The 72,089-nt window shown below is 33.5% G+C and overlaps 4 protein-coding genes across 4 annotated transcripts; all 4 read right to left on the bottom strand.

Moving 5' to 3' along the window:
• Positions 1-30,432: 30,432 nt before the first annotated feature.
• On the bottom strand, positions 30,433-40,321 carry LOC125829024 (AMSH-like ubiquitin thioesterase 3). The gene is made up of 14 exons (XM_049508305.1): positions 40,078-40,321; positions 39,410-39,474; positions 39,239-39,314; positions 38,798-38,998; positions 38,294-38,388; positions 34,110-34,215; positions 33,979-34,025; positions 33,464-33,791; positions 33,194-33,283; positions 33,030-33,092; positions 32,451-32,525; positions 31,655-31,717; positions 31,204-31,256; positions 30,433-30,797 (listed from the first exon to the last, which is right to left on the bottom strand). Exons 1-14 carry the CDS (start codon positions 40,186-40,188, stop codon positions 30,623-30,625), a joined length of 1,548 nt encoding a protein of 515 aa, XP_049364262.1. The 5' UTR covers positions 40,189-40,321; the 3' UTR covers positions 30,433-30,622.
• Positions 40,322-47,403: 7,082 nt separating this feature from the next.
• LOC125829016 (protein trichome birefringence-like 4) lies at positions 47,404-49,336 on the bottom strand. The gene is made up of 5 exons (XM_049508299.1): positions 48,831-49,336; positions 48,561-48,753; positions 48,291-48,484; positions 48,047-48,205; positions 47,404-47,829 (listed from the first exon to the last, which is right to left on the bottom strand). The coding sequence occupies exons 1-5, from the start codon at positions 49,322-49,324 to the stop codon at positions 47,496-47,498; spliced, it is 1,374 nt and encodes a 457-aa protein (XP_049364256.1). The 5' UTR covers positions 49,325-49,336; the 3' UTR covers positions 47,404-47,495.
• Positions 49,337-49,778: 442 nt separating this feature from the next.
• Positions 49,779-51,068, bottom strand: LOC125829017 (uncharacterized). Its single transcript, XM_049508300.1, has 4 exons — positions 50,987-51,068; positions 50,571-50,731; positions 50,212-50,437; positions 49,779-50,015 (listed from the first exon to the last, which is right to left on the bottom strand). Exons 1-4 carry the CDS (start codon positions 51,045-51,047, stop codon positions 49,897-49,899), a joined length of 567 nt encoding a protein of 188 aa, XP_049364257.1. The 5' UTR covers positions 51,048-51,068; the 3' UTR covers positions 49,779-49,896.
• Positions 51,069-61,379: 10,311 nt separating this feature from the next.
• Positions 61,380-63,588, bottom strand: LOC125829022 (putative pentatricopeptide repeat-containing protein At3g16890, mitochondrial). Its single transcript, XM_049508304.1, has one exon. The coding sequence runs from the start codon at positions 63,546-63,548 to the stop codon at positions 61,419-61,421; it is 2,130 nt and encodes a 709-aa protein (XP_049364261.1). The 5' UTR covers positions 63,549-63,588; the 3' UTR covers positions 61,380-61,418.
• Positions 63,589-72,089: the final 8,501 nt, after the last annotated feature.

The following is a 72,089-nucleotide window of genomic DNA, read 5'->3' as shown; positions in this document are numbered from 1 at the left end:
GACAAGTAGACATAAGCATAACAATCACAAGTATTTCTCTCAAGGAACCCATACCCAAACTGTTAGTGTGTCGGAACGTGACACCCAATTCAATGCATGTGTCAGAACGTGACACCGGATCAAATATATGTGTCGGAACGTGACACCCGATTCAATGTATGTGTCGGAACGTGACACCCGACCCAATCAGCACGACCACAATCACAATCACATCCATAATGAACAATACTCAAATCATACAATCAAGTAATAGGTTCATGCCATGTATTGTTCACACATAATCATTTCATTAGGTTCGATTCACATTTCCCTATTCACATACACGCATGCATATAATATAGTAATCAATCGGCATATATCACATAAATAGGAAATCAAACCATCACCTACCTCGAAATAAAGCTTGAATCCTCCTAAGATCCTTGATCCTTCCCTTTCCGGATTCTTTTCACTTGTTCTAGGTCTACAAACAATTAATATAACACAAAGATCAATAAATTAAGGTCTAATTATCTAGATTATAACAAACCCAATAACCCAAGACCAAACCCATGATCCTAAGTTGCAGCTAGGGCTTTTTAGCACCATCAAATTCACACTAAAACCCTCCCCCCAATGATAATTACCCATGAATCTAAGCTCTACGGATCGAAAAATGGATTAGGAGAGTAAAATCCTTACCTTTAGCACCAAAAGTTGTGGAAAACTGTCAAGAACTAGTCCTGGGTCATCTCTTAACTCTTATGAACGAAGTTTGCAGAAAAATAATGAAATTGGGGTTTTTCCTCGACTTAAATCGCGACTGGCCTGCTACAACAGATCTCAACCCCTTAGAACGGCCCCGCCCTGGCGGGATTAATCCCGTCCTGGCGGCTTACACGGAGATAGAACCTGGAAATTTGTGTTCCAATTCCCCATTTCACAACACACCTTCAATCCTTGACGTTCAAAAACTAGCCTTTCACGCCAAGATCAGTTTCAGGAGTTCTACTCGCCCGAATTCGATTCCATAAAGTCGTACGGGTTCCTTAACGTCTTAGCTATCTACTCATATGATCAAATTCATAATTGGATCCCCCATTCATTACCAGATTTCCCTAGACCTCACCTGGCTCAGATTTTCGCCAAATCTGGACTAGGCTACAATTTTTCAAGTCACTACTCAAAAGTTTTCTAGCCCCAATTCTTTCCCCATTGGCTTTTCCATAACGACGGAAACAAGTCGTTACATTTTCATCTTAATATATTGATTAAAATTATATAAATATCCTCTATTAATTATTTCCCTTTAAATTCTTCCATTAATTACGTTAGTATTTTGTGTGTATGGGCAACCGATTACTGAATGAAGCCCATTTGATGGTTACAAATATTTGATTCTACTCTTAGTTTCTTCCTTTAGTTTAGTTCTTACATGTCTGAATGTTATATTAGTAGTATAACTTATGGCACAATAGAAGAGGCTAAAGACCCAAGTGGTTGTTCTTATTCCTAAAAACAAGCAGTACTATTTTAAAAAAATATTTTTGTGTAATGAATGAATAATTACAGTACAAATTACTACTATAACGTTATCACAACTATTGATTCCATTAGTTACTCTTTCTTAATCACGTTCATTACTCTTACACTCTTTCTCTACCCCATTATCTATAAATTTAATGTATATTAAATGTGGTATTCATTTGGAATATAAATGCTCAATCTCTTTTGTATATATAAATCAAATAACACAATACTCTTTTGTTTTCACTTTTGATAGTATTTGGTCTTTTAGCCTTTTCACTTGTGATTTTTTCAAGTTCTTTGACATTTTTTTTTCTTGATTAAAATTCGTTACTCTTATCAACATGTAGCGTCTTATTGTTTAACAATCGATATAAATAAAATAAAATAAGTAGTACTATTTTTTTTTCTTATCTTATTCCTTCTTATTTATATAGATTGTGTTATCTACTCGGTGTATTGTAGGAGGGCAAGATTCAACATAACAAACGATAAACAAATGAGAAGTCTGATCATTACAGTGCAAATCCAATAAGAATGTATTTTTTTTCGTGTAATGATCTATGCTTCTTTGAGGTTGGCTCGACATATGTTACAACATATAAGTGCACTGAAAGTTTTAGTAATAAACTTGATGACAGATTAGTCATTAACATTTATTATGTCTCATGAAATTGCAATGATAGTTTATGTCCTTTTTATTATTTAAAAATCTGTGCAAGTAATTTTACATAAAAAAATAAAAAATACTTAACGAATCACAAGATTTCTTAAAGCGTATGGCTATGGGTGTACATGACCGGGTTGGTTCGGATTTTTCAAATATCAAACCAAACCATTTGTGTAAAATTTTTAAATTTATAAACCAAACCAAATTAATAAAATTAGGATATTTTCGAATTTTTCAACCTCGGGTTGGTTTGGATTTTCCAAATACCAAACCAAACCATTGTGTCGAATTTTTAAATTTATAAATCAAACCAAACTAATAAACCTCAGATTTTTTCAGATTTTTGGATTTTTCGGTAAAGTTTGCATACAAACATATAATTAACTTGTGCTCCAAATATTTCTTTAGTCCAACCAAAATACAATTATCTAAGGTGTTTCTTAAGAAAATAACACAAAATATGAGATGAGTACTGATGACACTAAAATATTCAATAAAAAATAATAATGAAATCATCATATAAAATAAATAATGCAAAGTCATAATGAAAATGATCATAATTTAAAAGTACTAAATCATGCTACAATAAGTTTAATAAGCATTAGTTACATTACTAAATATTTAGGGAAAATTAAAATTAGATTATATATTTTAATTGTCTAAACCAATGTAAAACTAAAGAACAAATATTCAATATTATTGTCATTCTTAGTGTTGAATTAATTTTTCTTTTTGCATTAGTAATAATTTGATTTTGATTTAAGTTTTATTATAATTATCAACATCTATGAAGTATAACCTTTATTGGACCATTTCCAATTCTAAGTTTAATATATTAAAAGATAAAAACTATGAAATAGTATAAGAAATATTTTAAAATTATATCAAAGTAAATATTTTTATGTATAAAATAAAATTTTAAAATTAAATATCTAATGTCGGGTTGGTTTGGTCTCGGGTTGGTTTTTTTTAGTTAAAACCAAACCAACCCAAATATAGTCGGGTTTTTTTTTCCAAAATCAAACCAAACCACTAGTCGGTTTTTTTTTTCGGTTTGACTCGATTTGCGATTTGATTCGATTTTGTACACCGTATGTATGGCCTAAGGAAAAAAATATATAACATAATTATATTATAAATTCTAAGCTTAATTCGTTTTTTTGAATAGTTAAGAATTTATAGGATCACTTAGGTAATTACTAAGTTATTTCATTGTTGCTGTCTCTCAATTCACGAATTGCTCTTTTTAAAAACATTTTATGGTCTCTCATTTATGTTTTTAATTATATATTTCTTCTATATTCTATAATTAATTATCGAGAAATCACATAGTGGTGACAATACTTGTATGGCTTGATTTTTTGGTTATAATGTTAATTATTTGAATATTTAAAATTTAATAAATAAATAAATAAAATAATTCATAATGCGTAAATTAAAATGTTGGCTTCATCTCCAAATTTAATAAATTTGATTTGTTCGTGATTGCTTTCCATTGATATTGTTAAAAAGAGATTCATTAGAGTATCTTAAAAGGATTATTGATATTTTCTGAAATAAGGATAGGAGTATCATATTTTGAGATTTATATTTTAGTCTTTTTTTTTTTATCGTGTTTCTGTGCTTATGTCTTCTTATCTTAAATAACTAGTTTTTTGACACGTGAATTGCACGTGATTACCAATTCCAATAAATATATGTTATCGGAAATAGTATTGCTTATTAAAGCGAAGATTTGAATAGTAAACTTAGCAAAAAATAATATTACAGATTTTTTTGCGAATGTTCAATGTGGATCGTCATATATATCTCTTATTCACGCAAACTTATGAAGATGGTCAATGGTTTTTTTTATTAGTTAAATGCAATAATGTATATATTTATTTCAATTTGATGAGTCTCAATCATGTAGTTAGTCTTATCTCACTACTATTACGTTATAGATATTATTTGTTTTGTATTTTTCTTGTCATCTAACCAGATGTGCTTTGCATGTGTATTCCATATTAAATTATTTAGATGTCATATGAACATGTGAAGAGAACAACTACATTTTATATATTCATATATTTTCACATTTGTTGTGAGATTTTTTAAAAAAAAGAACTCGAACTATTTTAAAATAATATATTTTGAAGTTAGAAGATCTTGTTAATTTGATAATACATTTGTGACATATACAATACTTTAATTTAAATACAAATACCTACCCAAATATAAATATTTATTTGCATTAATGAAAATATTTATATAATAAAATTAGCTATTAAATAAATAATAAAAATTAAACTAATACAAACTTCAATTGGCGTTATTACAAGTCATATGAACTTTTCTTCATCCAAAATCACTACTAAAAAAACTGTGAATACCGACCTCCGGAGGTCGGTATTCCTTGAAATACCGACCTAAAACCGACATCCCAGCTTAGGTCGGAAAAAGCTTGGTCGCTATTCAATACCGACCTCTCGAGGTCGATTTTTATTTTATGTCGGAATATTCATTTTTTAAAATTCCGACCTCTGGAGGTCGGTATTTTTATTTTTGTAATGTTGAAATTTCGACCTCCGGAGGTCGGTATTTTTATTTTTGTAATGTTGAAATTCCGACCTCCGGAGGTCGGTATTTTTATTTTTGTAATGTTGAAATTCTGACCTCCGGAGGTCGGTATTTTTATTTTTGTATTTTTGAAATTCCGACCTCCGGAGGTCGGTATTTTTATTTTTGTAATGTTGAAATTCCGACCTCCGGAGGTCGGTATTTTTATTTTTGTAATGTTGAAATTCCGACCATTGGAGGTCGGTATTTTTATTTTTGTTATGTTGAAATTCCGACCTCCAGAGGTCGGTATTTTTATTTTTGTAATGTTGAAATTCCGACCTCCGGAGGTCGGTATTTTTATTTTTTATTTTTGAAATTCCGACCTCCGAAGGTCGGTTTTTTGCTGCAAAACAAGCAGCAAATTGCTGCAATTTTTAGTTGTCCACCTGCATATTTATACCAAAACAACCCAAAGCCAAATAAACTTCATCCAACCAAAACAACACAATATTTTCAACATATACAAACTATTTCAAAATAAACTTCATCCAACTTCAAAATAAACTAAAATACGATCAAATTAAACAATTCTAAAAATATAGAAGTCTAAAATGTCAAATAGATACAACTATTCTTCATCACCCTCACTCTCCTTATCATTCTCATCACCCTCCTGAAATGAGTATGTTATTTCTCTTGGGAAGGAGGGGAGTTATTAACTTCTACAGGGCATTATTTACTCTTGCTAAAGAGAACATTTTGTCAATTTCCTAACCAAGTAGATACATCATCTCCTGCTAAGCAGAGGACGTTACCTAATCTTATTGATAATCATTCTGATGTGGCGATGCCAGTGTGTTTTGCAACAGCCTTCCACCCTTAATTTTATGGTGATGCACTTCATTCTCAGAAAGTGAGGAGGTTTTGCAAAATATCGAAATGCCCTCCTGTGTTTTGAGGATACCCCCCTGCTCTAGAAAACTGGTACACTTCACTTCAAGCAAGTCCTGCACCTTAAATTCCACACAGCCCATCAACCGTAATATCTATCTACTTAGCCTTGAGGAACGTTTTGATTTTTCATATTGCCTATCCAATTTTTTGGGCTCCGATAATCCACCACATCGTTTCCCACCTTATTATTTTTTATTTCCAACATCCTTAAACTATTTTCTGATCAATATTACATGCTTTAACTATTTGGTTAGCTTTTTCCAATGATATACTTTTATGTAAACCCCTAATTAAACTCTTTCAGATACCAAAAGACATACAATTCTATAATCTGTTGGAAATTTAAAAGCAACAAACCTACACATAAATTAATCGTTTTCAGAACAAACAGAAATATTGTTAGAAGACCAGGGGTACACGATTGGCAGAATGGAGACCTAAAGCCGAAATACCTTGTGAAGCTCCAAGTGTATCGTGGTCCATGTTGCCTAAATTAAAACAGAAAAGATTTCCGCTAGCAAGTACCTTCACCACTTAAGATTTCCACTCACAAGTATCTTCACCAGCTCACAACCCCTCGACAGAACATTCAAAAACCCAGTAACAGCAGCAGCATCTATTATTATCCAAGGACAAGAAACCATGAACATACACTACAAAATATGACTACATACTAAACAGCCAAGCAAATGAGGAAGAGAAGATGAAATACACTTCTCAAAATTTGTCAGATTAAGACTCAAGTTTTGAAACCAAATGATTTTTGTCACTGCATACCATTACTCGTGCTTATTTTCTCCACTTTCAAACAAGACAAATAGAAGATCTAACACGCAATCTACCAATAGAAATTCCAGTCATTTCTTGAACTAGTTACCAGTCTTGCCTACCTTAACTTTCTAATCTTATATCATCAGTCACTAACAGACACAAAAAGGAGAGCAGAAGCAAGCTAGCATTTTGGTTACGGATTTGGCCAAACCCAGCAGCTTTGGTTCAAACCGTGTAATTTGTATAAAAGTTTCATTGAATATGTTTATACTATTAATTTAAAACCCTATAACTTAAGTCTCTAGTCTCAAACATATAAATTTCAAACCTTGACTCCGCCTCTGAAGGCGAAGAAATATCAATTCACTCCAATCATTTCAACAAAAACTTGCTTGTACCAACTAGATAAATTTCTATACTTTATAGTACCCTTAAGTATTTTTTGTGTCAATATATCCTTCTACTTCTCGTTTTGTCTTCTTTTTCTTTTTTTACTTTTTTAGGGGAATGATTAGTGGAGTTAGCACTAACTTGTGTGTACCTTGACTTATTTACTGCGCAGACAAGTTAACCTGCACACCAAGTCTAGAGCAGATGGGATCATACTGAGTGTTGTGAGTGTTGTAGCTAGGACCAGGGGAGGAGCAAGAGGGGCGAAATGGGTTCCTAATTCATATAAGGTCCAACAAAACATTATGTATACATCGTACATGTTGAGCTTGAACCCCTTAGCGAAAATCCAGCCGCCGCTACTAGCTAGGAATCAAACAAAGAATTCTCAAGTTCAAGTTCTAAGTTCTAAGTTCAAGTTCAAGTTCTAAGTTCAAATTCTAAGTTTAACTTCAAATTCTAAGTTCAAGTTCAAGTTCTAAGTTCAAGTTCAAGTTCTAATTTCAAGTTCAAGTTCTAATTTCAAGTTCAAGTTCTAAGTTCAAGTTCTAAGTTCTAAGTTCAAGTTCAAGTTCAAGATCAAGTTCTAAGTTCAAGTTCAAGTTCTAAGTTCAAATTCTAAGTTTAACTTCAAATTCTAAGTTCAAGTTCAAGTTCAAGTTCAAGTTCAAGTTCTAAGTTCTAAGTTCAAGTTCAAGTTCTAATTTCAAGTTCAAGTTCTAATTTCAAGTTCAAGTTCTAAGTTCAAGTTCAAGTTCAAGTTCAAGTTCTAAGTTCTAAGTTCAAGTTCAAGATCAAGTTCTAAGTTCAAGTTCAAGTTCTAAGTTCAAATTCTAAGTTTAACTTCAAATTCTAAGTTCAAGTTCAAGTTCAAGTTCTAAGTTCAAGTTCAAGTTCTAATTTCAAGTTCAAGTTCTAAGTTCAAGTTCAAGTTCAAGTTCAAGTTCAAGTTCAAGTTCAAGTTCAAGTTCTAAGTTCTAAGTTCAAGTTCAAGATCAAGTTCTAAGTTCAAGTTCAAGTTCTAAGTTCAAATTCTAAGTTTAACTTCAAATTCTAAGTTCAAGTTCAAGTTCAAGTTCAAGTTCAAGTTCTAAGTTCAAGTTCAAGTTCTAATTTCAAGTTCAAGTTCAAGTTCAAGTTCTAAGTTCTAAGTTCAAGTTCAAGATCAAGTTCTAAGTTCAAGTTCAAGTTCAAGTTCTAAGTTCAAATTCTAAGTTCAAATTCTAAGTTTAACTTCAAATTCTAAGTTCAAGTTCAAGTTCAAGTTCAAGTTCTAAGTTCAAGTTCAAGTTCAAGTTCTAATTTCAAGTTCAAGTTCTAATTTCAAGTTCAAGTTCTAAGTTTACGTTCAAATTCTAAGTTCAACTTCAAATTCTAATTAAGTTCATGACATTCAAACATTCATCTTCTACTCATAACACTTCAATTACTAATTTCTAACTTCAAATTAACACTTTACTAACTAGTCCTAAAATCAAATCCAAAAAAATCTCAATTTAACCTCAAATTACATATTCTCAAGTTTAAACTAGTTCTAAAATATAAAAATGCTAATTCTTCACTAACTAACAATGCCCAATTTAAAAATGCCTAATTTCTTTTTAAAAAAACCTTAAAATAAAAATCTTCAATTATCTATACCTAACTAACAATAATCAAATCAAATTAACAATTGAATAACACAACCAACAAACAAAAACAATAATATACTAACAAACAATCAATTATAATTACTAGCATTAAAGTCAAGTATTAATACTAGATGGACACAAACACATTATTCAAAACAATTGTACTTGAACTTGAGAAATTTAGAAGCACCAACCTTATCTCCAACTTTGATGAAAGAAGCAAAATAGTCCTGTATCAACTTTTTTACATGTTGAGCTTCCTCAGTTGCCTAGCACGAAAAGTTCTTAAATTAGTTAAATATAAACTTCATATCCAAGAATATTAGTTTATATATATATATATATATATATATATATATATTCTCAAGTTTTAATAAGTTCAAGTTTCAATTCAAGTTCATATATAATTTCTAAACTTAACTAGTTATATATTCAAGCTAATTAGTTCCAAGTTCAAGTTATAATTTCAAGTTCATATTCCTAATTAAGTTCAATTTATAGTAAATTCAAGTTATAATTTATTATAAGTTCTAATTAAGTTGTAATTCAAATCCCTAAAATTCTAAATTCAAACTAGCTAGCTAGTGTCCCAACTTCAAACTATTAAATTAGTCCTAAAATATCAAATATAATTCAAACTATTAGTCCTAAATTCCAAATTCAAATTAGTCTTAAAATCACAAATTGAAAGTACTCCTAGAATTCAAAAATCAAACTATAGTGCTAAAATCCCAAATTCAAACTATTAGTATTCCTAAAATCTCAATAATAATTCAAACTAGTCCTAAATTCAAAATTCAAACTAATCTTAAAATCACAAATTCAAACTAGCCCTAAAATCCCAAAATCTAACTAGTACTAAAATTCTAAATTCAAATTAGCTAGCTATTCCTAATCCCAAATTCAAACTATTAGTCCTAAAATCTCAATAATAATTCAAACTAACTCAAATAATACCCAAGTTCAAACAACTCCTTAAATACCCTAATTCAATCTAATCTTACAATTCCAAAATCAAACTAATTAACTTAAGAAATACCGAATTTCAAACAAATCCTAAGATACCCTAATTCAAACTAACCCTAACATTAAAATTTTCAATTCACAATCAACAAACACAAACTAACAATCAAATAATACCTAATTCAAACTAACAATCAAAAACCCTAAATCATTCACTTACTAACTAACAATCAATCAAACTAACAATCAATAAAACTAAGTATATTAGTACTCTAATTTTGAGATACTTCAACTAAATAGAAACAAAAGTAATCTATTATGGAGGTTCTAAAAATTCACCTTCACTAAGAAGGTCGGGGATGGAGGTGCTGGTCGAGATGGAGGCGGCGCCGGTCGGAATGGAGGCTGGGCGTGACTTCCTCTGCTGGGCGTCACTTCCTCTGCAGCTGCCACGATGTCCTCTGCTGCTGCGACGGTGGGTGGCTGCGGTCGGGGATGGCGGCGTGGCGCCGGTCGGGGATGGGTGGGGATCGGCGCCGATGGGGGTGGGTCGGGGGTGGATCTGGAGTGGGGAGTGAAAATGGACTTAGGTTTTGAGAATTGGTGTTTAGGAGTAAGACTTATATTGTCTTTCTTTTTTTAAGAGAACTCTTTAATTTACCGACCTCGGGATGTCGATATTTTTAAAAATAATTATCTACATTTTAAAATATTTAATAAATATTGGCATCATGAAGTCGATATTATTTAAATAAAATAATAATTTAAATATACCGACCTCTTTAGGTTGGTATTTATTAATTTATTTTAATATAAATTCACCTCTAGAGGTTGATTATATATATATATATATATATATATATATATATATATATATAACTACATATCAACAGAAGTTTAATTTAATAAATTTAAATATATATGTATATATATGTATATATATATGTATACATATATACATATATATGTATACATATATACATATATATTTAAATATATATGTATATATGTACATATATATATACATATATATACATATATGTATATATATATATATATATATATATATAAAATTTAACTACATATAAACAAAAGTTTAATTTAATAAATTTAAATATATATATATATATATATATATATATATATATATATATATATATATATATATATATAAACTCACCTCTTGAGGTTGATTTTATTAATTAAACATATATATATATATATATATTGACAACGACATCAAGAGAACTGTCAACATATTACATCAACCTACTTTATTACTTTGACATCAAAGGAAGAGTACACTAAAGATTATATTGTAAATATGAGACACAAGCTTTATTTGCTTCACGTCAAATCCGATGGAGTTGACGTCAAACGTTCAAGGAGAGAAATTAAGTGTCAACACGGTAAAAGACATTGTCTCCCATTTGAATTGCATTTTTATGCTAATGAGTTTTATCTCAATCTTTGTCGAGAGCATCCGAAAGGATGAATCTCCAAAACAAACCACAGGTGCGGACGACATCAAAAAGGATGCAGCACAACGTGGACCTTTTTCTTAGCAGCGAACTGGGACATAGTCCAAAGAAGAGTGTCAAACTCTTAGGACGCGAGCAGAGGAGCGACTTCCACCACAATCAAACCACATCCCTATCAGAAGGCATGTGGGTTTTTCTTAGGTTTGTCGGTTTTAGTTTTACTTTCAGAAATTTTTGGTGTCTACCGAAAGCGGCTTTCCAATCTGAGTGACAAATGTGCCAAGAGCTTTGGGAATTATGTCCGTGTAATTTCTTAATTATGGACGTGAAGCGTGCCACATTCATGGCTAAGAGGTTGCAAGCCTCTTTTTCATACTCGACTTGCTTTGTCACTTTTCCAGAACCAAAGGTTATCTTGCATAATAGATTTCCTTTTCAACCGATAGAGTCGAACTACAAGTAGCCTGATTCCCTAGGTCGATGGATATGTAGGCGGGTTCAGTGTTGAAAACTCGGCTGTATTCCAACATTCGCTCTTAAATCTTATTTCCGAGCATTCTGATTTCTTCATAATTCGATATTGGATCGCTATTGAATTCTTTCAAAATTATGCGTTAAATCAAGCGTATTGAACTACAAGTGGCCTGAATTCTCATATAGCCTGAGATATGTAGGAGACCCACTTCCGGGATTCGGCCATAATTCCTAAAGTCCGTACCAAAGTCCTTTTCCAAAAGATGAGGACGTGGTCGGTCAAAATTAAGATTAGTCAATTTCATTTTCCTCGAATTTCTTACATCAATCCAAATCAAACGAGGGACAGTTGTTGACACTCAATTTTGACCGTCCCCGATAATAATTAATTTCTAAGCTTCTTAATTTTTCAAACGATTTGGAATAATTAGATTTATATAATTCAAATAGTTTCAAGGTTATTTTAAGTATTTTCAGTCGATCTTTACAGTTTTTTGAATAATAGATATATTTCATATAATTATATATGTAATTAGTATATTTTATAAATGTTTGAAAATCGTACCAAAATATTTTTTATTTCTTTTTGCTTTGTTAAAATAAATATTACATTAATTTAGTTTTAGTTTGAATCGTAGTCTTAATTTTGGAATTAATTAGTTCATATGAAAATCGATTAGCTTATAATTAAGTTAATTATCTTATGTCATTAAGATTAAAAAAGCTCACAAATAAATTATGTTAATTCATCTAAAATTAATTCATTTGGCTACCCTTTTAATCCGCTTGGTTAAATTGTCAATTAGTTCCTATCACAATTTTAGCCTAATCTAACCCTTCATTCAACCCATTTAATAGACCAAAGTATGGGCCACCTTTCAGCAGCTTATTCCCAGGTCCAACTCGTTTAACAGCAATTCAATTGCTAGCAAACATTAATCCATTCAACAAAGTCCAGCCCATTCCCCCAACTTCTATTCCTAATTCACAACCCACCAATTTTAACCCAAAATAATAACAACAACGTACAATGTCCATCCCAGCAAATACAGCAGCCATACATACGCAAAACAGCACCCACCCGACTCCAGGACACTTTTCTTCTCCCTCGCGTGACCAGACGCGAAACTCAGAAATCGACCCAAAACACGCACCCCCATCTCCTTCCTCAACGACTCTCTCCATAGTACTAACAGAGCAACAACAGTCACGTGTATTCGCCCTTTCCTCTTCCGAAAAAGGGCGAAAATCTTAGAAAAAGAGGTCTCCCTAAATTGGTGAAAGATTTTTGGAGTTTTGAAATTCGAAATGGGCCTTGTCTCATCCGGATTTTTGATCCCTTTCCCCCCATTTTCGAACCCTAGATTTCCCCTTTAAATCCCCCCTCTTCCTCATTTCTTTGGGGGGCGCTGGAAAAAAAAAGAGGCTGGAGAGAAAAATTGTTAAAAAAACTTTTGAGTTATCAGTGAAATACATAGGCTTTTTTAGGCGAAAATAGACCAAAAGGTCCACAAAACATTACGGAGTGTTTAGGTTCTATTTTCTTTTCCAAAACGAGTTCATCGGAACCCTCGGAGTCGGGTCTTGGTAGTGAAAGCTCGTTCTCATTCAGCTCGTTTCCCAATTCCTGCTCAAAAAGAGGTATTTTCTTTCCTATTAAACTAGTTGGTTTAGCTCTTTGCCTTAGAAATCTATTTTTTATATTTTTTTTCTTTTTTTTTTGGGTTGTTTCAATTAGTTTTGTTTTTTATTTTTATCTCGACATCAAATGCTATGTGTTTTGGTCTAATGCTACTAGATTAGTCCAATATCTCGAATGAGTTATGTTGTTGGTTGTCAGTCCATCTTGCTCTTATTTTGTTTGTTCGTATGACTTTCTTATTGGGTTTCTGATTCGGTTTAGATCATACATTACATGATGCGTGTATGTATAGGTTAATCCAACATTATCACCCACTCTTGGCACAAGTTTCATTATCAGATTATCAGATTACCCAGTTCAAATTTGATACGCTCAAATTACACCTCTTTTCAGAAGCATAAGCGATCGTTATCAAGTAAAGAACCCAACTTGTAGGTTGGGATCGATCCCACGAGGAAAATGGTTTAGACTTTACTTTTAACCGACAATTATATTCGATTAGTCAAATTATTTCCAGAAACAAGTAATAAAAAGGGGGGTTGTGCTTGTGTGAAACAAATAGTAATACAAAATATTGTAATCAATAATTAAACTCAACTTTGGTTGTTATCAAGATAAAAGAAATAACTAGGGTATACGTGTTCCCCATAATCTCATAACGCAGTAATTCTAGTAATAGCAATCCTCTTCTAGTGTATTACATGCAAAGTGGTAAGTTAGGTATCTCTAAATCCTTGGTCCGGCATCTAGAGAATTTCACCCCGCACCTTGGTCCGGCTACGTGTGTATAATTTACTAACCCTTACCTTTACCTCATATTAGACATCATAATCGATGTTTGGCTTAGTTATTACTTCGCACCAATCGACACTAGCCTATTAGATAGTATCACACTAAATCTATGTTGATAATTCTTTTCTTGTTAATTACCTCCTTGGTCCGGCAAGTAGTAACAAGGCGAGTTCTAACGTTGGCCACCGTTAAAAAAGACTTCTAAACGAAATAATTATCAATGCATGCAAAATACTAGTCAAGAATTGCTTATTTACTATTCATACTTTGTTAATTGATCATGGTTCCCACAACCCTAGTTGTGGATTTAGTTACTCATATTAGCAAGAACACAATTCATAATTGTAGATAGAGAAATCATGAACTTACGTAAAGAGAATAGTAAACCCAGAAAATTAACTTGAATTGCAAAGCCAAAATCTTCAAAACGAACTTGGGAAATCAATAATTGCTAGGGTTGCAATTTAATCTCCAAAGTTACACAGCAAAAATAGAATAATAGTGTCTAACCCCCAAAAACGAGGTTTACATGTCCTATTTATAGAAAACAAATCCTAAATAAAAAAGGAAACAAATTAAGGAAAGTTTTGTTCAGGTACGCGTCTTCGATCCACGAGACTGACTTACGGACCGTCGATTGATCTACGGTCCGTAAGTCCCTTTCGTCACTCGGGACTTAGAAAATATTTCGGCATCCAAAAATCAGCTTCTCTGAAGCAAACGACGGACCAACAGCACGGACCGTAGATCGATCTACGGTCCGTCAATCCCTTCCGTAGCTCCATACTTAGAATCTTCAAAAATCAGGTACTGGAACCCTCACAGTCTCATCCTACGGATCAACAGTACGGTCCGTAGATCCATCTACGGACCGTAAATGGGCACCGTGGTTCCACACTTGGTCAGATTTCCCTGATTTATCCTCCACACATTCCTGCAGGTCTACGGTCATCACCTACGGACCGTGAATGGAACTACGGTCCGTAGATGACCTCCGTGGATGCCTTTTTCTGCATTTCCTTCAGCTGTCTCTAAACTTCCGCGCCTGAACACCTTTCCTGCAAAACATGATAGAATACATAAAAACCAATATAAAAAGGCCCTAGACACACACAACTTGTAAGTGAAATGTATTAGAAATACCGTAAACTCACGGTATATCAACACCCTCAACTTAAATTCGTTGTTTGTCCTCAAGCGACGCACTAGAACTCTAAACGACACTTGTATAGAAGCAAGAATTTCTAACTCAAGCAATCACATGGCTCTCAACCTCCTCATTGTTCGGGTGCACATTCGTTCTTTTAGACTCGATAAGCCAACTCATGTGGATCCCATCATGACACAGACCAACCAACTAACACACAACAGACACCTTCTCACTGTCACCCAGATACCAACTTTCCAACAATGGAACTAGTGCCCTTACTTCAAACGAAATCCTCTTTTAGTAAAAAATTCGATTTCATTCATGGTACAAGGATTTATTCAACACTCACGCTCAGAAGTAATTTCAAATACAGTTTGTGCTTACTGCCATAAGCTTGCCCTTATTTTCACTGCTCAGACTTTTCAAACTAGACTCCAGGATCACTATAGGACTTTATTGGCTTGTAACGTAGGCTCAGGGTCAGGTGTGGTACATTTGGGTACTGTTTAGCGACCTTCTGCCCTCCTTGTCATGTTATTGTTTTACCGCTTTCCTTTGATTTTCTTCAATCACGGAAATGACTTTAAACTTTGAAGCTCAATTCCTTTTAATGGCTCCTTTCTCTTTGAATAATTCACATCCTTTCCTTACGTTTCCCCCAAATTTATTTATTTATTTTTCTTTTTTTTTTTTTAATTTTTTTTTTCACTCTTTTCATCCCCATTTTTCTTTCAGTTTCCTCTTGCATAGCCACCCTCAACTTATGGATTTTCCGTTAGTTGAGGTTCACAATACCCGATGTCAAGTCAGGACCAAGATTGAAGTTACTTTTTACATTAGCCACCCTCAACTTAGGCTTTTGGCTTAAGTCAAAGTGCACATGTCCAAGGAGGGACCGGGGCCAACATAGTAGATTATGGGAAAGTGAGTTCGGGGTTTTAGAAAGAAATGATTTATTTTTAGGCTCAAAGTGGGATCAAAGGGAACAGTTATTTCATTTGGTTGGATCCTTCTAGGCACTTTATGGATTTTTCAGAACAACGGCCTATGATCACTTCCTATCCTCTGGATTGAATTGTCTTAGCAGGACTAACCGGGCAAGTTCTAGTTTTGCACAAAACTGTATGAACAGTCAATGATTCTCACCCACTCTTGGCACAAGTTTTTTTTTTGTTTCTTAGGATTAGTTTAAATTAAATGTGAGGCAAATAATGATTAAAAATATGTATTTTGACCTCACATCAACACCCCACACTTAAACTTTTGTTCGTCCTCGAGCAAACATTAAAGCTCATCCCCAAAAAAAATCATACTAGCAATGTCATCACTTTGGTTAATACAAACAATTAGGTCGTATACCAATTTCAAAACATCAAGTAGACTTCTCAATCATCATGCAAGACATCCAAATAAACAACAATCCTCTAACCTCCTAACCTCAAAGAAGGACTTTGAACTCATCAAATTTAAGTTTGCTCACCTACTCTTATCAAAGAAAGTTAATAAAATCACCTATCTATCATGAAACAAGTGCCCTCACAAGAAGAAATAGTCCACACACTCAAATCAAAAGATTGAATATAAATTAAGGACTTGGCATCAAAGAACACTCTCACACTCACGAAGAAAATACACATGTATGCACAAAGAACCATATGCTTGCCCATTATGTACATCTCCACTAATTAAACATGCTTGAATAGAATCAAATAGGACTTTAATGGATTGTAATGTAGGCTAAGGGATGAGTAGGAAAACTATATAATAGTGACTTACACTTCCTTAAGCACTTTGCAATTTTAGACTTCATAACCCATTATTTTCTTCTCTTTATTTTCAGTCCTCTCTTCAACAATCATTTCACAAGTAATTCTCATCCTCTCAAAAATGTTTTAAGCCCCTTTTTTTTTCTTTTTTTTTTTTAAGTTTCCCTTCATAATAGCCACCCTCAACTTACGTATTTTACATGCGTTAAGGTGCACAATATCCTTGGAAGGACCAGGGCCATCATCAAAGTAACTTTTTTTTTTCTTTTTATGTCACTTTTTTTTTTCTTTTTTTTTTTTTCAAAGAGGGCTTATAAGCACTTTGTAGCTATCATTGATTACTCAATCATCCCTTTTTTTCATAATTGATAATTAGAATAAGTCTATGCTATAATGCTCAAGGAAGCAAGGTGCAAAAACTAGGGATTCAACAAAATAGGTAAGGGCAAAATATGGCTACCAATAAAAGGCTACAGGCTCAAAAGGGCTAACTAGTGATAAAATATCTGAAAAGGCAAAACTTTACTAGATAAACAAAGAAAGCCTATTATCATCTCCTAAACAAACAACACTTTTTATTTCGTTTCAATGACATGCAGGGCAAGTTCTAGACTAAGATGCAAAACATGGAATAAACAATGTCTCACCACACATGGCACAAGTATCAATCAAGATGGATCAATTCCACTTCTAAGAGAGACAAGGTCATAACAAACTACAAAATAAAATAAGCTATATACAAAGTCACAACCATGAGCTTAGATGTCAAAGAGTCTGCATTTTTTTTTAATCAAGCATTCACAAGAAAGTACTACTCAAAAATTAGGCCCAAATAGTAAGTATCACATAACTCAAAAGGGTCTTTTCTTTTCTCTCCAAAATAAAATAAAATTTAAAAAAAAAATAAAAACACTCGGTTCAAAGGGACTATCCTCGGGAAAAGAACCGAAAACAAAAGCCAAGGAACCCATCCTAATAAAAAAAAAGACTCAATAAAGCAGTAAAAACTAGGAATTTATTCCTCCACCCCACACTTAAAAAGATGCTATGTCCCCAAAGCATTAAATAAAATTTAAAACAAGGGTTAGAAAAACTCCCTGAGGTCTCATGACCTAGCTAGTAGCATGTCCTCTTTATTTTCATCAAGGGTTGAACACACCCCACAATTAAACTCAAACATGTTCCTTGGCTCAGACTTACCCTAATCTGCAAAAACAAGAAAAGAAAAAAAAATGATAGTAATAAAATAAAATAAGAAGTTAAACTACTAATTGGGTTGCCTCCCAATAAGCGCTTAATTTAACGTCGCGGCACGACACCATCAATTTTACTATTTTTCCTTCCACTTTGAAGATATGAATTGCACCCCCAATTTTGAATCAATTTTTCTATTACGGTCAAGAGGTGGTGGTATAAAAATAAAGGTCCCAAGCAATAGATATTGCATTATGCACTTCTTGGATCCTAAGTGAGGAATGTAATTCTCTGATCTTGGAACAATAAATTCAAGAATATAGACACATTGTTCCTCCTCCATACACTCTTCTATAGGCTCAGATGGCTCGATTAATTTCTCATCATCTAAACATAATGTAGAAAAATGATTGGAATGAGGTCCAATGCGCCCTACCTTATGAATTGCATTATTTTTTACATCCTCATATTTACACATACTAGAGTTTTTAAAAATAATATTATCTACTTCATTACATAACTCTAGTGCACTCTTCTCAACAGTGACAACATCAATAACAGTATAATCAAGCAATTGACCCTCCACTCTTAGCTCTTCAAGTTGACTTATAAGTATTTTTTCTTCCTCACACATATTATTACTAAATTGTTGGGTTTCATATGATTTAATCTTTGCACTCAACTCAATATCTAAATAATAGAGATCAAATTCAAATTTATATTCAGAATTGCGCTTACATATTGATTTATAGCAAAGTATTAACAAATCTTCCATGTCCCCATACAACTCATCTAGTTGATAAAAAAAGACTAACTTATACGAACCCATAAAATCAGAAGGGCAAGAATTGCAAGAACACTTTTCACAACATATTTTTTCAGATGACATCTCAAGAAGAGTAAAAGAAATATGATAATAATAAATAAAAAAAAAAATTTAAACTAATCCTAAGAAACAAAAAAAAACTACAAGTCAAAATAAATACTAAAGAAAATTTCTAAGCCATATTCCCCGGCAGCGGCGCCATTTTTGATAACGTTCAAATATACTTCTTGAAAAGAAATATAAACGATCGTATGCAATCTATTTACCCAACTATGAGTCGGGGTCGATCCCACAGAGAATATGGAAGAATATTGTCAATAGTAAATATTTAACTCGATAGTCGTTATAAAAATGGGGGATTTAAATTGAAATAAAATAAAATAAAAACAATAAAAAGATAGCTTTGAACTAAGTATTTATTTATATTCAGATTATTAAAAGTAACTAGGAATGTGTTCCCCATAAGCTCATAACGCAGTAATTCTAATAATAGTAATCATTTTCTAGTGTATTACATGCAAAGTGATAAGTTAGGTATCTCTAAATCCTTGGTCCGGCATCTAGAGAATTTCACCCCGCACCTTGGTCCGGCTACGTGTGTATAATTTACTAACCCTTACCTTTACCTCATATTAAACATCATAATCGATGTTTGGCTTAGTTATTACTTCGCACCAATCGACACTAGCCTATTAGATAGTATCACACTAAATCTATGTTGATAATTCTTTTCTTGTTAATTACCTCCTTGGTCCGGCAAGTAGTAACAAGGCGAGTTCTAACGTTGGCCACCGTTAAAAAGACTTCTAAACGAAAGAATTATCAATGCATGCAAAATACTAGTCAAGAATTGCTTATTTACTATTCATACTTTGTTAATCGCTTATGGTTCCCACAACCCTAGTTATGAAAGTTAGCTACTCATTATCTCAAGAACACAATTAAAATTTATTAAAATAAATATGCTTGTGTTAATCATAAAAAGTTAAGAACAATAGCTAAACTATCTTTTATTAATCACGAATACAAATAAATAATAAAGAAGAAGAAAAAATAAACCACAATTCTCCGGCCTCCACGGCGGCTCTTCCAAAGTTCCTAAGCTAGAAGAAAATTTATATTATGTCTTGTATCTTGATTCTTGGCCCCCTTCATAATTATTTCCATGCCCTATTTATAGATGTAGGAAACCCTAAATAAAATAATTGAGTCCAAACAAATTAGGAAATCAAAACCCGAAAGGAATTGGATTCCTTTTTCTCGGCGTGTAGCTTCCAATTTTGTGCGTGTAACTTCTTCGATGTTGCTGCCTGATACGTGGACCAGCAGGTAAGTTTTTCTTTCCTTATTTGCATATAAATTATATTAATATTATATTAACTTATTTCCATTAAGCTGTCTGCTTAATTTCCTTCTTCAACTTTTCATCTTTAATTCGTTTTAGCTCCAAACATCTCCAATTTTCCATCAATTTAATCCTACAAATAAAATACACAATTTAGCACAATCCATAAAATTTATGCTCATAAAGGACAAATATAAATACTAAATGTGAGGCAAATAATGATTAAAAATATGTATTTTGACCTCACATCAATAGTTAAATTAGTATGATAATTAGATTCACTACGAGTGTGTTTGGGTTATTGTGTTTATTCCAATGTCTCTGTTAGAAAATCTAAAATATTTAAGGGTGCATTTTTTTTTTGTACATACTGAAGCTATCTAGTTGGATTCATATTTAATATGATAATGAATTGGTCTCCCACTGTTTATCTTGGATGAAGATTGTTCCTTTATAGCTCTAACATATCAGTGGATTAGGATATTTAAGAGGTCCGTCTTTTTTTTTTAGATTATAATGTATTCGTGTATATCTTCTGTATGGATATGTTTATTTCATGTGTTATGGCTATCATGTTACCCTTTTTCATAGTCTGTATTTTAAAAAATACGTCCATCATGCTTAAGTGATTAGTGGTCACATTATGTTATAAGTTCTTATTTTTATTTTCTATTTTTCTTTTATTTTTATTTTTTTGACGCTATGGGTGTAGTCTTCAAGTCAAAGTTTGTAATTTAGGTTCCTCATTTTTCTTACGTGTTCTATTTCCCATATTGATGGAAATGAATATTTTACACTTGAAATAAGTTGCATAGTAGATTAAAATGTTTACTTTGTTAACAATAAATTTAAGTGTTACTTTCTTGTTTACATTGAGATCCTTCATTGCTCTTAATGCTATTTAGCTATGCTACTTGATTGTTTAAAATACATATTTGCTAGACTTAACGAAGTGAGGTCCCACTAATTTATTTATTTCATTTTTGTTGCATGTGATACCACCGGAGTCCTCTTGGACCCCAATCTTTTTCCCCATATTCCGGATAGGCCATAAAGGCCCAATTACATTTTTTTTCAATCGAGTTAACCCCCATTTCCGAGTGAAAGAAATTGATGAACAGGTGGAAAGTAATACAGGTGGCTGGAAATTTAATTTGTAGGCCTCAAAAACCCAAAGAGGGTAGTATACACGATGTATACAAGTGTATACACAAGTATACATAGAAAGAACAGCGATATACATGTCTGAAATGACGATACAAGTGTTGGAAGTTTGAATCAGACTGTCTATGTTCGATATACGGTCCAATATACACGAAAATAGACCGAAATGTGACCTGTATACATCAATATACACTTGGTATATACAGGTTCTGAAAGCACCAAATGAAGTTACAACAGGCCCAAATTGATTAAAGGCTGATTTTTATAAGATGGGCCAAAGCCCAATTTAATTGGATTTGGGTAAAAAAAAGGCCCAAGTTCAAATACTTCTTCCTTCTCCCCATTATTGTTTAGAGTAACTTACAAAAATGACTATAATTATAGGGTTATTGAAGTTCAATAGCTATAAGTATGTTATTTACCAAAAATGACTACAATTTATGTCTATATCTAGCTGTATTTTTAAAAAAAAAATTATTTATACAATAATACATTTATAATTATAATGCACTAAATAAGATATTTTTAGATATGTTAAACAACTAAAATCACTCCTAAAAATCTGCCAGTTTGAATATGTAGTCTAAAGTGACAGTCTAACATTGTTTATTTTGAAAAGTCAAAAAATTAAAACCGAAGATGCAAACTCTGTACAAAAAAAAATGAAAAACAAGAACACTTGTATGTTGAAAAAATATATCTCAAAATTATTTTTGTATATATAAAGACATGTAGATGAAAATAGTATACAGATATAAATACATATGAATACAATTATGTAACAGTCAACTAGTCTTTTTGTTATGTTAATTTTATACTTGCACTTGAATAAAAACACACATGAATACAATAATATAATAGTTAAGTAGACTTTATTTATATTGTATTTGAAATCTATATTTGAATACAGATACAAATGAATCTAAATTTATAACTATCAATCGACTTTACTTTATAATGTATTCGATACTTATATTTGAATACAAATATAGAGAAAACACAATTATATAACTATTAATTTGCTTTCATTTATAATGTATTTAGTACTTACATTTGAATATAAATACAAATGAATACATTTATGAATACGTTTTACATATATACACATTTGAATACAAAATACAGATGAATACAAATATTTACATTTGAATACAAAATACAGATGAATACAAATATTTACATTTGAATACAAAATAAAGATGAATACAAATATTTACATTTGAATACAAAATACATATACATTTATGAATACGTTTATATATATATATATATATATATACACACACATTTGAATACAAAATAAAGATGAATACAAATATTTACATTTGAATACAAAAATAAAGATGAATACAAATATTTACATTTGAATACAAAATAAAGATGAATACAAATATTTACATTTGAATACAAAATACAGATGAATACAAATATTTACATTTGAATACAAAATATATGAATACAAATTCAGAACAAACATAGTGTTTTGATTCAATATACAAATGACTACAAATACAAAGCAAAAGATGGTGCTTTGTTTAGTCTGTCATTAGAGTAAAAAGTTTTGGAGTTCCTTTTGGTTAATTCTAATTGAAACTGTAGAAATTGAATGACACAAACACACACAAAAAGATTATCTCAAACTGATTTCCACCATTGTAATGGAAAAAATTAAATCTCTAATCGAAACCCTATGAAAATAGATGAAACATACAGATATATACAAATATAATATTTATAAAAACAAGAAAAAATGTAACTAAAATATACTTAATGAAGATGAATCACAAAAATCACTCCTACAATCATGCAAAAGGATAGTCAATCAAAAGGATTTTTGAAAAAAATAAACAAAAATCGATGATATATGAATATTGAAAGAGAAAACATTGAAGAGGGTAAACATGAAAACCAACACCGTAAAACATGCCCAACATAATTGATTATGCGTGTATTAATTACTTTGTTGTTTAATATTTGTTAATATACATATAAAATTGAAAAGAAATAATTATTCATGTGTAATTAATTAACTTTGCTATTTCATATTTAATTATATCCATACAATATAAAATAAGTAAATTATAGCTATTTATCTTAAATATATGATGTTTGCTATATCTTGTAGTTTTTGACTAACACTTTGATTATCTTATGGTTTAATTTAATTAGATTCCCAAGAATGGTTATTTCATTTTATTTTCCAAATTAAAGTATATATATTTTATTACTTAGCTTTTATTTTTAATGTTAATCTTGTCAACGCTTTACTTATTTCCTTTTAGGAAAATCCCCTTTAGTCCTACTTCCTTTGAAGATAATTAAAACAATGATAAGTAAATGATAATAAAATATATATAAATAATAGTAATTTAAAAAATAGTTAAAATAAATGAGTTCTTTTACTTAGCTAAAATTTCAAAATTAGTCAAAGTCGTTATGAGTTCTTTTTACTTAGTTAAAATTTTAAAATTAGTCAAAATCATTTTTAGTCAAATCGCCGGTCAACCGCGAGTTAGCGGGCATTTTGAGGGCCTAACACCTTCTCGGAATGTACATTGAACTTCGAACCCTTTTATTTTCAATAGATTTTATCTGTTTAAATCTTTTGAAATCTTTTAATTTTTCTTGATTTTTACTAAAAATTAAGTGGCGTCTCTGTTCTTTTGGAAATTCGATTTTTCTTAAATAATAAGTTTGATCGATTTTTTTCAAAAACCCAGTCATTTTTCTATTATAAATACTTTTAAATAAAACAAACTTTCCCTTTCAATTTGAACCAAGAGAAAATAAACTAAATCAAGCACTATGAAGAATGGACAGCAAATGTATCAACCAAACAAAAATAACAAGACAAGAATAAATCAATCACACAAGACACACAGATTTACGTGGAAAATTCTTTGATGTGAAGAGTAAAAAATCATGGGACCAAAAACTTCACTATAATCACCAAGAGTTACAATATTGTTCTCCAAAATTGTCCACAAAACAAGTGTCAAACAACGAGCAACAACGAAACAAGATTGCACAAAAATTAGAGAAAGAAAGAAGAGAATTCACCAAAAAAAAGAGCTATTGTTCATGCTCAAAACTCAGCGGCTACAGACAACCAAATCTGATCTCCACCGTTGAAATTCAAGAACCAGTTGCTGAAAAACTTTCAGTTTAAATTTGAGCATGATCCAATGGTTAAAGAAGCGTAAAACTTTATTTAAAGCAGACTGCCTAAGTATAAAATTTCTTGAAGTAAAAGAAATTTTTTTCTCTTTCTCTCAATCTCTAAAACGGCTCTCTTTTGATTTTTCTCTCTTGTGTATCAAAAATAAGACCTAAAAAGCCTTATATATGTCACATAATATTGGACTTATTGAGAAAAATGTGTTGGTCCAAATAAAACTTTTATTTATCCATACAGGAACGGAAAAAAAAACCCTATACTCTTTCCTGCCCAAGTTCCAGGTTTTTACCACAACACAGATGTCTAAGAGTTATTTAACACTTCAACTACATTCCCTCTTGGCTATTAAACGATAACAAAAATTCCCCTCCCTTGTAATAATATTTGTAAAGTAATTCGGAAATCCCCAAAACAAATAAAATAAACAAAATTTTGTCGATAAGGTTATTCCTAATATGTATGTTCATTCTCTCTCCAAGTCTAGGTTTTACCATTGACGGGAAAGGCATTAGAGATCATGAGAAGGATTCACTCCTCTTGGTAAATGGATTGTCTAATATGGCATGTGATTAGCTCGCGACTTTTCTTTTCTACAGACCGATCATCTTAGCATATTATTTTAATTAGGTCAATTACGTTACTTATTCATGTACTTACTATTTACTTATAATTATAGGTGTATATAGTAGGTGTGTCAAAATGAACCCAAATATATGTGACCCGTCCAGAATTTTATGGTTGGGCTCAAGATAATTTAGATTGGGTTCAATCTCAATTCATTCAACCCTTAACTCATTTTAAAAGAATCTTCAATTGAGTCCAATTTAATCTCTGATTTTAACTCGTTTTAAAACTCTTTATCTGTATTGATGTAATGTATGTTCTTATATAAAAAGTACTAGTTTCTGGACGTGCATTGCACGTGTGTCCCAAGAAAGTTTTTATAGATATGTTAGAACAATTAAAATTCTATTAAAATATATATGGTTTGAACTTTGGTTAGTAGTCAGTAAACAACGAAGTTACAAATGACTAATTTGAGTATAAAAAAAAAAAAAAAAAACTTACAACAATCAAAAGTTAATAGAAAATTAAATAAAATAAGTCCAATAGAGAGAAGATACAAAAAAAAAATTACAACATACATATCCTTCTTAAGACTTTAATCATAAAAATATAGATGGAAAAAAGAAATATATAGAGTTCGTACATAATTTTTTGAGTTTTTGACTACACCTTCTCTCACAATCAATCAAAATGTAAGAGTATTCTTCATCAAGTCAAACTAAAATATGAATCAAATAATATAATACTGATACGTGTTTCACTATTCTAACTACAGAATGAAAATAATGCTTTTGGGTAAGGGTCTCATTAAATAAACAAGATGAATTATATCGATAAAAACTGAGGCATACCCAAAGACATCTTAAAGTTTTAAATTAAATAATAGGACGTTATGAATATGAAAAACATGAGAGTTATGAATATTATGAATAGCAATTGAATAAGTAATTAGAGACAAAATGAGTAGTTATTTTTTGTTTAGTATAGAGATAAAATGAGGCTAATATGAAAACGAAAAGAAGCAGAAAAGATGTAATTGTACCTTAATAATTATTTATTCTTTACGAAAAGAAGTAGAAGAGATTTATTAATATTGGGATTATTAGCTATTTATCATGTAACATTTTTGTATATCAAAATAAATGAATAATTTAATTTTTAGTATTCATAAAGGATAAATTTTTTATGGCATTATTGTAGTAACTCAACTTTATAGGGATATTTTGGTATTTCAACTTTCAACTTTCAATTTTTTTTTGTTCCTATTTTTAGTAATATATGAATGATATGATGAATTACTATTTATTTTATATTTTCTAGGACTTATCTATCCATTTGTAGCTTCTTCTTTTTTATTTTCTTGAGTTGAAATTTAAATTGTGGTTATAAAATTAAATAATAATATGTAAAAAATATTGAGATTAAGCGGATCGAATTGGGCGGGTCATGATCCAACCCGTTTTTTAGCTCATTTGAGCCCAAAATAAACTTGGATAGGTCAGTTTCCAACCTGATTTATATTTAAATTCATTTTAATATCTCCAATTCCAATTCAATCCCCCCATTTGACACCTCTAGTATATAGTAATGTGTAAAAAAACATGACCGGAAACTTCCATATATTTGTCTTCCCTTAATAAGATAATTCTTAAAGAAAAGGCGCCAAGTGTGCTACTTAGGAATTTGAATCCTTCAAAGGGATATATGCAATGGAACAATCTGTTGGCAAGCATGTGTTCATTTCAAGAATACAACTTTTACCATCTGAAAATGCAGGATATCCTTTAAAATTAATTTATTTGAAAATAATTTTTCAGTTCAACTATGCTTTGCAATGATGATAAATAAAGCATAGAGACAAATGATCATGAATGTTGGATTGTATCTGCCACAACATAAATGCTCACATGGTCAACTATCTGTTGCAATCTCAATGGGGATTTTCATGTCAACACAAACAAATGAAAGGAATATACACATACAATATAGTCTATAAAGAAGTATTAGGTGTATATATATATTCTATAATTTATAACACTAACTAAACTAGTTAAGAATGTCCATATGTACATGTATAGACAATATGGAATAACCATGACAACAGTACACATGTCGAGAGACAACACTCCTACTTACTCATATATAGATGCACTCCTTCCTATTAACCAAGACTCATATTCTCGCTCTCATTAACTAGTATTCAAGTGCAAATCACACTTTCATTTTTGAATTAAAAAACACTATATATGCCAACTTCAGAATGTTATTTGTATATCAACAAAAATAACTTAAAAGAACTAATATTATCAAATATATTGACCATCTTCATTTTTAAGTAACTACCAGCATAAAGTCATTAGTGAAGACGCAATTACAAGTCAATGTTTTTTTTATATTTATTAATATATTCAAATTAAACAATCTCATAATTTTTAAAAATTATTAGACAAATTAGAAGCATCAATTATTCAAGATGAACTTTGAAGGACGTCTAAGAAAAAAAAAATATTCTACAAATGATTTGGTCTATAACGAAGCAGCCAAATAGACACAAAGGAATATACATCAAACACTTGTTTACAATACAATATTAGATAAAAATACGATCACATAGCATATTATGATGTTAGAAATACAAATTTTACCTAACTTCACTAAATTAATCATATTTGCAATTTCAGACAATATCCAATCATTTTAATGTTAAGTATTATGTTAGTATGATTAAAACATTAATTTTTAACATGTAAAAGTTGGTGCATTTTATCTGGATTAATTGTTTTAAAATTTTGATCCATCATATAAATAACTAACTGAAGATTTACGTGTACAACATGTAAATAGAAATTCTTGATTTTTTACCTACAATTCACAAAGCACATGCATAAGTTTTAAACATAAAAATGAGTAAAAGTAAACATCAAGAAAACTATCAATAAAAGTGTATTTAACAATTGACAATTCTATTAAGATGGCAAATGCATCCTTTCGAACCAACTCACCCGCATAATTGATAGGGTAAATACAATCATATATTATCAAGTAGAAAAATTGAATAGATCGTCGAATTTACACTATTTATGTGATCTCACTTTTCAAGAGAAATGTCCCGTCACATATTCACAATATATGACAACTTAATTTCAGAAAATATAAATAAAATAATAGCGTTCACTCTTCATAATGAATTCTCATGCATACAAGATATACCACAAGTTTTTCCTTAATTAGTGTCATATTCTATTTTTTTTAAAATTAGAAACATAGGATTAAAAGGACTTTACGGATTGTAATTTCGGTTAAGTGATCAATAGAAAATATTTTATTAAAATAGTGACTACTCTCCCCTATGCACTTTAAGACATTTACTTCAGATATTTACAAGGAGCAATTGTCTAAAAATAAATTCAAGTTTCTCAAACTTTTTATTCTCTCTATTTTTCTGCTCACCTTATTATCAAAACACTTAAAATTCTATTCATGGGCACAATCAACTTCCTTTCTTTTATATCCACCCCAATTTTCATTGTTTCACCTTCATCCTTCCCTTTATTTTTAAGGTTTTAAACTTGAAAGTGCAATGTGGACTTTGGGATCAAGTTAATTTAAGCTAATTGAAACACCCCGCACTTTCAGAATTGTGAGCATGTTGACTTAAAATGCTAAGGTGTTTACAACTTTTAGATGTTATATAAAGGGAGTACAGGAGGAGTTATCCTCAAAGTCGTATGGTAGGGAGTATTAGGAGAAATAGTATATGTATTATGTATGATATTATTTAATATTATATTTAGTAGGAATTTTGAGTGTATGTATAACTAATCCACACCCTATATTATAGGATGTATAACTAATACATTCCATTTGGCGTTATTAGTAATACATAGAATTTAATACCATGGGAATACCCCTTAAATCTAATAATTTTGTTTATTTTTCTTGATTTTATGTTTTATATTTGTAATAGTAAATTTATTTAAATAAATTATCTTACAAATTTTATATTTTAGAAAGAGTTGTTTGTTGCTAAATAAATTCAATACAATATTTGAAATGTGAGTTGTTTACATTTACTAGTTGAAAAGGCAAATTTATCACCACATGACATTTGTGGTCTTATTGAATGTATTATTTATTGAACAATTTATTAAATTGCATACATATTAAAACTACAGCTTGCAAATTTTATGTGTAAATGTAAATGGTTTATTCAATTTTACTATTGTTTACCGTCTTTTTTATTTTAAAAGTACATGGTCTATCTTTTAAAATTGAAAATTAATGTTTTGTAAGTGATCAATTTATTAAAATCACAATTATTTATCGTAAAAAATTCAAATTGGTTAGGTCAAGTAAGTGCAACCTTTAGAAAAATGTCGAGCTATGATAGTGGCTCTAGCTGAGCTTACCTAGGGGGTAATTTTTATTGTTGATCTATCATGGTTCCTTTGTTAGGTATAAGGCGTAATTGTTGTTGTTGTTATTGAACATCTTATTGTCTATCAAAATTAGTTTCATACATACAATGTTAAGTGATAATGATCATAACTCATCTGAATAAATTTATATCTTCTGTATGGGAACCAAATAAGGTAAATTAGGTATATTTCTATCCTAGCCACAGATATATTCCATAAAATGCATCGTACTCCCCCAATTCCACATTTTATCTCTAACTTTCCTCCCTCGAATTCCATTAGAGATCATTCATTTACCCTACTGGTCGCGTATCAACTGGATACTAGATTAATAAAATATATAGTAGAAAATCGCAATAACAACTCTATGTTAGAATACGACATATAGGGATCGTTTGGTAGTGTATAAAAATAATGCTAAATAAAGTGTATTAATAATGCTTGCATTAGCAATACTTGTATTAGATATGCTTGCATTAACTATTTTTAATACACCAGTTTTACACTATGGCCATGACCAAAGAAGACGGCTTTTAGACGCTCATAATCTGATTACAAAAGTTATAATTCACATATCTAACAAGAAATAAAGCTAATTATGTATATTTCCTACTCCATATTCCTCTTGGAATAATTTCATTTCTAGAGAATAATACCATTACTAAATATCAGAGCCTAACAACAAATTTAACAAACCATTTTATGATCCTTTTAATTTTCTTACATATGCATGCATTCAGTCATACGTAACTGAAACACATTAAATTGACTATTATTTCAATCATATGCATCTGAATGGGGAAGCAGAAAAAAAAGTACATTATTTCACCTTAAAGTTATCTAACTAATATTGAAGAGCTTCAAACTCTAAAAGTTACGTTTCCCCAAAATATATGAACACTGCAGATTATAACTGCAACATATATCATGAATAAAGTCAATCGAATATGGTTTTAGGGAAAGAATGTGAATGACAAAACCAAAAGTCTTCATTTCATGTACAACATAAATTATTGGACTAGAAAAGAAAACAAGGGAAATACACAATCGCTCACTTCAAATAAACTGTATTCTCAGATCCCTGAGAATGAATGTACAAAAAAGTGCCGTATACCTTAAAAGTTCAAGACAAAATACTATACAACCATCATTGCAACTCCTAAATGCGCTGTTTTCCAAGGTTTTTATAAATTGTGAGGTTACCGAAGGTCTACAATATCAAACTTCATGTTTGCATTCATATAGACATGAGAGCAGTGTTCATATATTGGACTTCCATCCTCAGGCTCCTCGTGAGGATGAAAACCACGTTGTTGACATTTCCGAATAACAGACACACCAGCAGGATCAGACAAGTGGAATATGCCATGAGGGCTGTCACATAAAGAAACTACAATCAGTATTTTGGAGTCGCTTCCATTATTTGACTTTTTTCAGATCTCAGATGATGATGTACTGGATCTCTGTACTATATAGGTTTTAGGACTCCACAGTTTAAAAAACTACTTTAATAAGTGCATTTTTCACTGGCATCGCATGAGACTGAACAGCCCAAAGGCATGGCCAAGTCCAATCACTGCCACAGTAAGACACCAGAATTTTGATTCAATTAAAATCATTCAATAATTTACTTCTTTAAAAGAGAGCTTAGTCCACCCAAGACTTGCATAATTAAATTACAATTCACAAGAGTGTTAATTATGGAGCTGGGGATCAGAACTGCACTTAGAATCCTTTTTTGTGTACAAACTAATCGAGCAATGCCAGAGAATTGATATACCTGGCTGTGTCTGTAGGAGCCATCACAATTGCAATTGCTTCCGGTAACATAATCTACAAATGAGCCAAAAGCAAGTGTGTCAAGAGAAACAAAAAAATGCACCCTCAGATAAAAACTTGAACAGTTACAAATCCATTCTCCTCCATGGGATGAAAATCATTGATTAGGTAATATAATGCGCATTTTTCAGATGATACTCTTCAAAGATTTGAAATCTATAGCAAATCCTTTTGCCACAAGTAAAAGATATTCAATATACAGAACTACCCCAAACCGCCTATAGTTAGATTGTAAAGTTACATTCTACCATTTCACATTTATACTAAAGATGGAGAGGTTTCAACTTCTGAGAAATATAAAGAAATATACACACTTTATATTCTAAAGAATTGGATATTTGAAGCTTTTCCGTCATATCTAAGGTAAAGTAACACAAAGCATTGCTTATTACCTGATAAGAATAATGAGTGTGCAGATCAACTGATGACATAAAACATGTTTGTGATGGATGTGTCTGCAATTTATCACAAACAAGAAGCCAACAAGTCATACTCATGGGTGATAAAACCTGTCAAGATGTGAGAGAAACTAAATCTAGTTCATTTACACCACGCAAGAGACTTGTCCTGCATTTTATCTTTGTTTCCAATATAGTAGATTTTAGGCCAGTTATGACAACAAAGAATTTAATGAGAGTCAGAACAATCAAAGATTCAACTCAAGTCATACCCTACAATTTTTAAGTCATCCCCTACAATCTTTAAAAATAAACAAAGCCACTAGTGTTGCCAAAGCATATTGTGACCTTAATGAGTGAAACAGAACCATCAACTACGTCAGAATAAACCATAACAGAGTCCCCTACTATGAATGCAAATGAAGTAACTTGAGATAGAAAACGTATTACAATCAAGGTACCCAAGTGTTTAATTAGCTCCCATGACTCCAACCGATATTGAAAGAAAAATAATGATACTAACAGATAGCTGTCGAGCAGTACTGCAGGAACTTTTACAAGATTCAAGAGAGTACATACTCTATTAATCTTATAAAGGTGTAAACTAGACAATTCAAACAATTCCATGGAAGCAGAACACATCTATATCAGCTGAATTTTCTTATCTATTTATCTTATTCCACAGAGACAACAAAGTCAATTCACTATTCAAATCTTCATATTCAGTAGAAGACACTTATGTTGACCAAGCATAGAATCATAAGTCAACATATCTGCTTGCAATACTTACATGGATCCAACCAAGAGGAAAGAGAGAGCGTTTGTCTTGAATCTCAAAAATTTCTTCTTCATTTAGTGTCTGGCACTGAGAATCAAAAGTTGTGTTTAGAAACATGTAAAAACCACTCTTTATCATTGAAGCATATCAAAATATTTTATTCTTGAACTAGTATCATATATCCTTTCATGTAGTATTATCATGCTCGCACCCTCATTTTAAAATCAGGACAGTGTAAAAATAGAGTATTAGGAAACCATATCTGAAATTTAGAAACTACCAACTAACTTATTGTTTCTTATGTTAACTTTTATTCTGAAAACAGGGAATTGAAAACATAATGAGCGCTATTTCCAGCAATTCCATCCCACTTCAGGTTATTTAAATTCAACAATGGAAACTTGAAAGATCCTCCTAAAAAGCAATTTACGAACTTGGTTCAGCAGTTTCACTTCAAAATCTAGAGACGATTACATACAGGATTTGGACTTCCTCTATCCTAATTCATCTAATTTTGCTTTCTGAAAACTAGAGGTCAAGCTGAAGCATAAATCTAATGTAGCGTACAGATGAAACATAAATTTTTCTTACTGAATCTGAAGTTGACTCCTGCTTTGGGACTATAAGAGTAGTGATGTGAAAAACACGGTTTTTCTGCAAGTTGAGGAATACAAGACATAAATTATCACATAAATAGAGTTCATAAACTTCATATTTAGCAATTAGCAATTAGATTTACTGTGTTTACTTCATACCAGTGAACCAGCAAGAACTCCACAAGTTTCTAAATTCTTTTTTGTATTTTCTCGAGCTAACCTCAAGAAATCTTCCATCAGTCTCACTGGCTACAGCATAAGAATAAAGAAGAAAAGGTCATACAAGCACAATTTTATATCAGGTAAAGCTGATTTAAAACTACAACTGCAAAGGCTTTAACACAAATTTCCTACAAATATGACAGTAAGACTTCTATGGATCAAGGAGATACAGAAGCCAAAATGATGTAAAATAAAATAAGAACTCACAACATGCAAATGTTGAAAAGAATTTGAACTGGACGGTTCATCCTGAATGCACTTAGCGGGCCCAGGTCTTGGATCTGCAACTTTGGATGGAGATATAGGACGAAACTCTTGTTGTAATTGTGCCAAAACTGGAGGAGGCGAAGGTTGCCTTAAGTTACTCAAAGGAATATTATCACTCCGCACATCGTCAAGAAATTGAAAATTGGAATCCTCAGTAGGATGTAACCATCGCCCATCATCCAAAGAAAGAACTGATTCCATAGAAGACTTATCCACTATCAAGTTAGTGTCTTTAGACACCAAAGGTCTATCTTCAACTGGATTAAGGCTATAAGAATAGTGACAGAACATTCAAAATGTTGTACCAAAGTAATTTAAAGAAATAAGAAAATAGAGAAACATAGTATTACAAAGTTTTGGGCTACTACGATTACTAATTCAATTATCTGTCATATAAGACTTCATAGCTCTTAGTAGGCTGCAATAGCAATAACTAAACTTGGCAGGGTCCTAACCTCAAAATCTCATTTGGAGCTAGATCATCATGTACTGGGTAATTAACCTGTAAGAAAAAAAAATAGGTCATTTAGTTTAGGCTGAATTCTATCATAAGATCTTAAACTACCTTTTAACGGAACAAAACTACCTTTATCTCAGAACTAGGTCCTGACCATTGACCACGAAGACCATTCGGGCCAAAAAAAGAGTGCCTTGATAATGTCTCTTGCTTTGGAACAGAAAAATTGAAAGATCTGCAACAATAAATTTATGCAACAACCATTGAAATTACATCAGGAAATTTCCTGTTACCATACAAACTATCACACAATATACTTTAGAAGAATGACAGAACTTACATGAAAAATAAACTTCCACCATTACAAATACAGGTGGCAAAATCAAACCCAACCCGCCCAATCCGTTCAAGTTTGGGCGGGTTATTGACCCACTCATTTATTAGCTGAACCTATTTAAGCTAAACCTATGTCAGTCCATCAAAAATTGGGTTGATATGTAACCCAATTTGACTCATGAGCAATCTTGTCAAAAAATGTGTAAAAGACATTTTTTTAAATTTGATATGTTATATTTAGTCATAATAAAGAAAAACAATTTATTAGGTAATAAAAAATTAGAATAAAACAAATAAAACAATTAAAACTTAGTAATTGGGGGGGGGAGGGGGCTATGACCTGCATTTATCCCATTTTTCAGCCCAAGTAGCTTTTGGGCGGGTCAATAACCTACCCATTTATTAACTCAGTCAATCTTGACCCGCTCAAAATAAGCCCAACCCGCCCATTTGAAACCTCTAATTACAAATTAAACATTCATACTTGACTTGCACAAGGTTAAGATGAGAGTGAAGTTAACAAATTAAAAAAAAAAAAAAAGTTAAGACGAGAGTGAAAAGTTGTATCAGTCAAAGTTAGGTTGCTGAAAATATAGGGACTAGTGGTATGCTTAAAATTGATAATTTCACTAGTTCTCCCTGGCGACAATAGTGCTGCATGTGGCAAGCAATTCTCTTAACCTGAAAAAGATTTATTCAGGTAAACTTAAAAGCATATGAATTTCATAGCAAGTTCTATAACTGCAAAATGTCCAGCAAAGCTTATAACCAGTGACTCCAATATATCGTAAACGCTGTGAAACCCTATACCACAGAACTTCACAGCATAAACTGACTAGTTGACTGTATTCAAGCAAGCTTGGTGACACCAACCTTTTAGGACAAGAAACCAGTTTTAACTTCTTCAACAGCAGTATCTCTGCTCAAACACCAATGACATAGGATCACAAAGACTGGTAAAATTATTGTAGTCTTTGTCGTAATTAAAAGTGATTTTGGTTGTCTCGAAAGTAGTTAGTATGTTAGTGTGTTATTAAGAATCTAGAGTATTCTAAAGGCCTCTCAAAAAATGAATCTGGGGAAAGCCAGAGAGTTTCCATTATATCTCCAGGTACCGGGTAACTCTGTCCACCAAGGCTAAGACATATGAAATCACCTAGTTACTACAGAGATTTGAACCACAAAACTCATGATTGTCAACCCATTTCATTGACCAGTAGGCCACACCCTTGGATGCTCACTAGGATACTTGTATATTCAACGGATGAAGGTACTAAAAGAAAAGAATATGGTACGGCTGCCAAGAATTGAAGATGAAGGTGGTGTTAGCGAAGGGTGTGCAATTGGAAAGCAACATGTGAAGTGGTGCATGGAGAGCAAAATGAACATTGGAGCTGGTTCATAAAGATGATTGTAGACCAATGAGGACCACATCTCTTGGCGGAAGTAGGTACTTTATTTGTTCATTGATGATAATACAAGAATGGCTTGGGCTTATTTCATAAAACAAAAATCTGAGATATAAGGAGTTCCGAAAAAGTTTTAAATTATGTTGGAAAACAAAGTGGCTGCCATATAAAGGTGTTGAGGAGTGATAGAGGTGAAGAATATACCTCAAGAGGGTTTAATAAGTTTTGTGAAGATTAAGGAATAGAAAGACAGGTACCCATCGGTACACGCCACAACAAAATGGTGAATCGGAAGGAAGAATCAAATTGTTGTTGGAATGGAAAAAACAATGATAATTGCTAAAATGGAAGGGAATGCCAAATAGTTTTTGGTCTGAAGCAGTGCATATAACGGTGTACTTGATATAAGGTGTCGAATAGCGGTGCAAAACAGAACTCCCTCTTCGGCGAAGCACTTGAAGATTTTAGGTTGCATTTGGTATGCTCAAAATCCAAAGAGAACAGGCATATGCTTGTTGAAACAAGTTAGAAATGCATTTTTATAGCCTATTATAAGTAGAGATGTGTTATTCTTTGAAAAATTTGAGGAAATTAATGGTGCAGAAGCTCTAAGATGTGATCAAACCATATTCTTCAAGCGATGGTTCAAGTTCTCGCAACTCAAGCCAAGGTAGTGGTTAGTGTTCTTAAAGGCGAGCGCCTCTCGCCTTTGGCGACAAGGCGAGGCGAGGCGAGGGGTTTGCGCCTATTTCAGGCAAGGCGTGGCGAGATCAAAAAGGCGAGCCAAGGCGAGGGGTGACGTGGAATTGGCGATGCAATAGGCGTCGCCTTTTTCTTCTTTTTTTTTAGAAGTCTGAATTTTAATAATTAAAAAGCCAAATAATCAAATTAGGGTTTTTTTTGGGTATTTTTTCAAACTTATGACGCGACTGCTGCTCCTCATTTCGCGACCGGAGACTTGAAATCAATCCCTCGACTGGAATTAGAGTTCGCGACTGCTGCTGCTGCGATTGGAAACTTGAAGTCGACTGTCGCGACTGCTGCTGCTGCGAGTTCGCGTCTGCTGCTGCTGCTCAGCTTGAAAAAGTACAGAGAAGAAGAAGAGGAGGAGTTTTTTCTTGAAAAGTACAGTAAAGTACAGAGAAGAAGAGAGAAGAAGAAGAGGAGGAGTTTTTTCTTGAAAAGTAAAGGAAGTACAGCTTTTTTAGTATCTTTTTTCAAAAAGTAGAGTCTTTTCAACTTTTCTTGAAAAAGAAAACTAGAGACAAAGAGTTTCTCTAGATAAGTGTGTCCTTTTTTATTTATAAAATAAATTATACTTTTAATATTTATTATATTTTCTCTCTTCTTTAACAATTATACTCCTCTTATTTTGTATGTAATTATATCAAAATATGCAATTCATTATTATATATATTTCATAAATATTTTTAGTAATATTTTATTATATATATATATATATCACTTATTTGGTATTAATTGGCGCCTCGATTCAAAAAGGCGAGCGCCTCGCCGCTCGCCTCGCCGCGTGGCGAGGCAGGCCCTTGTCGCCTTTTGTCGCCTCTCGCCGTCCAAAACACTGGTAGTGGTTGAACTAGCAAGCTTTTTGAAGAAGCAATTAAAGACAATGTTTGGAAAAGAAAATGGTGGAAGAATTTCAAGTAATCGAAAAAATCAGAATTGGGGGTTGGTAAGCAAACTAGAAAATCGAGAAGCCATTGGAGCAAAGTGGACTTACAAAATCAAGTAGTATATGGACGGTTTCCTATTGAAGTACAAGGCAAGGTTAGCTGCAAAAGGGGTATTCATTCACAACAGCCAGGAAGGAGTTGATTATCATGAAACTTTTGCACCATGTCTTTGGAAGGACACAATTTGAACTCTTATTGCATTGGTTGAACAAAAAGGTTGGTTATTGTACCAACTAGATATAAATCAATTTTTGAATGGTGAACTTGAAAAAGAAATCAAACATGATGGTTCTGTTAAAAGACAGAATACAAGCTCAAAACGGCATTGTATGGGTTGAAGCAAGCACCATGCGATAGTATAATCAAATTGAAAACTACTTTGTGCATCATATTCATAGATTTTCAAAGAGTGAGCCAACTCTTTAGCGAAGAAACAAGGTAACTTCTTTGAACTGGAAGAAACGATGTAACTTCATTCTTACTGTTGCTATTTAGGTTGATGATTTGATTTTTACTAGTAATAATGGGAATATAGTTACTGAATTAAGAAATTTATGTTGAGTATTTTCAATAAGCATTGCCCAAGGAAAATTTAAGAAATTTTGTGAGCTTTAAGGAGTTCAAAATTGATACATTGAGGGGGAGTATAAAAATTAATGTGTTGTCTTGGTGTTAAATTAAAAGCGATCTTGGTTGTCTCAAAAGTAGTAAGTCAAATTATTATGTATCTAGACTATTCCAAAAGACTTTAGAAAAATGAGTCTTCGGGAAACCAACAAAGACAAACAAATTATGTAAATACAATTTTTCATGCTCTGCAACACAACAACCCCCATCCCCGAGAAAAATTAGTAATTTTCTTAATTTAGATACTCACAGCTTTTGGAATTGCTTGTCAATCGAACTTGGGGATGAAATACGAGAATATTTGTTGTTCTGTTTCCACGTAGATGAAGGTGCATTTGTTATGGCCTGCAATTTTACCATATACAAATTTGTGTTCCATAAGAAGAGAGAAAAGGTGTAAGAAAGACAAACAAGGCTAAGGAGAAGGCCATGAAAGTTACAGTGACAAAATATAAATTGGAATGATATTGGAGGCAAAGAAATTATGCCCTTTACTTCCCTGAGATGGAAAAAAAATACGAAAATGTGACTTCCAGTAAGAGAAAATTTCCCATAAACTAATATAATTTAAGTACTTTCATGACAACTGATATAATTTAAATTATTTACCATTCTAGTTTCTAAAGAAGGAAATATGAAAACAGCATAAAGTGATAGAAAAAACGAATAGCCAAAGTAATATCATAAAATGCAACAGATCAACCAAAATCCAAACAATTCAAAGAAAATAAAATAAAAACAGTATGTTATGTACCCATTGATTATCATAATCTGAAGATGCTTTATTGCTGGTAGAAGGCAGTCCTAAAGAATTCCCAACTGGTCTGTATCGATGGTTCTCCAGATTATTGAGTTGGTAAGGCTGAGCTGTTACTTGAACTTCACCGATTCCGTGAAACTGGCGCTGGAATTCAGGTTTTAAACCTTCTAGTTCATCTAGCACAGTTAACAGCATCTGAGACAATCAGACAATCAAAAATAGAAAAATTGTCATCTTCAAGTCAAGACGTCAACTTAAAGCACGCCATCACAAATCGTATCTGGACACATTACTTAAAAATAACAAATCCTATACAGATCATATGAAGAATTAATTTGCAGTCCGGAATGTTAATTAGTAAATATAAGAAAAATTCTTCAAAGTAACCCCGTTCGTAAAGGATCATTTGGGAAGATGAACTGATGAAACACTGACCTTTTTGGATAATGCTCTTTCTTTAGGATGCAAAGCCTGGTAATCTCGATGAGAGGGTATTGTTTCAGTAACCAAACTGTACAAACAACACCATTTAGTTATTAGCAAACACATAAATGTCCAACTAAGGATATATTGGCCACAAAAAAAAAAGCATTATTCTTGATTCACCTTGAATATCTCAGAAGTATTATATACAAGTCTATGATATTCTTCTCTCCGCGATGAATACTAGCCTGTAAGTAAACCATAAGACAATCACAAAACCATTTGTTAATATAAAGTTTCGGAATGCAACAGACACCAAGATTCATATAGCCAAACCCAACAAACTTTGTAGTGAGGCATCAGCCGTAAAAGTTACAGTTTTATCATCATAACAATGGTCAGTATTCGAATCAAATAGGCCCGAGTAGAGTAAAATCGATAAAGATAATTTAGATAGTGCACCCCAACTAGTTTAGGATTGAGGCACAGCTTTAGTTGTATTTGCTATGGTCCACATTAAACAGCTTATATCAGTAAAAAGTTAAAACTCCAACTGAAAAATCAAATAAGAAGTTCAACTCTAACAAGTTGGCACCCGAGTTAAGAAAACAAATAAAGGAAGGGGTTTTGAATTCTTGGGATATAGAAGAATAATTTAACGGATCGCAACTAGTTTGGTATTGATGTATAGTTGTAGTTGTAAAGGTTGCAGCTTTAATAGTTGTATCAATAATATAACAATCATAACCCCAATTGAAAAATCAAATAAAGAGCTTACCCAATTCAATCCATTTGGGGGCAGGATATCCGTAAAACAAAATAAAGTGGTGGAGAATTTGAAAACATTCTACCTGTCGGAGGAGATTATTAGCGATCCTGTAGTAATTGCGAAGAGGAATTCGATTGTCGACGTCGACTTTCCGAGCCATGGCGTCGATGTTCATGGTCGCTGGCCGTCTCATTTCACCGGCGAGAGATTTTCCGGCGATGTGTATTGGAGATTTAAGGGAAAATAGTAGGAGTATAGATTTGGCTCAAAGTGTTGAGAAGGAAACAATTGATATAAGGGAGTATTTTGCTTCCTCTTTGTTATGTCGACATGGTGTGCTCGCCAAGAATAGACTATCTTCTTTTTCTTTCTTTCCTTGGCAAAATGAGAAAGACCTAAATTCGGCTCGAATTATTAATTTTATTTTTTAATTATTGACTGTTTTAAAAATATATTTTTTATTTGATTAACTAACATTTTGGATTATTTAGAGGTGTTTTTAACGTATTTTTCGGTTTTTATTAAGAGTTTCTTGCTTTTGCAAGAGGTTGAGATCATTTGATATGTCTTGTGATAGATTGGAGGTGTATTTGAGTTTAGTTAGTCAAGTAGATGGTGTTTTAAGGCTATAAATAGTTAGAGGATAAAACTGATAATTTACGTCAAGTTCAAGAGCGTTTTCAATATTTCTTTCTTTAGGGCCTGCTTGGAAAGTCACCCTGATAATTGGATTTAGTGTGTTTGGTGTAATTACATTGTTCGACGTGTTTGGTTGGTCATGTAATTACTTGGTTCGCGGGTAATTTGGTATATTCGGTAGAGGTAATTACCGTCTCCAATTCTCAGAGAGGGACTATGAATTGCTGGTAATCACGTGGAATAATTATAAGTTGATTAATTTTATTTTTTTTATTTCTATTATCTAACTTCTTTTTTTATTTATTATTCTAAAAAATTATTTTTTACTTTATATTATTTATATTTCATTTCTTTCTCATTTTCAATCTTTCCTTCGTGTGATTGCATGATATTTTTCGTATTGTCTATTTTTTATGCCATGCTTATTTATTTTTTTCATTAATATAATTTTGTTAGTATTTTAATTTTTAAATTAAAGTAGAATATATTGTTGTGTAAGATTATAGACTCATGTTTTCTTTTTCTTTTAAATTACATTTATGTATATTATGTTGAAATTTGGCATAAGAGTATTACGTTAAAAAAAATATATCTGAATTTAGAACCTATGTTATATTTTCAGTTTCATTTATTTCAGTAGTATTGACTTGAGATTTCACATTGCAAGTCATTTATTTTTTAGTTAGACTTAATTGATTATCTTTTTGTCAAATATTTTAATAATTTATGAAATTTTATTTATAATATTAATATTTTTGTCAATCATGTATTTCATGATGTTATAAAAATCTTGTACTTTTAGTTCTTGTGATTAATTCAATTGAAATAGACTAATTTGAAAAATATAAATCAATTATTTTTTAATAATATTAGTTAAGAACATATGTTTATTAATTAATATATTTTCAAAAGACAATATATATCTTAAATATTTAATTTAATATCATCTATAAAGTTTCTTATTTGTCTAGTATAAATTTTAAATAATTAACTCTTATTTCTAAAATTCAATATAATCTTATGATTCCAATTGCGCATTCAAACAATATATTTGTAATCACAGTGTGTCACACAAACATGTCAGTGTAATTACTAGTTAGGCTGATAATTATGACCCTAATAATTATACCAATTCTAATTACCAATTGACTTTCCAAACAGATCTTTAATGTATTATGGCTTAAATTTCTCTTTTTATCTATTGAATCATAATTGTTTTTTATATTAATTTTCCAATAAGAAATGTTCCTTCATTCTACTTATATTTGACTCATTTGACTTTATTTATTCGGCAGATATAGAGTTAGATTACTAAGAATTTACTATTATTAAAAGATGAATGTGTTGTAAAATTTAAGAACAAAAGAACAATATAAAGAAGAAGACAAGAAGAATATAAGACAAGAGGAACATTACAAGATAATTTTCTTTCTTTTAAGTGTTCCCCAAATCTTCAAGTGTATCCAATATAAACTCTAATGCCTCTATTTATAGTATTACATAGAGGCATACAAAATGTTAGTCATAAACATGACCTTAACCATGTAAGTTGTCACGCCCCTAGCCTACACCCTGGGCGGGACTGGCACTCGGAGACCATTGCTAGCCCCAAGTGAACCTTTGTCTGGCTTACTTAACTCAGCAGAAGACTTAACTCAATGAAACAGTCTCAAATAATAACTTAAAGAATAATGAGTTGGCCAAACTGGCACTTAAGTCTTAAACAACATCTAAACGATAAAGAAAGACATCTGAACTAATAACTATCTGACTGTCTATGAAGCCACTAAAATACTGAGATGGATGTTGGGACAAACCCCACAACATCCTAATAAATGAAAGATTGAAAGCGAATAAAAGAGTCCTCCGAAATGCAAGGAGGCTCACCACTGACTCTAAGCTGCTCAACTGGATCAACGAGGTGCTGGATGCTGATCATGGTTACCTGCGTCCAACTGGCATCAGTACATTGAATGTACGAGTATGCGAGTTGGAATGTTAAACCACACATAGGCTATAAGGAATTTGAAAGAAACTGAATAACTTACCTGGCTCACTCAACTCAACCTGACTGACTCATTTCAATATAAAGCAATTTAAAGCAAGTGCAATATAAAGAAAAATTGTTTAAAACATGCTATAAACTCTGTGTGTATGCAAAGATACAATAAATCTGAGATGTATGTAGAAATACAAATGAACTGATGTATATAAAAATACAATAATTGTTGTGGGAGTTTCTCTAACCGACAACCATCACATAAGAGCTATAGTGATGATACAACGATCAACCTCATGCTGCCAGAGCATCCTATACCCGACCAAAGGTATAGAACCTGAACTGCCTAATGAATCCACTAGTCTAATTTGAAAATGATTCATCTAAAAAGTATGAACCTCTTCTACCCATGATGGCTACATAGTTCTATGGGGGTTGTGGGTTCTTTGAATGCTCCCCCAATTCGGTGCTCAATACTACTCCCAAAAATGTACTGGCTCTTATGTTTTTAAAACATATTTCCTCTGTGATTTGAGATTAGTGCTCAAAAACTTAGCTCAAAGGCTATCTTGGAAATCTAAGTTTCCCCTGCTTACTTCATTTAGAAAACTATTACTCTTTTTTTAAAACTAGCCCGAAGGCTCTTTGGAAATCTCAGTTTCCGTTCTTATTTAAATGTGAAAACATTTTAAATCTCTTTGGGAATACTTAGTCCCCATATACTTTTGAAGAAATGAACTTCAAACTTTACTCTTTACTCTTTACTCTTTACACTTTACTCAACTTGAACTTTAAGTCTTAAAACAAAGTTAAAACATTTGGAAAAGACTTTTGGATAACTCTAAGAACTCGTCTTGACTTGACTCTTACTTCTCTTGACTTTGGTCTTAACTTTCCTTGAATTGGATTATGGACTCAAGGTTCATGATCTCATGTTTATGGATGATTTCATGATGTTTAGATGTATTTTAGAATGTTAGAATCGACTAGGAAACATAGGTACATCACTTAGGAACACGTACGAGAAGGTGGGGAACGAATGGGGAGAACTGGCGTCCCTGGTGCTCTGAGAGGCGTGGGGCGCCAACCCTCAAACTTTACAGGGCTCTGGCTGGGGCGACGCGCCAGAGGCCAAAGTTCAAAGGAACTTTTGTGGCGCTCTGGCAGGCGTGACACCCCAAGCCCTTGCCCAGAAAAATCCCCGATTTTCTTCTTCGTTTTGCATCTCTAAACTCTCCAATCTTCCCTAGTTCTTTCCCCAAACACTTAGGATCAATTGTACTCTCAATACCCATCAATCTAACTCGAAAAACAGCCCGGAAACATAAATCAATTCAACCCCCAAGCATTAACAATTCGACCAACAAGAATTCTACAATTCGTTCTTCAAGAACCTCACTTTTCAACATGTAAACAACTCCAAACCAAAGGATTGAAACAAGTTGGTGTGTGGGTGAACTAACCCAACACAGAAAGATCTCACATACCTTAATAGGGATCACCCCCGACGAATTCCACTCGCCAGCTTAACGAAAATCTTGGCTTTTCTCCCTTTCTTTCTTCCTTGCTCTTTTCTCCAAGTCCTAAGCGTGAATATAATTTTCTAATCTGACCAAAATAAGCTTTTACCCCAATAAATCCCTAAAAACGAATTAGGAAATTAATTAGAGAAAAGACTACTTTGCCCTTTCCTAAATCCGGATTGAGCCTTTCCTCAATCCAACAGCCCAACTTCCGAAAATCATATCTCACTCGTACGATGTTGAAATCGTGCAATATTGGCGGCGTTGGAAAGATCTCTCCAAGGGCTTTCCAAACATATCAAAATCTGCTTCTAAATCCTCCTGAGCTAGGAGTTATGGTTGTTTGAAAATGGCCAAAACTCACTTTCTTAACTTAGACAATTTCCAGATTTCCTTATTCTTTCCAAAAATCAATATTTTCATATTTTAAACTCTTTATAGTCGTTTCTAGGTGTGAGATGTTACATAAGTTATGGAGAAATATCAAGAGGGAAGGTTATGGAGGTGTTGTGTAATTACACCTTGAAGTTATGGACATCCACATAAATATATTTACAACAAAAAGTAAATTAAATATTTTTAACTCAAAAGATTGTTACAAGATCAATTGGGCGTTTTTAAATCTAGAATTTTTAGGCACTTCTAATTTTCAAAACATCAATTATTCCACAAGAACCTAACAAAGAAATTTAATTATAACCATCAAGTTTTTCTTGAACTTTTAGTCTCGGATAAGGTGAGATATCTTAGGATTATGTTTGATATTAGATTTATATGATGTTTGATTTACGGTATACATTTATCTCGAGATAAATTTATGCTGCCAACTAAGCATAGAGTAAATCTAATCTCAAATGTAATCCTAACTATCCCACCTTATCTCATTCAGTTTGAGATTATTTTATCCCACCTTTCAGATGAGATAAATTACTTTACGAACTATAATCTGAAATAATTTTATCGATGTATCAAAAGGTCCCTTAAGTTATAATATAGACTAGTATGACTCTTAGGTTGTTTCATTTGAACTTTGTGGGTGGTTGAAGTGTGATTTCTAACCTAGTGAACTTGACTCTTTAATATATATATATATATATATATATATATATATATATATAGGTTTTGCTATTTCAGGCTAACTCTCAATTTAAAATCCATTGAAATTATTTTTCGGCATCTTTTCATTAAAAAAATTCCAAGAAGCTAGATCTGTCGAACTATTTATGGTTGGTGTCACATGAACGAATAAATCAACACCATTTATTTAATCAAATTTACGTGTGTTATCTCATAATTTCATTTTAAAAAGAGAGAATTTTTTTAACTCAAAGTTAACAATAGGGGCAATTTGTTCCACTATATGAAAGAATGGGCATTTTTAATTCTAAACTTGACATTAAACGCAATTATGATTCTATAGGTGATATGATTTTTTTAAATTTAAATCATTGTCATACCCTTTTCCGTTTTATATACATTCAATTACAATTTTCATAAAAGAAGGGAAAATATACTTACGATGATCAATGTACATGTAACATGTGAATTTCAATATATATAGATTCTTTAAAAAGATTCAAAATAAAAACTACATATTTGAAAATCACATGAAACAAATTATAATCAATATATTACATGAGAAAATACATAATTATCCCATCGAATTTATACCCCTTTTTGAAGTAGACACCTTAAGTTCGTGAAAGTTCTATTACCCCACGAAATTATTTTCAACCACACTAAATACATCATTTTAACATCATCTACAATCTCATTGCCAACGAGTGTGTCTCACCTCCAAATAAAATAATGTAATTGTATTTTTTCCTGGCTCTTTAATAAAGGGTTGGGTAAAACCCAGACTTGTTCAAAATTTTGACAAATTCCCTTTTTTATCTTAAATATTTTGTACATAAATCATGACGACTAGAGAATTTTAAAAACTCCATTGTAGATGTTTGTATGACTTTTACGGTGGCAGATAGAAGAAGCTCCATCATTGGAGAATTTCATAGCAGTGACAACTCAAATGGCATCTTCTTTGTTTATGAGTACACAAGAATGCTATCAAGTTAAGTAAACAATACGGGCTTAATATGATCAAAACCCTCTTCGAAGAAGCAGGGAACAAACAGATGCATCTCATGTCCTTCATTGATCTATCCGTTATGAAACCCTAAATGGTACGAACGTGCATTAGTCTTTGCAGTCCAAGGTGTATTCTTCAACTCATTCATATTTGGCGTCCCCAAATTAGCTTATTAGATTGTTGGGTACTTAGAGAAAGAAATAGTGAATTTGTAAACAGAGTATTTTGGTTGATACAGAAAAGGAACTTTTTGAGAACTTGCCAACTCCAGAAGTTCATATGGCATCTCGCATTTATAGATCAAACTATTGAATTGAGAGAAGAGAATTTTTTTTTGGTTGAACATGGAGGGCTCTTCAATGGCCATCAATGGAGGTTTGTAGAAGATGGAAAATGGTCTATTTAATAAAGAAAATAAATTTTTTAATTGGTAAACCACATGGCACTAAAACATTGGCTTGGGGATTAATTTCTACTCTTTCACGTGCCTCTCGAATTTGAGATTGCACATGCTCTGAAAATGGGTTAAAAGGGTGTATTTATCATGGTTAAAAATAGTTTCGTAGGGTAATTGGACCCCACAAACTTAAGGTGTCTACTTTAAAAAAGGGTATAAGTTCGATGGGGTAATTATGTATTTTCTCTATTACAATTCAATATATTTATTTTAAAAAAAAGATATACATAATCCTAGTAAAATAAAATATTGGACTCCTAAAATATAATAAGACTTACACATTCACCTAGAATGGTAGATAAAGTAGGTTTTTTCTATCTCAATTTATTTGACTCATTTTTTTTAACGAGTCTAAAAAAATGATGTATTTCTATATTTAATAACAATTTAATTTTAAAATCCTCATTTTGCCCTTAATGACATTATTTGTAGTCACATACATCTCAAACTTATTTTATACCACAAGTTTCAAAAATTTGTCTTTCATAAATTTTATGTCAAGTCAAACTTGATTGGTTGAAGAGTTTTCTCCTAACCACTACGTCAAGAGTTCAAAGTTGGTAAATACATGTCAAACTACATATAAATTGAGACGAAGAGATTAATAGTTTTGCAACTACGAGACGATAGAAAAAAGACAACAAATTTGTGGATTTGCTATGAAAACAACTTTCCTCCAACTTCATGCGACTGTGGTAATCACTTGGAACCAAATTTTAAAGCAAAAATGTGCATTTGATCATATTTACACATTACAAGACCTTAGTGAAAAAGGCCAAGAGAGAATGATGGCTTATTTGGGATGGGAAAACTTTTGCTGTGATTGAAGCAAAGTTGCATAAAGTAGCTGATTCCAAGAATCTGGTACACCAGGAAGGCACCAATGGCTGCAGTCTTGAAACATCCCTGGCCTCCTCTTTGATTTTGCCTCTCTGAAAATTGAAGGGTGTCCTTCTTTTCTATAGTCTGTCATCTTTGTAATGTTGAGATAAACAACTGGTGTTTTCATTTCTGATATTACTGATTCAAGAACTCTCATCATCCATGGATATGGACCTAATTGAGTCTCGTTTATTATCGGTTTCGTCTCCCCATCACAGTTTCCTCCTGAGTTCCATTGACCACCTCTGCCAAAAAGGGAGCTATCCCTCATTAGACTATCAAACAACAACATAACATCCCACAAAATGGGGTCTGGAGAGAACTACCTCGTGAAGGTAGAAGAGAGACTGTTTCTGAAAGACCCTCAAGTATATCAAATCCAAGCAAAATAATAAGAAAATAATGAAGAAAGCATAGCGGTTAAAAAGAGTCATTAGACTATCGAAAAAAGAGAAGTTTTACTTGAAATGAGAAGCTGAGTATCCCCTAAAAAACACCCTAGTTCTGGTGCTGTTGATAGTTGTATCAACCCAATTTGCCCATGTCTTCAATGCCTTAGTATATGCATCTGCCACTTCCAATCTGTTATACACATGATTCCCTTCTTGAAAGTAATTATTCCTAAACAGAGAAATTCATAAAAATCATTTCTTGGAAGAAAAAAAAAAAACAAAATCAGCAAACACAAGATTGATATAGTCTTTACACTTTCTGAGTTTTCTGGTGAGTCCACCAATGACCAGTATTGAAGATGATAATGTCAGCATCATGGTACTTAGTAAGAGAGCCATGGATTGTATCGAGTCGTAGAGTTTCACGACGTGCTCCAGCTTTATCCGAAAACCTCCATTCTTGAACTAGGAATGGGGATTTTATGAAGTCAATTGAACATTTGAAATCCTACACATAACAAAACAAATATCATTCAAGAAACTTGAAATCTTTAATTACTAGTAGTATAAATAGTTCACTGAACCTTAAATTTGAAGGAATAAAATCCTTGACTTCTGAACTGACGATGGCCCGAAACTTCATTCACTCTGTTCTTGTCAATGAGTGAGTTTCTCAAAGCACAAACCAGAGATTCCCACATGTTTCTGTTCAATGAATCTCCAACAAAAACCAGTCTTTTCCCCTTTAACATCTTCAGCATTTTCAACCCATCAAACCTGTTAAAAAAGAGATGAATTCAACAAGAAGATGCATTTGTGAGAAAAAACAGGGGATTATAAATCAAGAATTGAACCTTGGGATTTCGCAACCCTGTGGCTTCCATTTAAGCCTGAGATAATCTGTATCACGACGTCCATTCTTGAAACAGTTGAAAGAATTGTCGATAAACGGACAAGAACCCGGTTTGTAAAGCGGATGAAGATCATTGTCCTGTACCCATTCACCATCAAAAATATCACAAGATTTGTCATCTTCTTGAATAGTAACATTGAAAATCCAAGATTTTGTTGGGAAGTTTGTGGGTGCTGAAACTGTACTGCTAGTTGTGTGAGTATCAGATACTGGTACGAAGTCAAATTCATGAATGGAAGAAAATGAGTGGGAGTGAAGACGAGAAGCAAGAATCTTGGTGGTGACGGCGGAGGGAGAGGAGAAGAAAATGATGAAGATGAGGAGAGTTAAGGTGAAGAAGAAGAGAGTGAAGAAAACAGAAACTTGGGTTCTTGATTTTGAGAGGAAGATTGTAACATTTCTTGAGAAGATGCAGAGTTCCTTCAAAGAAGCCATTGATGGAATAGAATGCAGAGTTTCGTCAACAGGAAATTGATGAGTTTTTAACTATTATATATATAGAGAGAGAGAGAATGGATGAGCCCCTTTCAGTTTAGTTTATGGGGACTTTCATGTATCAAGGAGAGACAGATTTTGTTGCCAATTCTTTTGAATCAAAGTGGAGTAGGTTGCAACTGTTGTATTTTAATCGCGGTAACTGATCTCTTGTTATATTCCGTTGTTTCTTTCATCAATCACAATTAATATTAATATCTTTGGGAGCCCTTCCCTTTCTTCAGAATATAGTTAATGCAAATTCTAGACATTAAGATTAGTAAAGATAACTCGCAATTAAGGAAAAAACTTACTAGATATCATTCAAGAAAGAAAGTACAGTTGTATCTTTCAAGAGTTTTGGATGCATATCTACAAGACTACAACAATTCATATGGAACAAGAATTTCCAATAAATGAACTTTTGTTTACTAATACTACATGATCAACACACTAGTCAAATTAAACAACAAGCGTTGCGTGTAAATCAGAAGCTAGTTTTTCCAGCAATATCTTCACTTGTGAACGTTGCTTCAAAGGAAGAAAATAAGGGCCAAAGTCATCAGAACAAAGCTATGCAGCATGGACGACTTTGAAGCACGAAAAGCAGTGTTATCATAAGCTAGGATGTGCTCAGCAACATTGAAAAGACCTGTCGACATAGTTCAACTTCAATAAAGAGACAACAAGGTTCAAACACGTTGAATAGTATATTGTCAGCGTATATAAATTAAACATTTGTTTCTTTAAAAAAATACTCCCAGCTCGAAACAAATTAATCATATCCAATATGTTTTTCAACAGAACATACTGGACAATTTTGTATAGTAAAGTGGAGAAAGTTTGACCTCTTTCAGGGCCATAGCTACATCCCTCCTTGATAGTCTCTTCGACTGCTCTAACGGTGGCCTTATTATAAAATCTGAAGTACGAGAGTATGCTTCCAAGACAATTAAGCACATGGTGAGTCTCCTCTAAGCAGGGTCCTCTGCAGTATTGATCGGTATATTCAGGTGGTACATGGAGCTCCCCTGTCTCAGTCAATCTATAAGACTCCTCACAACTACTGTATATCTGCAGCTTCAATATTTGAACTAAGTTACTCATCCATTATTGCATTTCAAATTGTATTCAAGTTATCCAAAATCATGTCGGCGAAATAGACCAAAGATAAAGTGAGAACATCCATCATTTGCATGGGACTTACATGCTTATCAGTGAAACATTGCAATGCTTTAGAGAAAAGATAGTCACGGTGAGCATCAATTGTGCCACCACCATATTGATGTGAATCTCCGTAGTTAGGCAAATATTCATTTCCAAGTACTCCTGCAGCGGCGGTTTGACCCTCATAATCATCTGCTTTACCTATCAAACAACAATTTACATTAATGTCATATATATGAAAATAAGTCAGCAATATAACGGAGCAAGAAGAAAAGGGGTTGATTTCTCATATGGTCGATCACTCAACTAATTAATAGTTATTATTGTCTTAGAAAGTCATCTTTATTCTCAATTCCAATTTTCTTCAACAAAGAAAGTTAGTTTTTGAGATAATAGCACTATAATCTCAAAAGTAGAAATTAACTCGAAGAAAAGTAGAAAGCATATATATGTCACCTAGTGTGAAAGGGAAAAACAAGAAACAGGTCAGGGTTAAAGCTTGAAGAGAATACTTCATGTTGCGTAATGTTCTACCTGCAGGATGATTGCAGATATATATATTAGAAGTTTACAATTATGGCATGGAATGTTAATGAAGCTTATAGTTGAAGAATCTACAATAGTCAAGTAAAACAAAGATAAATTCCATGGGGAAAAGTAAAAGCAATGGGTGATCTGCTCGATGGAAAGTTAAAATATTGGATGGTCTAAAAAGGTGAGTGACTAATTAAGTTGAACTAACTAGACTTTACTTGCTTGACGTATTTTGCATTGAAAATCAAACCTAAAAAGATCCATCCTTGCCCCACAAGTTACCCTTTATAGTACTTAGTACTGCAACTGAAGCCAGGATGTTGATGTAACACTGATAGAAAACGAATTTCAAAATCAGGCTTACTAAGGGCAAAACGCTTCCTACCAAATGTTTCTTTTATTCCTATATCTGAATCCGAGATGTTTAGTTAATAAAGAAGGAATCCCAACCATCACACACTCTCTTCAAAGGGAGGGTTACATGGAAGGATAGAATAACTTATAATTTTAGGTGAGAAGAAGCAACACAACACCTAACCTCAGAGAAATAAAATAGATATGGTAGCTTTGGTGGGTAAGAATAAGTGATAGTATGAAGACCTAATTTTGTTACTTAGATAAGCATATCAACAATTCATCTTGAAGTGTTCACATTAGTGAAATATTATATGTGACAGAACAAACTGAATTTGCTAATACATATAACAAATTTCCAAGAGGAAACATGCTATGGTTTCTCATAGAAATACATTGATACAGGGAATTGTGTCTTGATGATTTCTTAGCCAGGAGGACTTCTGGAAATATAGGAAAAACCTAACGAAATATGGCAAAGACCAACCTCAGCTTCCAAAGAAAATGTTAAAAGGGACAGCATCACTTCTTCGTAATCCTTCCTTTTACTAATCTGCTCGGCTAAGTACTCGGTATTGATTGAACTTGTCATTACACATTTCTCCTTTTAACCCCAAACGAATAACCATCCTAACCTCAAAAGGCCAACTTAGAACAGAACATCGATACTTTGTTTTAATCATACATGCTGAGATAAAAGTTCTCAGCTAACAGAGACGATCAAATATCTCCATATCCTACATTACGAGGGGCTTAAGGCACATGTCAGGAGCCTATACTGCTTGTTGACTTATGTTTGGCCTTCTTTACATGGCTGACGGAATTAGTAGAGAGAAAACTTCATCAAAGCTGCATGAACACAAACTGAAATCAGTCATGACTACTGTCAACTCCACCTAGACAAGAATAAAGATGAAAAGGAAGAAAAAACTCTTCATCGTTTAAGAAGTCAGAGAAAAACCTTTTTATAAACCAACACCCAGGTTTAATGCATGAGAGACCTAAACAAGGAGCTCCATCTTCATATTCACGGTGAATTATCTATAACAGGTAGAAAAATCTGTTTGGACTTTGTCATTGATAAGACAACGCCAGTAACTTCCTTCTTTTTCCTTTAGTCAGGTCCTTGAAATGAAATTTCTTAAGATCAAGAGAGGTGTTTAATACAAAGCACCAACATATTTTTTCCCCATCTCACGGAAAAACAAGTAATATAACAATTCTTTTAGATCAGAAGATAGCTGGCCATGATGCTTGCTTTCTCAGCCCATTCCCATCCTGTGAAAAACATAAGTAAAAGCGAAAATAACTAAAAGTTAAAAGTCTTCATCCTCATTTTAGGGGAAAATTGAGTTGAAATGTAAAATATTACCACAATCTCAATCCACATAGATGTAGAACAGCAACATTTCACAGAGGAGATATATAATTTGGAACTTTGTGCCATCCAATACAAGCAAATTAAAAAGTAAACCAGCTAAAACAAATATCATTCGATCCAAGCAGATATAAAATATCAAGATTTCTACAGAAGAGATAAAGATAAACTTGCTGTTTCTCCAGGGCAGGTCAATCTAAGACTGCTTCTCCTTGGAAAAGCACAGTCGATCCTCATACAAAAAAAATACTACTACTACACCAGAGGCGCAGACACATAAATGCACAAGTGAAAATTCTAACCCCCAAACACTTCTCTGACAGGAGGCCTAAAAACAAGAAAAATATAATACGAACACACTTATACTAGGAGTACCTAAAGTAATGCCTAGTGACGGAGTATTCTATTAACTTTCAACTGCTAAAAGATTGGAATTCCTTTGAACCTCAAGACTTGAGAGGTAGAGCAGAAATCTACTAAAAGTAAAGGGTGTGCATCATAGCCATGAGATTTGGAGTGCCTGTCAGCCTGTGTAACATCTCTTGTATAGTGTACCTAACATTTAGGATAGCAGGCAACACCACCTCAGTCTTATCGTATAAAGTTGTTCAACAAGAGTTATCCAAGTGTTAACTACGGCAGGGAATCACACTTCAGATATCTGCATCACGTATCTATCAATTCTGCAAGATCATTACACTACAAAATCTCCAAGTATTCGAATGTTTGATATGGACAACGTTGTCCTATTGGAACAGCCAACATCCTATTCTTCAAACTTGTACCTCCTTTTATATTCAAAATTATATTATTGATACAACACAAAGAAAATGCGTATATACAAACATTATAAATTTCTATTGTTTTTGATAACGGTAGTGTTAGAATCAGTCGCATCTCAACTAATTGACTTGTTACCTGCTACTTTCCATCATTATAAGTAATTAGGTAACTCTGGCCACCAAAACTTGGACTAATAGGAAGAAATCACTTGATGTTTTCTGTATCAGCTGGAATTTGAGTCATGATCTCCCATAGTCTGTTCCAGCTTCATTAATCGCTAGGTAACACCCTTGGTTGCTATACAAACATTATATACCATGTAGACCATAATTAAAACTCAAATTGAAGCCAACTATCTATGCAAACTGGAGTATCCTTGTTGTACCAAAAATACAAATTAGATGCAAAAGGAACTTAAATGGTAATCTATGGGTTTTTAATCCTTCAAACAATTCTACTAAACCTTTCTTTCCAAATAGTATAGAAAAGCAGGGTGTTTTTTTTCCAGCCTCCATCTTGTCCTCCAATAAGTCATTGCCTCTGCCGCCATTCTAGGGGTAACCAACGAAATATTAAACAAAATGAATTGCAAACAACACTCTAATTCAAAGCTAGAAGGACTCTAATAGTAGGTAAAATTGACAGAAACTCCTGCTTTTTCCAGAAAGATCATAAACACGGACTAGCAGCAAGATGTCAACTGAATGATTAAAGCATCAGTTGTTTGAACATAGGCTCAATCAGAATATGAAAGGTCCTAGCTATGCTATCGTCCAATACAAAATCCAGACAGCTGAAGTATACCCCGGTGCTCTTCTTACTTCATCCAATTAAGCTCAGGTAGGAACACGTGTATCAAGGGAATCCGATTCTACAACTTCTTACTAGTAGAACAGCCACATTAAAAAAAATCATGCGGTTTTTTTTAACATTTCGATTCATCCTCACATTTTGAGAAGGAAGACAGAACAATGTCATTGAAGACTTTCCAGAATATTGAGAGAAAATAAGTATATACATCATTTTTGTTTTATATATATTTTTTGGCCCGTAAGGAAAAAATTATTGTATCTACAATTGATTGGATTGCTTATTCGCCAACGGTGTTGTTCGGTCACCCATTCACTTATACATTTTTCTCAAAAATGTTGGAATGTTGGTGACACCCAATTTCAGCCCTCCACAATGTAGATTAATCATCGAGCTTCTTTAACTTATAAAAATATTGGAAATAATTAGTTTTATAAAATTCGAAATATTTTTCCAGTTATTTTGTCCTATTTAAATTATATATATATTAAAAATGTTTTATTAATTTTTTTATGACAAGGGAAACCCACAACTGCTACCCTTTGGATATGCGCAATGTAAAATGTTTTGTTAATTTTATTAACATGTTTTTTAAAAATGTTTTGTTAATCAATCAATAGATCATTTTTCGAGTTAATTAATATTATGAAGATTGTTAATTACAACAACAACAACATACCCAGTGAAATCCCACTAGGTGGGTCTGGGGAGGGTAGAGTGTACGCAGACCTTGCCACTACCTCGTGGAGGTAGAGAGGCTGTTTCCGGGAGACCCTCAGCTCAAGAACATCAAATCTAAGTGACAGGAGATATATATATAAAACATAACAGCCAATACAAAAGATAGCGTATAATCAACAAATGAGACAATAACATCAAGAAAGTAATGTGAGGAGTGAAACGCAGTAAACAGCATAAGGCTAGGACTACTCCAAACGCTAACAAGCCATTCCCTCGCAAGGGAAGACAACACGCTAACCCTACTAACCTTCAACCTTAATACGCGACCTCCACTCCTTCCTATCTAGATTCATGTCCTCGGTAATGTGAAGCATAGCCAAGTCTTGTCTAATCACCTCTTCCCAGTACTTCTTGGGCCTACCTCTACCCCTCCGCGTACCCTCTACCACCATTACCTCGCACCTCCTCACTGGGGCGTCTGCACTCCGTCTCTTCACATGTCCAAACCATCTCAGTCTCGCTTCCCTCAGCTTGTCCACCACAGAGGCCACTCTCACCTTCTCCCCGATAACCTCATTCCTAATTTTGTCGCTCCTAGTGTGCCCACACATCCATCTCAACATCCTCATCTCCGCAACATGCATTTTATGAACATGTGCGTTCTTGACTGACCAACACTCCGCTCCATACAACAAGGCTGGTCTAACTACTACTCTGTAGAACTTACCTTTAAGTTTCGGTGGAATTTTCTTATCACACAATACTCCAGAGGCAAGCCTCCATTTCATCCAAGCAACCCCAATGCGATGTGTGACATCATCGTCGATGTCACCACTCCCTTGGATTACAGCCCCAAGATACTTAAAACTTTCCTTCTTAGGAATGATTTGTGCGGCAAGTCTCACTTCCACATTTGTCTCATCCAACACATCACTGAATTTGCACCCCAAATATTCTGTTTTGGTCCTACTCAACCTGAACCCTTTGGACTCCAGCGTTTGTCTCCACACCTCCAACCGCGCATCAACTCTATCCAGCGTCTCATCAATCAGTACTATGTCATCCGCAAATAACATACACCATGGGACCTTCTCTTGAATAGACCGCGTCAACTCATCCATCACCAAAGCAAATAGGAAAGGGCTTAGGACTGATCCCTGGTGCAGCCCCATCTCAACTGGGAAATGTTCTGAGTCTCCTCCAACTGTTCTAACCCGAGTCTTAGCTCCACCGTACATGTCCTTTATCGCCCTAATATAAATCATCGGGACTCCTTTAGACTCCAAGCACCTCCAGAGGACATTCCTCGGTACTTTGTCATAGGCCTTTTCAAGGTCAATGAACACCATATGTAGGTCTCTCTTCCTTTCTCTATATTTTTCTACCAGTCTACGCATAAGATGAATGGCTTCGGTAGTCGAACGTCCCGGCATGAATCCAAACTGATTCTCAGAGATGGACACCCCTCTTCTCACCCTCATCTCCACCACTCTCTCCCAAATCTTCATAGTATGGCTCAACAATTTGATACCCCTGCAGTTGTTACAGTTTTGGATATCACCCTTGTTTTTATACAACGGAACCATTGTACTCCACCTCCATTCATCAGGCATTTTTGTTGTCTTAAAGATAACATTAAACAGCCCAGTTAACCACTTTATGCCTGCCTTGTCCATGCTCTTCCAAAATTCTACCGGAATCTCATCGGGTTCGGTCGCTCTTCCCATGCTCATCCTACTAATAGCCCGTATAACCTCCTCGGACCTAACGCACCTACAGTACCCAAAATCCCGAAGTCTTTCAGAGTGCGCCAAATCATCCAACACAATGTATGCTTCCCCTTTTTCATTTAAAAGTTTGTGAAAATAGCTTCGCCGTCTTTGCTTGATGGAGGTCTCTTCCACCAGTATTTTGCCTTCCTCATCTTTGATACACTTCACTTGGTCCAAGTCGCGCGCCTTCCTCTCTCTTGCTTTTGCGAGCCTATACAACTTCTTATCCCCACCTTTGTCCCCCAGCTCGACATACAAGCGTTCAAAAGCTGCCGTCTTCGCCTTCGTAACAGCTAACTTAGCTTCTGTCTTTGTCGTCTTATAGACTTTCTTAAGCGTCCGCTTCTCTTCCTCGTCTACGCACTCCGCCAATTTTGTGTATGCAGCCTTCTTCGCTTCCACTTTGCCTTGGACTTCCCCATTCCACCACCAATCTCCTTTATGGCAAGATTGTTAATTAATTAGTCTTATTCAATTTCTAGTCGAATTTGCTCAATTTGACTACATCCTTAACTCCAAGTGCAATCCATTTGGCCGTTTCCTAATTGCAATTCTAGCCACTTTGACTCCACCTCTAACCATATTTTAAACCCCATCAGAGTCGTCATTTTTGTTGAACTTGATCCAAAGAATAGCGGTTAGGAACGATCTCTCCACATTGTAAGCAAACCTCTCGATGAAGTCCTTAGCCAATGCATTCCAACTAGACCATTGCTTCATTTCTTGGGAGGTAAACCATTCCAAGGCCTCTCCACTTAAGCTTCGGCTAAAGAGCCGTATTAAAAAAGTCTCATTTTTCTCAGCTCCCACAAGTTGATCACAATATGCTTTCAAATGAGCCAAGGGATTTCAGGTTCCTACAAAAATGTCAAATTTAGGTACTTTGAACCCTCCCAAAGGGTCCAAATTTGAAGGGATACACATATCTTAATAGTTTAGTCCTGCAACATTGGGAATATAATCATCATCTCTTCCTGTATACTCTGCTTGGTCATTTTTTCTTTGGCCCTCCACTCTTTTTCCTGCTCCTTTTAGTGATTGAGTTCTAGATAGGTAGTGTAGGGAAGATGTGGTTCTGTGTAGACTGGAATATGGAAAGTGGCTTTTGGGGGTAGTGGCTGAGTGGAAAACTTCCTCGGCGTGGTGTGAAGACGACAAGGTCTTCCTTTATCATGGACATCTGGACATGACATTGAGTTATGTCGTATTTTCAGAGTTGACTTGGAACATCTCATCAACATAGGGAAGATTGAGGTTGAATCCCCACAACATTATCCATTAAGAGTAAAAGATCAAGAAGCCTCAGGAGTGGCGTAGTTTAATTTATGAAGTTCGTTGTTATTTCCTTTTCATATTAATGGATCTATGAATGAATAAAGTTTCAAAAAAATTACTACTGTTCAAATTGAACTACGGAGGACCTGATTTCTCATTCATGAGATATGTAGGCAGCCTTCAATGCCCGACCCCTATCTTTTAAAAGCTTACTTCTCCCCCTTCATTTTACAAGGAAATAGTAAGTTCACATCAACAGTTGTCGAGAGTACAACCGTGAAAGATGCAAGAAGACTTTAGCTCAATGCAAGTTAACATTCCTGATTCACTAGCCCCAAAATCAAATAAACAAATTCCTGCCTATTTAAATCATCTCCCAATACTCGTGGATTAACCTGTCCTCAAACAAAGAAACTCTTATGTGTTTATTTTCTCTCTATGTGATATTTTGCATTATATGTTATAAACAAAGACTAACAGATTTGTCTGAGTTGTTTTTCCCTGTCAGGTATTTAGAATTGATTTGTGTTGATAAATTGGTCGAGCATCCATACTTCATGCGATCTAAAGCTCCAAAAGGTTCCTTCCCCAACCGAAATTTATTCAAAGAAAAATGACGGATAACAGTAAGAGTATCGGCTTGACTGAAATTGATGTAATGGATCCCATCGTTACTGAACAAAATGAGTTGATTGCACAGTTGATGAAACAAATCGTTGAGATATCAAATCTGGCTATTGTTGCCAACACTCCAAGTGATGGAAGGCCTCCACTCCATTTCCTCCTCCAAATCCAACTCCTGAACATGTCCCAAATGGACCACCCACTATTCCTGTTCAAAAGCCCCCCACCATCGACTTAACCACCCCTAACCCACATCATGCTAGCTCTTTATACCAAGCACCACATCTTCCCTACACAGCTACACTACCTATCCCAAACACGATCACTAAGAGGTGCAGAAAAAAGAGTGGAGGGCCAAAGAAGAAACGACCAAGCAGAGTATAAAGGAAGACATTATGAAAGCGATGAAAAAGTTCCATTATATTCCAGATGTTGTTGGACTGAACTATGTAGATCTGTGTATCCACCCAAATTTGGAACTTCCGAAAAGGTTCAAAATACCGAAATTTGACACTTTTGGAGGACCCCTTGGCTCATCTGAAAGCGTATTGTGATCAACTTGTGGGAGCTGGTAAGAATGAGGCTTTGTTAATGGGACTCTTTAGCCGAATCTTAAACGGAGAAACCTTGGAATTGTTTGCCTCCCAAGAAATGAAGCAATGGTCTAGCTGGAATGCATTGGCTAAGGACTTCATCGAGAAGTTTGCTTACAATGTGGAGATTGTTCCTGATCGCTATTCTTTGAGAAAGTTAAACAATATTTAGTTGATGAAATTCTTTGATAAATCAAACTCAAAAAAAATACAATGTTGAATGAAGTAGTCAGCATCCCCTCCATCTTTGTTAAACATACATTACCAACTCACTGTAACTCTAGGCCTCCTTCTTAAATTGTAGGCTGTTAAGATGGAACCTGATGCTGCACTCCATGTGCAGAGGCAGCATTCTAAGGTGTCTTGGGCTTCCATGACTGTGACCACGTTGTAATTGACCCATGCCCATTAAGTAAAGTAGGATATGTCAGTGACCAAGCATGACATAGCACTCTCCGAGGGCATGGAATGTCAAATATTTTGAATAGAATATCAACCGTAATTTCTCTTTACATACTCAAGTCGAAATAAAGGAACGGTCAATTCAATTCTCGATGGAATCGTGCAAAATTATCCCACAAACTGGAATATTATTTTGAGATCTTCGAACATATTCAAGGGTTCAATGTATAGTAACATTGGCCACTACAATATGACGTCACTGAAAAGCATCTTCTGGATGAGTTCCATATTCACTTTTCAGACACACCAATGTGTTCAGTGAAACTTCTACTTCATTCCATCCCCCCAAAACTGTAAGGGGTCGTTTGGTAGAGTGTATTAGCAAAATTAATGTATACATTAGCTTTATGTATTAGAAGTACCTTGTTTGGTGCACTTTTTCATGCTATGTATAACTAATACTTGCATTAGTTATACACTCTATTGTGTATTGGGGAGTGTATTACTAATATCATGGATTTCTAGATATTAGTAATGCAAAGGGATTTAACGCATGCATTAGCATTTTAAAGACACAATTACCCCTCAATCCCTTTTACATCCTTTTCACCATAATTGTGGAGGATATTTTTGTACAATGCATGTTATTTTTAATACACCAAACCAAACAATGTATAAGAAATAATCTATGTATAACTAATGCAAGCATAACTAATGCAAGCATTGCTAATACATTCTATAAAGCATTATTTTTATACACACTACCAAACAACCCCTAAGGGTTTTGTCAAAGAAAAGTCACATGATTACAACAAATTTAGGTATAGTATAAGTGTCTTTTAGCCATATTTTCCTCAACATAAATTAAAAGGGCAAATCAAACAATTACAGTGAACTATGAGGGTTGCTTAGTATAATAGATCACAGCTAATTCATAACGTGGAAACAAAACATTTAGGGTTTTCCTTCGATTAACATTACGTTAAGAATTGCTGCTTACTATAATAGATCACAGCTAATTCATAACTTGGAGAAAAACATATGTCCTAATAGAATACAAAGTTATAATCTATTGAAAAGTCTAGTATTTTATTTAGTCAATTAAATAGGAACACTTATGAACAAATGATATACACAAAAGGCGACATCTGAGGCATCACCAGTCCATAGAGCAGCACCTTTACTTTTTAAACTTATCCATTCCCACTTTCCAGTGTATTAGACTAGTAATTTATTACAACCAAATCCCACTTTTTCCTCTGCCTGGAAGTACGCATCTTTGTCCTTGCCTACATAGCATCTTTTACCATTTGGGATTCATAATTGCAACTATAGTGACCAGAGGAGCAAGATGGGAAAAGGTAACTTTTATTAGCTATAAGATTTTTCTTTGTCATGCATCAACAGGGAAAGCATAAAGCTAAATAAAAACTTAGAGATCAAAATGAAACAGACATTCATAAACAAAATAAAAATGCATAGGGAAACAAAAGAAGAAGAAAACAAGTAGAAAATCAAAGAGAAGAGATCACAGCAGCATACCTACAGAAACTTATCAAGAAAGCAGTCATATCTATAGTACATTTGGTCAGCCTGTGGGCCAATAGCAAGGGTACGTTCATGATTGGCTAAGCAGTGTAGCTTGTGAGCATTAAGTGACAATCACTCCTAAATCAAAGATACTACGAAGGAGTGATGGATTCCAATAGCATTCCCCTTTTCCCGCACTCCTTTAAAACATCCTGAGCTTCTTTAGTATGGCCTGATTGAATAAGTGAATCAAGATATAGTTTACATGTCAAAACATCGGGGACGCATCCATTTGCTTCCATTGAAAAAAACAAGTTCTTAGCTTCATCAAATCTCCCCAAGTTACATAAGGCTCTGATAAAAGCACCATAAGTATGATTATCAGGGATCAAATCCAGGGTCAACATGCTTATCAGAAGTCTTTGAGCCTCATCAATCTTATTCATCTTACAAAAACTTTGAATTAAGGCATTGAAGGAGAAAACATCTGCCTTTATTCCATCACCTTGCATTTTTCGTAATAATTTCAGTGATCTACCAACATCCCCGAGGACACAAAGTGCACGAATTAAGATATTGTATGGTACGGCGTTTGGAGCAACTCCCCATTCAACCATCTCTGTGAGACAGTCTAAAGCATCGTCAATGCGATTTACTCTACAAAGGCAATCAATCATTGAACTAAACGTGAAAATGTCTGGTCGAAAACCATGTTCCAGTAGTATGACTAGTAGCTCATGTACCTTGTTAACCTCCCCTACCTTGGAATATCCACTAATAAGAGTGTTAAAAGTTACAATATTGGGAGTGACACCTCTCTGAAGCATATCTTTGAAAGCATCTGATGCTTTGTCCATCATTTTGATTTTGCAAAAGCAATCAATGACCCGGTTATAGAAGAATGTGTTAGATACAAGACCATCCTTAAACACCTGGTCCATATATTTGTTCCCCTGTTCAACTCTCCCTCCTTTATAAAGAGCATCAGCAAGTGCAAGATAAATATCAACACTAACCTTCACCCCTCGAACAGTGATGAAGTCTAATATCTGACAAGTATCATCAAGCTCCAATCCTTTGATTAAACAAGTCAGTGCAATGTTAAGAGTTGAGTTATCCAGTAAGTAACCTCTATCAATTGATATTCTTAAAAGTTGAGCTGCTTCTCTGGGCAAAAAATTAGTACTAAGGCAATGTAGCATGGAAGAACAAGCTACATTAGGCAAGACATGTTCTTTCTCTAACCATCTAGATAACAATTCAAAGCCCTTATCTGGTGCCACACAGCGAAATACCCCATTAACCAATGATCTTACAGTAGCTTCATTTGGTACAATACCCCTACTCTTCATTACCCCGAAGAGCTCAAATGCCTCGTCCACCCTTTTAGCATTACAAAACCCCTCAACCAAAATTGTGTAAGTAAACACATTGGGAGAGTATCCCACTCCTTCCATCTGTTTCACCAGACGAAGCGCCTCCTCCACAACCCCAGCCTTACAAACTCCATGAATGAGAATATTATATGTAAACTTATCTGGTTTACAGTTATCTACCTGCATTTGCTGAAACTTTAAATAGGCTAAGTCAAGTGAATTGCACTTGATCAACGCATCGATTACCGCATTATACAACCTAGTATTCGGAGCGAGCCCCAAATAAGAAACCTGCTCTAAAATGTCAGTACAGTACTTCCCCAACCCTAATCTTCCCCAACTACCAATTAGAACACAAAGCAAGTCCACAGTAACTACATTTCCAGAGTTTCTGATATCTTGAACAAGCTCAGCTGACAACAAAAGGGGACCTTTCCTATAAAGTACATTACTTAAAACCACCTTAACTGATTGATTCTTCGCAAAAGAGGGACAAATCTTCAAAACCCAGATATAAAATCTAAAGGGGTGTAATGCGTTTTCTTGATTTTGCAAAATACTAACAACTTCTTGGTGATTCAAAGTAACCCTCTTGGCTTTATACTCGTGGTTTAGCAATAAATACCAGTCTTTTCTTGCAAGAATTTGGGAAAAATACTTATGATCAATAACACTTGCTCGAAAGTTTACCTTTTTAGCTGCTATGGAAGTGTTGGAATTCCAATTGAATGAAGGCTTCGGCTTACTGGGTGAACTTTGTTGAGTAATGGGGTTGCTAGTGGTGGCAACAGAATGAAGATTTGAGGGTTTTGGAGTAATGGGTGTGAGGGAATTTTGGTTTTGTTTAGAGAGATTGGTGAAAGCAGGTGAAGAAGCCCTTGAAGCTACAGAGGAAAACCCTCTCATACTCTTTCACTCCCCTTTGAAGCTGTCCTTCTGAAGTCGGCTGTACTTCATGCTCTTGCCAACATGTTCATGGTTTAGGTAAAATCAATTTAAACGGAAAAATTAAATTAAATAAATTTATTTTTATTTTGGTTGTTGTGAGTTGATTTTATATTTTAAAAAATGGATAATAATTAATTTTAATTTTATTTTATTCAAAAATAACAAAGAAATAATTGAATCGATAAATTATATATATATATTTATTTATATATATATATATATATATATATATATATATATATATAATATTATAATTATATATAATATATTATTTTTATGAACAATATTTTTTTTACGAAAAAATGCAACATTCTAACGAAAAAGAATAATGTATGATGCGATTTTTATGTGTGCAATAATATTAAAAGTTTATGTATTATTCAATAAATTTATGTTTTTTACTATATTGAATTAACTAACAATGGTCGTTTGGTAGCTGGATAGAGTTATACATGCATTAGTAATGTGGGTATTAGTTATGCAGGTATTAGTAATCAGTGTATTAGTTATGCAAGTATTAATAACATGAGTATTAGTTATGCAGGTATTAGTAATGTGGGTATTAGTTATATAGGTATTAGTTATACAAGTATTAGCTATGCAATGTTTAGTTATGCGGAATTTAGTTATGCATAAATTATTACTGTGGATGTTGGTTTTTTATATTAAAAATTAGTAAAACTATATATTTTTTAAATTATAACATTTTTTTACAATTATATTCTTTCCTTCTTTAACTTTGTATTTAAATTACAACATTTCTTTGATTATGTAAAAGAATAAAGTAGTCAAGTGAAACTGATAAGGGTAATATTGTCCTTTTAGCTTTTTATCCATGTATTAGCTATACATGTATTAATTATTCCATCTTCTATTCCGCATAAATAATACACAAATTTCATCATTACTTATACATATATTAGTTATGCGAATTTCAAAATTGTCAACCAAACATTGTATTAATTTTATACATGAATACCTTTTTTTCTTATCCACCTACCAAACACCGTATTAATTATATACATGAATAACTTTTTTCTTATCCACCTACCAAACATCGTATTAATTAAATACATGAATAACTTTTTTCTTATCCACCTACCAAACGGCGTATAAGTTATACAAACTCTAATACATAGATAAGACTTGTTTTATCCAGCTACCAAACAACCTCTAAGGTTAAACATAATTAGAGTTTTTATATAAGAATTATAAGTTCTAAAATGGCAGAGAATTCTTTTCTTTTTGAATGAATTTTTTTCATTTTTTTTTATTTTCTATATGATTAATAACCAAACTAAATTGAATCGAAATCGATAATAACCAACCGACAAGTGTATATTATATTTGATTGGATTTTAATAATTTAAAATCTGATTAAATTAGTTTAATTTTAATTTTGACCAATAATCAACTTACACCGACTCATGAACACAAAATAAAAAAAAAGGGCGAAATGATTTCCCTTTCAGTTGATTTTATTGAACGATTGACCAAAATTTCTACAGCTTCTTCTACATAGGCTCCTCCACTTCTGGAATTGAAAAAGGAAGTCTGCAGGAGTCAAGGGGTTGTAGGGGCGACTTCCAGAGATAATTACAGCGAGGGGAGATGAAGAGCATTTTCGCCCATTTATTCTATACCAAAAGTGAATTCATTTGCATACGACATTCTTAGGAACGTGACACATCAATCCTTTGTACCGAAGTAAGGTTGACTGCGGACGATAGTTATACGTCCACTGCTTATAGATATGAGATCAATGACTTAAATAGAAGTTGCATCTACTTTAATTGATGATTTCTCACCTTCAACAAGATTTTTGGAATGTAACAATTCCATTCAGTTCTCTTTCGGAAAACTTGCTGGTCGCGGATTAGTTAATTTGAATCGAAAGTTGCTTTTGACTCCTCCGCCTTTGAAGGCTGGTTACATCCAATGTCTCCTACGAGGCTGCCTTAAAGTCCAGATCGAATTCCAATTTTTCTTATCGAGTGTCTTATTATTTTGCCTTTTTTCTAACTAAGCAACTACTAAGCTCCCGCCCACCCCCAACCAATTAGGGTAAACTGTTCATTCATACCTTCAACAGCATCGAGATATTGGCCCATGACCTGGCATAGAGCCGGGTGATTGCATTCAAAGGGTTCAAGGTGTACCCTGCTTCCCGCCCGAAAGAACTGCTCACTAGCTAGCCGTCTAGTAGTCTCTGACTTGGTCTTCGAATCCTAAGTCTCAGCCCCTTCCCGGCCCCTACTCTTGCTAATCACCTCCATACATATATTTTGTTCTCTCTTTTTCTTCTTTTAGTTTGTGATCGAAACCATTTCAGTTTGGTTAGAGATTAATATGCAATAGTAAAATTAAATGTGTGGTATGAAAAAATTAGTCTAAAAGAATTATTAATTCGTTTAGATAATAAATTTTTGAGATTTGAAAATGAGTTGGATTCAATTGTAAAATCAAATAATTATATAATCAAACAGTTAATTTGAGATAAAATTAGTTGAAGAGGAATGTGATGTGTTGCATGATAATTAACTTGAGCATGTTCGAATTAATCTATTCTAAATAGTTTTAAAGCATTTTTCAAGTGTTTTTGAGTAAATTAAAAAAAAGGCTTACAAGTATGCACTTGATTTTAAACAAAAAAAAAGCTAGAAATCAGGTTAGAGTTTGTAACCTATGACTTTTGGCTTATATTATAAGTCAAAAGTCCAAAACTAATTCATATAGTCTCTTATTCTCTTATTTAAAGCTTGTTTGGATTGACTGAAAAAATAGCTTTTAAAAAGTATCTTAAAGGCATTTTTTAAAGTGCTGAAACTTATTTTAAAAATAAACAGTTACATGTTTGGATAAAAGTGTTGTAGCCGGGAAAAAAGTTATTGATGTGTTTGGTACACAAGGATTGTTAAACATTTTTTAAATTATGAAAATGTCTGAGATATCCTTGAAGTTGTTAACATTATAAAAAGTTGATTACATTAAGATTTTACTTTGAAAAAAAAGATTTTGAATAAAAATAATTTACATTTTAATACAATTTCAATATAAACATATTATTTAAGTTAATTTTATACACACAACCTCTTTTTTAATTTTTTTAAAATATAAATTTAAAATGTCTTTTTAATAAAATTCACAAGTAGTAGTATTTGCCCATCATTCACATATTTCTCTATTACCGTAAATTATTTAAAAGAAGAATAATGAAAGAAAGAGAAGTGCTAAATTGATAGAAAACACTGCCCTTTTTTAATGAATTGTGGCTAGGTGGCCTTTTTACTAATTAATAAAAGAGAAAATAAATAAATTTCACCTTCAACTTAGCAACAAAATTTACTTTAGCACTTTAACTTTACGGGTAATTATTTACCACTCTAATCTCTTTTCAAGTGTATTTAAATACACCCAAACAACTGACATGGCAAGTCAAAAAAAATATAGTACGTAAATACCAAATATTAAAGAGAGAAAAAATAAGCGAGCCCTAGTATTATTTTTTTAGCCTATAAATTTTCTTTCCTTCATCTTTCTCATACCCTACCACCCCAGCCCTTAGTATACCACCAGCCCCACCCCACTCCTTCATCTTCCTTTGAAAAGGAAAAAAAAAATCAACAATTTGTTCTTGCTTCAAATGGTAGTGTTTGAATGTGAAGAACTTAAAGCTCTTTTCAATGAAAAAATTATAATTTCTTAATCTCAAATTAAATTTTCAGTTGTTATAATTTATTTGTTTTGATAATGTTTCTTAAAAATTGAATGTGTTTTTATGAGAATGGTTTTAAGATCTTGGATCAATCTTTCATCCTTACTTGAGTTTGTTCAATTGCAATTTTGACTGAGTTGAGGAACAGGCAAGCTCATTTTTTGAGATTTTTTTACTTATAAAATTATGAATAAATAAAAAGAAACAAAAACAAAGAATTTAAAAAATCAAAATTTAAATAATGTTCAATGTGGCGCTGATGTATCGATGACATAGCACATATGGAATGCACTTGCCATTGTGAGACTGATATTATAATTTTAGGGTGATATTAAATTCACTTGAAAAGAGATTAAGTGATAAATAATTATCCGTAAATTTAAAGTGTTAAAGTAAGTTTTACTACCAAGTTCAGGAGAGATTTTATGTGTTTTCTCTTAATAAAATGGCCTAAAAAGGACCAAATCAAATAGAAATGACCAGTCCAAATGGATCGGTCCCAAAAACTAATAGAAAATTAAAATTAATCCTACAAAGCAAAAAATGGAAGTAAAGTGAGAGCGAATGAACTCTCTGGCTTTTGTAATCAACAATCCTTCATCTACATCGTGTCCGCTCAAATTCTTGTCAGTTTTGGTGTTGCTTGGTCAGGTCCTTTTAGCCATGGTGAAGTGTTCTCCCTACATCTTCTGAGAGCTCAAAGATGCTTTTATGACCCTATTAATCCTCGTTGGTTCTTGATCTCTACTCAACTACAATGAGTTCTCTTTCTTTACTAGATCTAACTTCTTTGGTTTATATTTATTGTTAATCATTTTAGATCTACTAGATGTAATTACTCTTTTACAATGTGATATATGTTCAAACTTGTTGTCATGCCCCGAGGCTACCTCCTTGATGTAACACGGAACCTAGGATCACGAGTGATCCCAATCTAACCCTGAAGCTGACATATCATAAGCATATTGAAAATATCTAAAAAAATATGAACTAATGCGGAAGCTAAATCATTTGATAACTGAAAGTGGGGAATACCCAACTAGTCTGAATGTATAAAACATTCTAAGAGTTTAATAATACTGAAAGGTAAACTTAACAAGTCAAACTGATTCTATTATTATATCTGAAAAGCCTCTAGCTGACTAGAGTAGTTGGGACATGCCCCCAACTAACTCTAGAAAAACTGAAAACTGAATATGGAAAGCATATCTATTGTTCTCGAAGTATGAGGACTCACCACTGAATCTGTTAAAATACAGATCGAGAGTCGATCTACGCGTGATTTGGATGTTGAGTACCTGAACCTACATTATGAAAGGATGTAGCGCAGAGTATGTGCTAGTACTTGGAATGTACTGAGCATGCATGATATAAATAATAGCTGAACAAAATAGATAAGTTGAATAATGCATAACTGAACAATGATACATTCTGAACAGAATATAAATGCTGAAATATAACTGAAAACTGAGCTAAATGCAATGACCAAGTACTAATCATGAACATAACATGCTGAGACTGAATACTGATGTAAAACTTGAAAACCTGGTCAAATGCACTAGAGTCTGACTGTGGGAACTACTATTAACCGACATAAAACCACGTGAGCTAAACGTAGATTCCGATGTATACGCCCCATCGAGAGGACCCAATATACCTTGCCAGGGGTATAAAAAGGCATGATTGGTGTGATTACTAAATCTGATGTCCAACAGAGGAGACTTATAATCCTACGGGGGCACGTAGTTCTAGGTCTATGATGATACGTTGAACCCTAGTCCAACTCGGTGCTAAGTCTACTTCCAATTGGAAATGTATATGACACACCATAATTGAAATACATGATAGCTCGATGTTTTGACATGCAAATTTGAGAATCCAACATTTAAGTACTGACAATGTAACATTCGTAAACTGGAGCATGGTTATCTGTTTGACTGACCTAGCAAGTGTAATTCATGAACTAGGAGAATCAACACAATTAGGGTTCTGAGCTTCATGCAAGGAACTAAGAAACGTTTCCACAAAAACATGATAATTCGATTAAGAATACTATAACAACTAACTCATAAAAAAATTCTAAGGTTTTAGAAACCCTAGGTCTAAACAAGATATAGAGAATCAATAATTTGACGGAATTCTAGGGACCTAGTGGATAAAAGGAACCCACTAGTGAAATCCCACATACCTGGTGATGAACTTCACAGAGAAATCTATTGGATTTCGGGGCTGAATTGAAGAAAATCTCATGTTTGTTCTTGAGGGGTTGGTCGATTCCTTCTTCTCTTTTTGCACTAGGTTCGATGAATTTTGGTGAATAATCATTTAGGATAGGTTCTGACTAGAATACTAGGTTTAAACTGAGTAAAACGATGTAGTTTAGGTGTAAAACGACGTAGTTTAAATGCCCAATGCTTAAGGAAAAGACCAAAACAACCCTACTTAAAAACTGACGAGGGCCGACCACGAGCCACTGACGGTCCGTCATTGAGACCACGACCCGTCAAGTGGGTCGTGGTTCTTGGCCAAGGTCTACTGGTTCTGGGAGGCCCCATTTACGGTCCACTTCACGGACGGTGTGAAGGACCACAGACTGTGAAGGCCACCATGGTTCTTCACTTGGGGTTGGGTCTACTGGCTCAAGACGACGGACCCATCCACGGCCTGTCATCGAGACCACTGCCCATGGTGGGCTGTGTAGTTTGGTGCTTGAGCTTGGTTGGTTCTTACTGGCTTCCACGAGCCTTCCCACAGCTCGTGTGGTGGTCCACGGCCCGTGAAAGACTTCGTGGTCCAGCAAGTTCGGCTGGGTGTGAACCACGAGCAGCTCGATGGACCGTGGTTCCTCTCACGGTCCGTGAACCCTTCAGTGGTTCACCAAAATGTCTGTTGTATAAGTCTATAAGGTCTGAGGTGTTACAATATCTCCCTCTTGGGAACATTCGTCCTTAAATGAATTCTAAACTAGTTGAGTATGGAGCAAAAGAGCTGCAATCCCTACCACTAAGTACTAGAAACTAATATATAACTGAACTGAGTTCCATGAACATGCAATTATGTTGAAATGCAAGAACAACTGGAGGAACAAGATACTGAGACTAAATTTACTCAAGAGTAAACTGAGAGACTGGAGAGAAATTATTACATGAAACTGAAACGGAATCGGAAGGGAAGAGATGAGGATACTTGGCCTTCATGGCTGCTTCTGCTTCCCAAGTAGCTCCCTCTACGGACTGTCACCTCCACAAAACCTTCACCGAAACGGCTTATTTATTTCTCAACCTACGAACCTGACGGTCAAGAATCTCAACTGACACCTCCTCATAAGTGAACTATCCTTCACAGCGACACTCTCTAATAGTACTATTGATGTCGGATCACCCTCACACTTCTTTAACAGGGAAATGTGAAAGATTGGATGAACCGCTGCTAGTTCTGTTGGCAACTCTAACTCATAAGCCACATTACCAACCCTTTTCAGGGTTCTGTAAGGACCTACATATCTAGGATTGAGATTCCCTTTCATGCCAAATCTCATCACCCCCTTCATAAGTGGCACCTTCAGGAAAACCCAATCATCGATTTGAAACTCCAAGTCCCTTCTACGCACATCCGCATAGGAGTTCTGACGACTCTAAGCTGTCTTAAGTTTATCTCTGATGAGCTGAACTTTTTCCATAACTTCATGAACTGAATCTGGCACAATCAATGTTGCGTCACCTATTTCAAACCAACCAATCAAAGATCTGCATCTACGCCCATATAATGCCTCATAAGGGGCCATCTGAATATTGGAATGAAAGCTATTATTATAGGCGAACTCTATGAGAGGTATGTGATCATCCCAACTACCCTTGAAATCGATCACGCAAGCTCTCAATATGTCTTCTAAGGTCTGAATGGTACTCTCTGCCTGACCATCCGTCTGTGGATGAAATGTTGTACTGAGATTTACCTGAGTACCAAGACCGTTCTAAAATGATTTCCAGAAATGAGAGGTAATCTGATGACCTCTATCTGAGATAATAGACAAGGGAACCCCATGTAACCTGACTATCTTATTGATGTAAAGTTTAGCATAGTCCTCCATTGAATCTGTAGTCTTGACAACCAAGAAGTGAGCGGACTTAGTAACTCTGTCTACTATCACCTAAATGGAGTCATGATGTCTGCGAGTACGAGGTAAACCTGTAATGAAGTCCATGTTTATCACTACCCACTTCTAAGTAGGAATGTTAATATCTTGAGTCATACCTCCTAGTTTCTGATGTTCTACCTTAACCTGTTGACAGTTAGGACACTTAGCCATAAAATCTGCTATATCCCTCCTTATGTCGTTCCACAAAAAGACTTCCCGCAGATCACGGTACATCTTAGTGGCACCTGGATGGATAGAATACTTGAAGTTATGGGCTTCTGTAAGGATCTTCTGCCTCAACTCACCCACCTTAGGAACACATAAGCGACCCTGCTAACGAAGCACACCTTCTCTCCCTTGGGAGAAAACCTCAACTTTCTGTTGATGAACTACACCTTTCAACTGAAGTAATATAGGATCACTATCCTATTTTTCCTTAACCTCTGCTACCAGTGAAGATTCTGATCTATTTTGAACTATCACACAACCATCTGACATGTCTGTAAGACCAACTCTTAAGCGAGCAAGCCGGTGAACATCTTTTGTTAATTCCTTCTTTTCTTCCTCAACATATGCTACACTACCCATAGATAGTCTGCTGAGAGCATCAGCTACTACATTGGCCTTACCAGGATGGTAAAGCACG

The sequence above is a fragment of the Solanum verrucosum genome, unplaced genomic scaffold (genome assembly GCF_900185275.1).
Source record: "Solanum verrucosum unplaced genomic scaffold, falcon-dt-bn FXZP01000007.1, whole genome shotgun sequence".
NCBI classification, from domain to species: Eukaryota; Viridiplantae; Streptophyta; class Magnoliopsida; order Solanales; family Solanaceae; genus Solanum; species Solanum verrucosum.
The sequence above is the reverse complement of the archived record's forward strand: the minus strand, read 5'-3'. Positions and strand labels throughout refer to the sequence as shown.

What these genes read in the sequence shown, in the direction of transcription:
- LOC125829016 (XM_049508299.1), bottom strand. Translation starts at nt 49,324, where the DNA reads ATGGCTTCTTTGAAGGAACTCTGCATCTTCTCAAGAAATGTTACAATC. An exon ending in CACCAGAAAACTCAGAAAGT is followed by an intron (nt 48,206 to 48,290) that starts GTAAAGACTATA and finishes TTCTCTGTTTAG; the next exon opens with GAATAATTACTTTCAAGAAG. An exon ending in TACTCAGCTTCTCATTTCAA is followed by an intron (nt 47,830 to 48,046) that starts GTAAAACTTCTC and finishes CCTTTTTGGCAG; the next exon opens with AGGTGGTCAATGGAACTCAG.
- LOC125829017 (XM_049508300.1), bottom strand. Translation starts at nt 51,047, where the DNA reads ATGAAGTATTCTCTTCAAGCTTTAACCCTGACCTGTTTCTTGTTTTTC. An exon ending in AATGTTTCACTGATAAGCAT is followed by an intron (nt 50,438 to 50,570) that starts GTAAGTCCCATG and finishes TTGAAGCTGCAG; the next exon opens with ATATACAGTAGTTGTGAGGA. An exon ending in TAGCTATGGCCCTGAAAGAG is followed by an intron (nt 50,016 to 50,211) that starts GTCAAACTTTCT and finishes CTATGTCGACAG; the next exon opens with GTCTTTTCAATGTTGCTGAG.
- LOC125829022 (XM_049508304.1), bottom strand. Translation starts at nt 63,548, where the DNA reads ATGAGAGGGTTTTCCTCTGTAGCTTCAAGGGCTTCTTCACCTGCTTTC.
- LOC125829024 (XM_049508305.1), bottom strand. Translation starts at nt 40,188, where the DNA reads ATGAGACGGCCAGCGACCATGAACATCGACGCCATGGCTCGGAAAGTC. An exon ending in ATACTTCTGAGATATTCAAG is followed by an intron (nt 39,315 to 39,409) that starts GTGAATCAAGAA and finishes TTGTTTGTACAG; the next exon opens with TTTGGTTACTGAAACAATAC. An exon ending in AAAGAGCATTATCCAAAAAG is followed by an intron (nt 38,999 to 39,238) that starts GTCAGTGTTTCA and finishes TGATTGTCTCAG; the next exon opens with ATGCTGTTAACTGTGCTAGA.